Source organism: Helianthus annuus, chromosome 11 (assembly GCF_002127325.2).
Source record: "Helianthus annuus cultivar XRQ/B chromosome 11, HanXRQr2.0-SUNRISE, whole genome shotgun sequence".
Lineage (NCBI taxonomy): Eukaryota > Viridiplantae > Streptophyta > Magnoliopsida > Asterales > Asteraceae > Helianthus > Helianthus annuus.
This window is the reverse complement of record NC_035443.2, coordinates 61,456,844-61,528,932: the sequence shown is the minus strand read 5'-3', so window position 1 is coordinate 61,528,932 and position 72,089 is coordinate 61,456,844. Positions and strand designations below refer to the sequence as shown.

The 72,089-nt window shown below is 38.6% G+C and overlaps 5 protein-coding genes and 1 non-coding gene across 10 annotated transcripts in view; 3 read left to right on the top strand and 3 right to left on the bottom strand.

The window, feature by feature from the left end:
* LOC110889733 (non-lysosomal glucosylceramidase) overlaps positions 1–12,348 on the bottom strand; it is a 13,039-nt gene extending 691 nt beyond the window's left edge. The window contains exons 1-19 of one of the 2 annotated variants that reach the window (XM_022137304.2): positions 12,033–12,348; positions 9,185–9,244; positions 8,724–8,834; positions 8,548–8,610; positions 8,379–8,449; positions 8,195–8,294; positions 4,755–4,825; positions 4,240–4,340; positions 4,043–4,146; positions 3,901–3,954; positions 3,007–3,062; positions 2,824–2,862; positions 2,608–2,752; positions 2,358–2,536; positions 2,204–2,271; positions 2,040–2,112; positions 1,764–1,825; positions 766–1,693; positions 1–241 (exon numbers count right to left, since the gene is read on the bottom strand). The exon at positions 1–241 is cut by the window's left edge and continues 50 nt beyond it. In XM_022137304.2, the coding sequence (XP_021992996.1) occupies positions 1–241; positions 766–1,693; positions 1,764–1,825; positions 2,040–2,112; positions 2,204–2,271; positions 2,358–2,536; positions 2,608–2,752; positions 2,824–2,862; positions 3,007–3,062; positions 3,901–3,954; positions 4,043–4,146; positions 4,240–4,340; positions 4,755–4,825; positions 8,195–8,294; positions 8,379–8,449; positions 8,548–8,610; positions 8,724–8,834; positions 9,185–9,241 (2,523 nt within the window). In that variant the 5' untranslated portion in view covers positions 9,242–9,244; positions 12,033–12,348. Of the gene's footprint in view, positions 242–765; positions 1,694–1,763; positions 1,826–2,039; positions 2,113–2,203; positions 2,272–2,357; positions 2,537–2,607; positions 2,753–2,823; positions 2,863–3,006; positions 3,063–3,900; positions 3,955–4,042; positions 4,147–4,239; positions 4,341–4,754; positions 4,826–8,194; positions 8,295–8,378; positions 8,450–8,547; positions 8,612–8,723; positions 8,835–9,184; positions 9,245–12,032 lie in introns of those variants that run through there. The other variant, XM_035979322.1, reaches the window with a different exon arrangement.
* A 16,711-nt stretch (positions 12,349–29,059) lies between these two features.
* LOC110889734 (monosaccharide-sensing protein 1-like) lies at positions 29,060–31,602 on the bottom strand. Of its 4 annotated transcripts, none has more exons than XR_002563886.2 (4): positions 31,403–31,602; positions 31,159–31,217; positions 29,576–30,954; positions 29,060–29,390 (listed from the first exon to the last, which is right to left on the bottom strand). XR_002563886.2 is itself a non-coding variant. In XM_022137306.2 (4 exons), exons 2-3 carry the CDS (start codon positions 31,164–31,166, stop codon positions 30,321–30,323), a joined length of 642 nt encoding a protein of 213 aa, XP_021992998.1. In that variant the 5' UTR covers positions 31,167–31,217; positions 31,403–31,602; the 3' UTR covers positions 29,060–29,613; positions 30,289–30,320. The 4 variants fall into 4 exon arrangements, 2 of the variants coding, with proteins under 2 accessions (XP_021992998.1, XP_021992997.1); XR_002563887.2 differs by having other exon boundaries at positions 29,587–30,954; XM_022137306.2 differs by having other exon boundaries at positions 29,060–29,613; positions 30,289–30,954.
* A 1,009-nt stretch (positions 31,603–32,611) lies between these two features.
* On the top strand, positions 32,612–35,565 carry LOC110900686. Its single transcript, XM_022147558.1, has 2 exons — positions 32,612–34,577; positions 34,673–35,565. Exons 1-2 carry the CDS (start codon positions 32,612–32,614, stop codon positions 35,563–35,565), a joined length of 2,859 nt encoding a protein of 952 aa, XP_022003250.1.
* A 4,675-nt stretch (positions 35,566–40,240) lies between these two features.
* LOC110900687 lies at positions 40,241–46,280 on the top strand. Its single transcript, XM_022147559.2, has 14 exons — positions 40,241–40,510; positions 42,342–42,536; positions 42,631–42,879; positions 42,966–43,086; positions 43,159–43,289; positions 43,373–43,627; positions 43,711–43,872; positions 43,954–44,034; positions 44,160–44,650; positions 44,733–44,894; positions 44,972–45,122; positions 45,191–45,286; positions 45,372–45,494; positions 45,927–46,280. Exons 1-13 carry the CDS (start codon positions 40,241–40,243, stop codon positions 45,471–45,473), a joined length of 2,466 nt encoding a protein of 821 aa, XP_022003251.1. The 3' UTR covers positions 45,474–45,494; positions 45,927–46,280.
* A 16,544-nt stretch (positions 46,281–62,824) lies between these two features.
* Positions 62,825–64,913, top strand: LOC110900688. The gene is made up of 2 exons (XM_022147560.1): positions 62,825–64,669; positions 64,773–64,913. The coding sequence occupies exons 1-2, from the start codon at positions 62,825–62,827 to the stop codon at positions 64,911–64,913; spliced, it is 1,986 nt and encodes a 661-aa protein (XP_022003252.1).
* Positions 64,914–69,186: 4,273 nt separating this feature from the next.
* Positions 69,187–69,293, bottom strand: LOC118484551. Its single transcript, XR_004873660.1, has one exon. It is a non-coding gene; the product is annotated as a small nucleolar RNA R71 (small nucleolar RNA).
* Between the last annotated feature and the right edge of the window lie 2,796 nt (positions 69,294–72,089).

Below are 72,089 nucleotides of genomic sequence, written 5' to 3'. Positions count from 1 at the left end.
AAAAGCCATATCAATCATGTCTTCGTGAATCATACCCGCAGCAACACCATAAGTAACTCCGGTCCATATTTCTCTTGACTGCATACATGACATGTCAGCTTGTCCACTTGGCAGCATCCCATTAATTGCTCCTCGTTTCCCGTTTCCCACTTTCATTACATTGAATTTATAAACCTTTTCCAGTGCACTTCTCGCTTTCTCTTCATCAACAATCGGAAAAAGCCCGCACGCTCTTGCATACCTATAAAAAATCATTTTTATTTTCTTATTGTTTGATTACAGACTCTTGAAATAAATAAATGAGTAAAATGTCGTTTTTGTCCCTGAGGTTTGGCCACTTTCGTCCAAGGTTTGTTTTTTCACATCTGGATCCAAAAGGTTTGAAATCTTGCCATTTTCATCCAACTCGTTAACTCCGTCCATTTTTTAACGTTAAGTCAGGGGTATTTTCGTCTTTTTAGACATTTTTTTGTGATGATTAAAGGGTTTGGGTGGGGAGAAAGTCAACAGCGGTGGATCTTTATTTCGTGTAGTATTTTTAACTTTAATAAAAAGGGCCTAAAAAGACGGAAATACCCCTGACTTAACAGAGAAAATGGATGGAGTTAACGAGTTGGATGAAAATGGCAAGATTTCAAACCTCTTGGATCCAGATGCGGAAAAACAAACTTTTGGACGAAAGTCGCAAAACTAGCAAAACCTCAGGGACGAAAATCGCATTTTACTCTAAATAAATAAATAAAAATGTTTCAAATTTTAACAAACCATTGTCCAGCTAACTGATCTGCTTGAATGGACGAACTTGCTTTCCCGTTACTGTCATCATAGTTAAAATAAGAACCGTTCCATAGTTTATCATACACCGCCTTCGCTTTCTGAAACTTCACCCAAAAGTAATCCTCACAACCCTTGTCACCGACTTCCGCTGCCAGTGCAGAGGCGGCTTGCAATGCCGCCACCCACAATCCACCGGAATACGCACTGACACCCGTCACCGACCACGTATCATACGTTTGATCAGGGAACCCTTCATTTTCAATCATCCCATCACCATCTTTATCAAACTGTTCCATAAACGCCATTGCTATATAAACCGAAGGCCAAACAGCACGTGCGAAATTTTTGTCTTTCGTAACAACCACATCCCGGTAAACTTGGAGAACGAATTTCGGGTTCAGATCTTTCCACCGATCGGTATTAAAAATATTGTAGAAGTTAACATCAAACCATGGATCAATCATTCCAATATCATGCGGGACCGCACCAAGGGCCTTTCGTGGGGCTCGTGTTCCGTCATCCAAAAGATCCATTTCTCTTGGATCATGCATCAGTACTGCAGCTGCAAAGTCTCGTTGCAGGCTTAGTTCGAGTTTCGGAAATAGCATGATTAATGCGAATGATGCATAGAAATGGACATCATATGTGTTACACATGTGATATTCTATTCCTTCGTAATACAGAAATTGACAGATGTTTTCTTCTCCTTGTTGTAATAAATTGGTACCAAACGCTGAGGTTTTTGATGTGGGATTATGGATTTCTTCAAGTACTGAAGTCATTCTTTCAAGAACGTTAACAGCAGTGTCGTGTTGGTGAGATATATCACCGTTATTCTGAGAGTTTGTATTAGATCTATCGATTGAGAACTTTTTTCCTGTGATGCTTGATATGTTGTGTACAGGTGGCAGTCCATCTGCAAAAGGAGATGATGTTAAGTGAACCGGTTTTACTTGACAAAAAATTATGTAATAATATTAAGTTACCGGTCCAAATTGTCCCCCCTGAGTTGAGATAGTATAATTCATTGAAAAGGGTGATTGGGTACCTGCAGATAGCCAATAGAATTTCTGATTTCAGGATTAGACAGTATCGGGAGTAAAAAGTAGAGATAATGCACCAATGTGGATAAAATTTAGCCTGGCAAAACGGGTGGGTCAGCCTGTTCAATGTATACGAAAGAATTACCCATTTTGAACTCCCGACCGACCAACCCATCCATATTGCCCCCTCTAGTAAAAAGAAAGAAAATCAAAGTTTACCATTCAGGGAGCCTCTTGTCATCAAGGATAGGCTGCTGCCATGATTCGATCTGCGCCTCCCAGTTACCATGTTCTAAATTTCACAGAAGCATATTGGAAATTTTAACATATAGACAGCTTGTTAAACACCATTTTTTTTTTTTTGATAGATGAGAAAACAATACCTAGAAGAGCATCATGTGCAATTTTTTCAGCAGCATCCCCATGAGAACCATAAAACTTGGTGTAACGCCTATATACAAAACAACAACCCTTGTAAGAAGAATGTCAGATTGATTAAAACTAAAGTTCCACACAAAATAATTGTGTTGGACCCACCTATGATAAGTCCTGTTCCGAAACCGTACTTCAGGGCAGTCCCATGACAGTGCGAAAGTGATGGTACGCACTGCATCCGGGGGTACGGTGACAGAAGCTGCAATAGCTGCACCTATAGAGGATTTCGGTTTTGAACCCATTGGCAGTTGAGAGGAATCAAGGCGGTCAAAGGAGCCATTCTGAATCATAAAATTACAAAATAAATATCTGCGTAACGAACAAGTGATGTATGGAATAATGTTAAACAAACCTCTTTAACTTCGCGCCACATGTCGTTAGCTGTGAAGCCCTGGAAGTCTCCAGATGTTACAAAGGATGGGCACTCTGAAACATGAACATGATTTGTTTCTTGTGCTGCAATAGCAAACGTTACTGGGGTTTGACCATCCGCAGTCCTGTGTTGACTTAGAATGAGACGTATACCACCAATGGAATAAACAAATAATATCCAAGAAGAAAATATTACATGTGATGAAGGTTTACACCGTGAATTCCATCTTTCACCCTATTTAGAAATAATGTAACAGCACAGGTTAGAATATGAAATTACACAGTTTCCGAAAAAAGATATATAGGTAGGTGATCACTGATCAATGATCGGGAACACATACAGATGTACAATATGGGGTTGTAATATATAAATTCTTACTTCGTTTTTGTATTGTAATGATGACCAGATAATCCAGAGACTCCACCAACAGAATTCTGAAATAAGTAAGCAAGTTAACATTTATAAGAGATTAGGCCTGTAAACGAACCGAACGTTCATGAACTGTTCGACGGGAAGTTTGTTTATTTAAATAAACAAACAGACACGAACAAACTTTTTAGTTCATTTAATTAAATGAACGAACATGAACACACTTTTTGTTCATTCATTTATGTTCGTGAACGTCCGTTTATGTTTGTTTACATTTTTTCAAATACATAAGTAGTTATATTTATATAAAAATAAACACTAAACGTGATTTCTAACTGCAAATATAAAAACAACTAATTATTAATAGGGCTTTCTGCCTTTCTGGTAATAAAAATGGGCTTTCGAGTTGAACTCATCGTAATTAATCACTAATTTCATCATCATCATCATCATCATCATACTAAGTAAATCCCATCAATAGCAAAGCTAAGGTAAGGGTCTAAGAAGGGTAAGATGTAGACAGCCTTACCTCTACCCCTGAGGAGGGTAAGATGTATATAATCACTAATTTATATATATGAAAAAAAACTACTTTATGTTTAGTCAGTTATGTTCATTTGTGTTCGTTATGTGTAATATATTATGTTCTTATAAGTTTGTTTATTTACGTTCGTGAACTATTTTTATGTTTTAAAACGAAACTGACATGCTCTTTTTCTTAATAAACAAACATGAACACAAAAATGTGTTTGATTATAAGTTCGTGTTTGTGTTCGGTTAAAGTTAAATGAAGAAACAAGAACATGCCCACGTTTGTGTTTGTTCGGTTCGTTTACAGGCCTATAAGAGGATGAAGAAAATATTCAAATGAAATGATAGCAGTAAAAGTAAAAATTTGCTTACCTCCCATGTGAACAGTAAGGTAACATCAGCAGCAGTCTTTCCTTTGTTAGACAACTACAGAAGATCACAACGAATGATCGGTTAATGTTATCTCATCCAGGTCAGAACTAATAGTTAAAAAACTGTAAGAGATGTATCATACTGTGTAAGTAAACACTGCTACAGGAAAACTGCTTTCCTTGTAATTGTGGGGGATAATTGGCGAAATCTGACGGCAAACTATTTTTAGGTCCGGATCAGGTTCACCTGTATTGAAGAGACTAGAATGATGAGTGATGACGCAAAAAAGTCGAACTCATGGCAGCGGATCTTTTAATAAACAAAGAGGATGAGAATTACCATCATAAACTGTCCAAGCCCTTGGGTATAATGCATGGTATGTTGAATTATGTCCACTAAAATTCCAGTCCCAAGATCCAATCCCATTACCTGATTTATCTCTTATTTAAAAAAAAAAAAATCTATCTTCAGTTTAACTTTCATTCATACTTATCATGAGAACAATTTTTTTTTTATAAATCATTACTTTCTCTTGTAGTTGAAATTTAAATGGATATCAACATTGTTGTATTGCTAAAACTATCCCTTTGATTTGTTTTCCTCATTGATATTATGAAAGTTTTCTTTGTTGGTGATATTGCAGAAAAAAATATAGCAAGATTGGTATTTTATTATTGAATAGAATAAAAATGTCTTTCTTTAATCTTTGGGTCAATATATGTACATTTATGATATATAAAATTTAACTATGAATCCAGGATAAAATGGTTATTTTCCGCGATGAAAAGCCGAATTCTTGTGTAAGTACATAGCATATTTCAGAGAGTTTCAGGACAGAAGAAAATTTTGCATACTTTAGCACTTCTGGATTTGGTGGGCAGAGGACAGTCGAATATTTCTTTCCATCTGGTCGTGAGATAAACACCTGCATAAAGATATAACGTGGTCAACCTCGGCCATAATCGGATCTAGTTGGTCAACTCGGGTCAAGTTTGACTTAAAAAATAATAAAACATAATTCTTATGTCTATCATACTAAAAATGGATATCAATTTTTTGAAATGCTTTATTATTTGAACATGTATTTTTTTATTAATATTGATATTCAACAGTAATATAACTTTTTGTAACCTTTAATGCTATAAAGTGTTGGCAATGAAACTTGATCAATCTGATCATCATCCTTGTGATGATGCAGAGATTTGCTTACAGCGGAAACGTTAGGCATGATTGATCAATTAACAAGTTAATGAAAGGACAAACAATAACAGAAACGATTGAATGTCTTGGTACCGGTTAATGATGCCGGTCCTTTCTTATATATACTAGTAAGTTATGGCGGTTAATTGTGGCGGGAAAAACTGTCAAAGACAGTTTTCGAATTATACCCGCTGAAATCATAATCTCTTCACATCCTATAAGTATTAGGGTTTATTATGTAATTAGTTAATAGTTAGATAGATAGTTTAGATTTATTAGTAAGTGGCGGTTACAAAGTTGAAGGACCAAAGTTGACAAGATGGAAGTTTGAAACTTCCCTCAATAACCGAATGGGTGTGTCTCCTACACACACCATTTTCGAACCGGTATCAAGGCAACAAGGAAAGGACGCGACTGTTGATCATGCGGACGAGAATCAACACACCTTTTCAAGTTCCAATCACAACCACACATCTAAGAGACATGACCTTTCACGAAGAGACACGTCTATTCACTCGTACCCGTAGGAAACTATAAATAGAATAGATTGATTCATTTGTAACTAACACTCTCTTATTCATTCACTTGTACATACATTCAAAATTTGTATTTATTCAATCATTGTTATATTCATTGTTCGTTATCAAGATTCTGGGCAACAGTGGTATCAGAGCCTAGGGCTCAAATTCGTTTCGGGAAGATAATCATCAGGCGGGTGGTTGAATTCCCTGACAATTCTGATCACGCAGGAGGCGTTGATTGGGTTGTTCTTTGTTAAGTTTTAACATCAATCGCATCAAGCGGGTACGATTGTTGTTCGTTCGTTAATCGGTCATCAGGAGGGTGTTCGATTTTGATCCGATCATCACTGAGGGTGTTTGGATTCTGAGTTTTTTTTTGTTAATTCAAATCACGGCAAGAGGCTACGATTCGGGTTAAGAAGACGGAAGCAAATCTGAGAAGTTTGTATTCCGGTTTAAGGTTTGAAGAAGCAATCGCAAATCTGAGAAGTTTGGGTTGTTAAAGACACAAAATCTGAGAAGTTTTGTGATATCAAAGCATCAAGAGGGTGTTCGTTTGAGAAGTTTAGTCGCAAATCAAGCGGGTTTGGGGCTGATTTTTTGGTTCATATTTAGAGAGTCGCGAATCAAGAAGAAAGAAAAAAAACGCAGCCAAGAGGGTTGTTAAGAAAAGTCAGAAAACCGTGCGGTGAATTACGATAAGAGAAGTCGGTCGATTCGCAAATTCCAGGTTCTACGTTCTATTTTTCTGGAATTTATATAAGATTTAGAAATTGATTTGATTCCACGTTCGAAAGTTAGTGTGAATTTTTGGAATCATAGACTTCGGTTTTAGGAGAAAACCAAAGTTTAGAAAGTGAAAATTGTTGGAAAAGAAATTATGGCGGATTCAGGAGGAGCCTCTCCGTCAAACGCAGTAGTAATTAAAGATGGTAGTTCGTTCTCCCAGTTTCAGTGTCCTATTTTAAAGTCTACAAATTATACGGTATGGGCGATCCGTATAAAAACCATTTTGAGGGCAAACGGATTATGGGAAATGATAGAACCAAAAGAAAATACGCAAGCGGATGAAAAGAAGGATATGATGGCGACCGCTTATTTATTTCAAGCACTACCGGAAGATATGATAATACAAGTTGCAAGTTGCAAGAGTGCAAAAGAAATTTGGGATGCATTAAAGACTAGACACGTCGGTGCAGATCGAGTGCAAAAGGCACGTCTTCAAACGCTCAAAACAGAGTTTGAGATGTTAAAGATGAAGGAGGAAGACACTATCGATTCGTTCACTGCAAGACTAAATAGCATTGTCACGAGGGCAAGTGGTCTTGGATCAACTTTTGATCAACCAACTTTAGTACGGAAACTTCTGAGTTCTGTACCAAAAAGGTTCGTTCAAATTGTTGCAACCATTGAACAATTCGCTGATTTAGAAACAACGACGCTAGACGAGACAATTGGAAGGTTGAAAGCCTATGAAGAAAGGACCGGTTTGGTGGATGAAAACCCGGCATATAATCAAGAGAGACTTATGTATACACGACGCGACAAGAACTATGGTCGTGGAAGGCGTTTTGGGAAGAATGGACAAGGAAGGTTCAACTCATCGCAAGACAAATGGCGTGATGGAAAGTTCAAACAAGAAGATGATGATGAAGACTCATCACATGATGCTTACAAGAGTAGAAGCAACCAAAGGAAGTTTGGGAAGGATTTAAGCAAAATAAAATGCTACAATTGCCAAAAGTTTGGTCATTATGCCTCAGATTGTCCTGAATCAAATCAAAGAGAAGAAGAAACAAATCTGGTGCAGGAAGACGAGGAACCAACTCTCCTAATGGCAATCAAAGAAAACTGCAATGATCTACTTCAACAAGCGCATGATGGCAAGCAATACATGGAGAAAGATCAAGGTGCAACTTAAGGATGTTCGAGATTAGGGGGGTGAATGAAATCATAATCTCTTCACATCCTATAAGTATTAGGGTTTATTATGTAATTAGTTAATAGTTAGATAGATAGTTTAGATTTATTAGTAAGTGGCGGTTACAAAGTTGAAGGACCAAAGTTGACAAGATGGAAGTTTGAAACTTCCCTCAATAACCGAATGGGTGTGTCTCCTACACACACCATTTTCGAACCGGTATCAAGGCAACAAGGAAAGGACGCGACTGTTGATCATGCGGACGAGAATCAACACACCTTTTCAAGTTCCAATCACAACCACACATCCAAGAGACATGACCTTTCACGAAGAGACACGTCTATTCACTCGTACCCGTAGGAAACTATAAATAGAATAGATTGATTCATTTGTAACTAACACTCTCTTATTCATTCACTTGTACATACATTCAAAATTTGTATTTATTCAATCATTGTTATATTCATTGTTCGTTATCAAGATTCTGGGCAACACCCGCTTATAATACACACCACAACATATCATGATCCGTGTCCTAGATTATATACATATAAATACACATACATATCATAAACTATAATTAAGTTTAATTTGTTCCTTCTAATATAAAGAATGTGAAAGTAGTGATCATTTGATGCAAAGAAAAACTTACAGAAAACTGATTTGCTACTACTGGTTTGTCTTCACATATTTTAGGAAAGAGTTGCCAACGCAAAAATTCACCTTGAAATGTTCTGCCAATGCTACCTGCACTGGCAGATGTGTGTATATATATATATATATGAGGTGGTAAGTTTGTATATATAAAATATCCTTAAAAATAAGTAATGGCTTACCCAATACCGCCTAAAGGAACACCATTACATGAGGAATAATGGTGTTTCTTGAAAGGGTCCATAATAGTTCCCTGGGACAAGATAGTATAAATCACTCAGTTGGAATGAATCAATGATCAAAATATTCATCCGAAAATACTTAAATGAACAAATAAAGTTACATACTTACATTTCCATCTCCCTTCAAAGCATCTTCTCGATTCCAACGCCATAAGCGATACCCTATTGGAGCCTACACAAAGGAAGCACACAACTAATAGATGACCAGAATTTACAACATAACATGCAAACCTTTTCATATATCGAACGACTACATCGTGAAAGTAGGAGATATAGCATACATACCAAATGGATTACTTCTTTGATCTTTAAGCCAAACGATGAAAGAGGATTTTCCTCAGTGTTCAGTTTCCTCTTCCAAGTAAGAGATGCTGGTTTTGCTGCATCAACTTTACCCTACAGAGAGAGAGAGAGAATCACCAATTTGCATTTAAAAATTAATTTGAATATTAACAAAGATTATCTTGTTTAAGTTATAATGATTTCCGTTATTACGATATACCTACCACAACTTACGGATGCAAATCATGCAATGCAGGACAACCGTATGCAGACAAACTAACTAAACACTTAATAGTTATGACTAATGCCTTTGAAATATTTCTAGAGTTACAGTCACACACCTTTCTACAAATAATATTCAGGGAAAACTTCTTAAAGAGAAAAAAAAAATCACTACAGCTACAACAGACGATGAAAATAAACAAAACAACAGATAAAATCATTTTATCCCCAGTCTAGTCTACCTCGATGATAGTAGAATTAGAAGCTTCCCTATCAGCATCATGATCATTTATCGTCATTCCCTGAAAGAAATACACATAACCACAAACTACAGAGTTAATAAACAGGGTTTGACCAAATGTCGATTTCAATTCGCCTTAACATTGTCACACCACATTGCAGTCTGGATCTCAAAGTATTAAACCAAAAGTAAATATTTCCCATTACCATACTCAAATTTGTTGTCCACTGTCCTATTTGTATGTATTATTACTCCAAAACTTAAGAGTCCACCTTTTATTCAAAAATCAAACCTCTTACTTAATAATGGTTTCTAGTTATATTGTGTTTTTAGGGGTAGTGTATAGTCGTAGATATGTATCTATTTGTATAGGCTGTTTGTGCTGTTATATTTGTCTTGTTTACCATGCACTCTTTCACCACTCATGTTATATTGGTAGCTTCATACACACACACATACACCTCATGTTCTATTTTTTTCTTTTTGTCTTTTCTTTCTTTCCTGGGTGTTTTCGAGCCGAGGGTCTCACTGGAAGCAGCCTCTCTGTCTCTAGGGATAGGGGTAAGGTGTGCCTACATCCCACCCTCCCCAGACCCTACCAATAGCTCTGCTATTTGTGGGATTTTACTGGGTATGATTGATTGATAGTTATATTTGAATTCAAATAAAATCCTTGTTACTCATCAAAGTTAAAAGGAGTACCCAATTTCGGATGTAGAGAGTCTATTAGTCTCACAATCATAACCTGTTTAAATCAGAAACCATTGGCCCTAACAGTTAAACAAACACAATTCCTGCATAACTGCATTTTTTGACCAATTTCATAGTTTCTATCTTCGATCAGGTTCTCAAATTAAATTTCACCTAGTCGGACCCAAAACTGGTAACCGGTCAAAATTGGTAAAAGTCTGTAAAAAATCTGTCAAAATCTTTGAAGTATTTGAAAAATTATACTTGTTAGACCACACGGTGTGGGCATTCAAAAATGGCGTTGTTGCTTCTCAACGCCGTTCACACCGTCCCGTCCACGGCGTTATTGATTAGGCGGGGGAATCTCCACTGGTGCGGAAGAGTTTTTGGCGTCGACGTGGCACGTGGTTAATGGACGTGGATGTTACTAGCAATATTTTTATAAGTTTTACATTTTACATAATTTTAATTATAAAATGATACAAAAGGTATGTGACACGTGTCGGAAAACGCCACGTTACGCCCCGGGCCACACTATCCATTTTAACACCACGCCCCGTTCTGATGCGTGGTCCACGGGTCGCATAATTCCCCCATCTTCAAGCCCCCCCCCCCCACACCGTGTGGTCTTAATCCAATCTGATTAATAAGTTTGAAAAGCTATATATAAAATTCTAGAATATTTTATATATATATATATAGGATTAGGATCATGAGTGAACAACTTTTTGAGAGTGAACTAAGTGTACTAATCTTGACCCTTGATCATTTTTTAGATTAAAAGGGTAAGATTGACAATAACCAAGTACTTTTAATTAGAATCCCTTAATTTTCTCCTCTCTCTCAACTCTCTCTCTCTCATTATTAATTATTTCTTTATTATTTTAATTATTAATTATAAGAGATTGAATGGCTAATTTTTTTTATATAAATTGTTATGTTCCTTTTAAAATTAAATATTTAAACCTAATTAAAATGATTTTTAACATAGGTGTATACATGTCAGTATATACAAGACTTATACACTTGTGTATTATTACATCTTGTTTCCACGGATCGCTATAAACCAGATTTATACACTTGTGTATTATTCAAGTGCATATGCGTATACGGGTCGGTATATACCAGACGTATACACCTGTGTATTATTCAAGTACATAGTGTATACATGTCGAAATATTCCCTACTTATACACTTGTGTATTACTACATATTGTTTCCACTATACATCTTTTTATCAAACATTGATCTAATACATATATGTATAGAGAATGAAATTAAATATTTTTAATTGTGTTCTAGATGGAACAATATTTGATAATGTTTGTATTTTTTTAAAACTATGTAATATTAAGTTAGGTAATATGTTAGAGAAAAAAAATATAAAGAATGTAATTAAATATTCTTTTAATTGGAAAGAGAAATCAGGAGAGAGAAAAATTTAATTAATTAAATGAAGATAGAAATATACAAGTATACCCTTGTGTCTATTAAAATACATGTAAGTTACAAAATATAATTACAATCTTGCCACTAAAGAAAAAATCTAGATCTACAAAATCAATGGTCAGAATAATAAGTTCATTTTGTTCACAAATAAATCATTGTTCACTTATGAACCCTACCCTATATATATATATATATATATATATATATATATATATATATATAACTTTAAAAAGTGATATATAAAATTCCAATCCGATTAATCCTGATTAATCGCCAGTAACCGCTCAAATAGCACCTAGCGAATTTTACAACCATGTCTTCAATCATGCAGAAATAAACTTAAATTCAATGAAAAACCGTAACAAAAAGCTTGTGAATACCAGTACCAAACTTGAAATGAAAATCATAGATCATCACAATATTAAATTTGCTCCGAAAATATCGTCTGGTAAATAAAAAATAAATCGAAGTACAGCATCAAGAAACACATATTATACACTTTTACTAGCATTCAACAAACAGTCAAACATCATTACATATGGTGGCAGATCAATGGCATTAATTTAACAGAAAACTCAACTACGATCGCAGAAACAAAAACTAAACAGAATCCGTTGCGACACAGAACAATTTCAAGTTTTTTTGAAGGAGAAGTAATCAAGTAGGAACAACACATTCAACGTAACTGAAAGAATTGAGAAGAGATTATACCTGATTATGAACTGTGAAGATGAAGTAATTGAGAAGAGATTAGCGAAGAATTGGTAGCGTTATTGGTGGATAACTGCTCGTTTGTGAACAAACAATAGTCAATGATGAGTTAGGTGTGTAACTGCTCACTTTATTTCAAAACACAAATTGAAGTATCGTGATATATAATATTCACCAATAATGTTCAAATAAAATTTGAAACGAAATAAATGGTTCAATAATTGCGTAAATCACAAGTGAGTACGAAAAAATCACAAGTCTGTTAAAAATTTCCATATACATCATATTTGTTGTTTTATACGTGTTTGGGGAGAACAACTGAACAACCAGTCAGTTCACCTTTTATATCACACCACACACTATTTACAATTAGAACCCCAAAGAATGCTTCAAGTTGATCGCAGTCCCTAGATACTTTCACAATAGTCCCTGATCATATGTAAACTGTACATTCAAGACCAATAGAGTTAGTATAATAAATACCACATGATCAATATCAAAACGTACCTTTTAAATGCTCTTAGGACACAATGAATGATAATCACATTTAGTGATACTTTTTAACATCCCCTTTTATTCATTTGTCCTAAACATATCACTTTTAGTAAGTATATCAGCCAGTTGACTCTCATAGTCAACTATCTCTGTACTTACAAAACCAATTGATACCTTTTCTCTTAAAAAATATAAGTCTAATATTAGTAGTTTGACTTCATCGTTGGTTTTATTCTTTATAAGTACACGTGTGCTACACGGGTCAAAATGTCAAATACATAATTTATAAGACCACCCGTAACGGGTGTGTTTTTTTCAAAATTTAGCCCCAATCACGCCCGATTTCGCCCCTCGACCACCCCCTGGGCGTGTTTGCTCAAAAAAAAGTGTTTTGGCGTGTTTTGAATCACGTGGTTGGGGCGAGAGTTTGACCGATAACCTTCCATCTTCATATTGTTTATCCATTAATATTTTTTGATGGTTTTTTATTTTATTTAATTATATTACATCTCATTTAACATAATGCCCCACATCCCCACTACACCCATTTTGTAAAAACGCCCAATAATGCCCCATTGTTGACTAGGCTGCCACATGGCGCAAAACGCCCTAGGGTGGGGCATTATTCACCCCAACGACTACGCATGGTCTAAGTCTTAAATAGTATTTTGAAATAAAGAAATAGCAATAGGCTGAATACGGCTATAAACGAGCCGAGTCGAGCCAAGCTCGACCAAGCTCGAGCTCGGCTCGAACTCAATTCGAGCTGGCTCGGCTCGAGCTCGAATTTCAAATCGAGCTGAGGTTTGATGTCACACCCCAATCGATGGCGGAAACATCGGGGTGCGGCACTAAACGTTCAGATTGCTCATGAGATTCCATAACACTAGATATTTCAATAGATTTAGATTGATTCAAAATAGTCTAACAAAATCCACAATCATAAGTAAATATCAAGTACATCATCAAAATTGTTTCAAAGTTTCTAGATTTAACTAAGATGTGCTTCTAAGCAGCATCCTAGCAAGTTTCATGAGTCCTAGCATCCTGTTAGCCTGCAACACATATTAAAATAGAGTCAGTACAAAAATGTACCGGCGAGTATACAAGTTTGAGTATATAGCATAATAGATTCAAAAGACTCATATCCACAATGTAAATGATAACAAAATAGTTTCAGCCGTGCTAGTGTTCGCAGTCCAAGTGATAGCCCAAGTGTCCCGATGCTTTAGTGTTTTCCCAAGAATCAAGGAAAACTAGAATCCTCCTAACAATACCCCCGAGAATAATGGGGAGGTGCATCTCCTATAGCGCTACTATTGTTAACGCGGAACTACATACTCTGGATTAAACGTTCACGTAGCACAAAGAATCAAGAATCAAGAATCACAAGTTTCACATACACATAGGATAGAGTTTAGATTCAAAAGTATCAAGTTTCATAGTTTAATAGAATACATGTTGCATCCCAAAGTTTAAAACAAAAAGGGATCGAGTATACTCACAGTGATTGCTTAACAGATTAACTGTTATTGGATCAAAGGGAGCTCTTTAGGTTTAGCCTGATTTAGATTACAACAGATAAGCGTCGGATCAAATAACGAGATTGCACAAGTGTCGGATCAGTCACTGAATCGAATGGTTGTTCGATCGGACGGCAGTCCGATCGGATTGCCATTCGATCGAGGTGACTTTTGTGAGTGAGGGGGGATCGGATTGCCATCCGATCGGATGGTCATCCATACGGATGGCCATTCGATCGAATGGTCATTCGATCCAAATGTTGAGATTCCAAAAGTTTTTCCAAGTGTTCAGCTCAGGTTACCTTGATCGGATGGCCATCCGATCGGACGACAGTTCGATCGGATTGCCATTCGACGATGGTAGTTTTCCAAAGTTTCAAAGTGTTGAAAGGTTTCAAGGCACATGTCACTTTGATCGGATGGCAGTTCGATCGGACGGAAGTCCGATCGGATTGCCATTCAATCGTTGTGACCTTGTTCCTAAAGTTTCCAAAAGATTCCAAGTGTTTAAGGGTCAAGATACATATACCACCCCGATCGGATAGCCGTTCGATCGGATTGCCATTCGATTGGGAGGCCTTGTCCCATTCACACTCTTATAAAGTTTCTAAGTTTCTGGTTTAACGGTGACGACACGGTACGTCTTAAGACAACGCTAGACACATCAACGTTCAGCCGGTCTAATCGGATGGGAATCACCCAAGTCTGATCAGTCGTCTGTTCGTGACGGCGCTTATGTCGGAATCCGTACTCCGGTCATCTTCTCCGGCAACAATCCATTTCCAAGCTGACACAAGACTAATCATCAAGTCTTCAGTCCGTTCGGATCCGGATTCCACCGTTTTAAGTGAAAAATTAAGAAAAGATGAGAGAAAACATAAGTCTTAGCTGAAAAAGTCTAGATTTAGTTAAGATTCAGTGTAAAACGTATGAAATTCCTCAGATCCGAGCTGGATCTTGACTAGACACAGCAGTTTGGTACAAACCGCCATGATGACGTCACCCTCACGAGCTCAAATCTCAGAGATTTCACGGTAAAAAGTGTGATTTCAAAGGATAATCACGTAGGGAATAGTGTATAGATCAAAGATGTACAAGAATTTAATGTAAAACATACCGAAATCGTCGAGAAATGGAAGAAAAGGGGGAGTGCGTGCATCTGGTTCGAAGGAGGCTGTCACATCAGTGAGAAATGATGTGACAGGTCCTATTTATAGTGTGTGAGAGGAGTGAAGGCGGTGTGGCACGGATCAGATGGCACTTCGATCGAATGGATTGCCATTCGATCAATCCCATCCCTTCCGCATTCCCGTCATTGTTTTGTTTTGCGAGTTAGATTAAGCGTTGCATATTATTGGGTAATAGTATCATATAACTTAGATTACATCATTAACACAAAAGTTCCAAGTTTAATAGTTTCCGCCAGTGACAAGTCTCCAGTCTCTCATTCAACCAAGTCTTAAGTTTCATGAGTCTCAAGAGTCAAGCACCCAAGTATCAAGAGTCAAGAATCTAGATTCCAAGTATCAAGAATCATAGTTTCTAATTATCAAGTATCAAGAATCATAGTCCATAAGAATCAAGTATTAAGAATCAAGTCTCATAGTGTTAAACATCAAGAATCAAGTTTCAAGTATCAAGAATCTAGTATATTAAGAAGCAAGAATTTAGATTTAAGCATCACAAGTATCAAAAGTGTCAAGTATCACATAGCTTAGGGACTAAAATTTACAATAGCTAAAAGTCTAGGGACGCAGGTGTTACAGTCTCCCCTCCTTTAGGAGATTTCGTCCCTGAAATCTAGGAAGAAGACTGCTCGAAGAGCTACAGATACTTGGTCTTCATCTCACTTTTAAGTTCCCAAGTGAATTCGGCACCGCGCTTTCCTTCCCATCGAACCTTAACTATGGGAATTTTGTTGCGCCTCAATCGCTTGACACCTTGATCCATGATTTCGACCGGTTTCTCCACAAAGTGTACAGCTTCATTTATTTGCAAGTCTTTAAGGGGAACCTGCAGTTCCTCGTCGGCTAGGCATTTACGTAAGTTAGATACGTGGAACACTGGATGCACGTTGATTAGTTCTTGTGGCAGGTCGAGTCTGTACGCCACCTTGCCAATCCTTTCGAGTATCGCGAAAGGACCCACATAACGAGGAGCGAGCTTTCCCTTCTTAGCAAAACGAACCACCCCCTTCCAGGGAGATACCTTGAGAAGAACTCGGTCACCAACGTCAAATTCCAGAGGCTTGCGCCTTTTATCAGCATAGCTCTTTTGTCTGCTCCTAGCCTTGATCAAGCTATCATGGATTAGAAGAATCTTATCCGTTGTCTCTTGAATAATTTCAGGGCCAGTAAACTGCTTGTCACCAACCTCATGCCAGCTGAGAGGAGATCGGCACTTGCGGCCATACAAAGCTTCGAAAGGAGCCATCTGAATATTGGAATGATAGTTGTTGTTGTACGAGAACTCAATCAATGGTAAATGTACATCCAAGTTACCACCAAAGTCGATGACACAAGAACGGAGCATATCCTCTAGGGTTTGAATGGTTCGCTCGGTTTGTCCATCCGTTTGGGGATGAAAGGCCGTGCTAAGATTCAAATGAGAACCCATAGCGGATTGAAAGGTTTGCCAAAGACGTGAAGTAAAACGACCATCACGGTCCGAGATTATGTCAAGAGGTATGCCATGACGACATATAATCTCGTTGGTATAGTTCGAGCAAGCTTCTCCACTTTATAATCTTCATGAATAGGAAGAAAGTGGGCTGATTTGGTCAAACGATCAACGATCACCCAGATACTATCGTGACCAGCAGGTGTATGAGGTAGTTTAGTAATAAAGTCCATAGCGATGCTATCCCATTTCCAAGCAGGGATTTCGGGTTGCTCTAAGAGTCCAGAAGGACGTTGATGTTCAGCCTTAACCTTTGTACAAGTAAGGCATTTAGAAACATATGTAGCAATGTCCCTCTTCATACCGGGCCACCAATAAGTCATACGCAAGTCATGGTACATCTTATCGGCGCCTGGATGAATAGAGTATCGAGACTTGTGAGCCTCATTCATAATTAGTTCACGGAGGTTATCGCGGTCTGGTATCCAGATGCGATTGAGATAGTATTGAAGTCCATCAGACTTAATTTCGAGTTGATCCACAGAGGCACCACGAATTTCAACAAATAGATTCCCTTCATTAGCTGACGAATACTGAGCTTCATGAATACACGCTTGGAGATCACTAGATACACGAATAGCCTTGACATGAGTTTTACGACTAAGAGCGTCGGCCACTACATTCGCCTTGTCAGGATGATAGCGAATTTCGCAGTCGTAGTCGTTAAGCAATTCCACCCAACGTCTCTGTCGCATGTTTAGTTCCTTTTGGTCAAAGATATGTTGAAGGCTCTTATGGTCGGTGAAAACCACATACTTAGTATCATACAGGTAGTGTCGCCAGATCTTTAACGCAAACACAACTGCACCAAGCTCCAGATCGTGAGTAGTATAGTTTTTCTCATGTACCTTGAGTTGACGAGAGGCATATGCAATAACCTTGTCCCGCTGCATGAGCACACAGCCCAAGCCACGGTTCGAGGCATCACAGTATACCACGAAGTCGTCATTCCCATCGGGGAGAGTATGAACATGAGCGTTATACAAAAGGGTCTTAAGAGTCTGAAAAGATTCCTCTTGCTAGGGACCCCAAGAAAAAGGTCTCTCTTTTTGAGTCAACGAAGTGAGAGGAACGGCGATCTTAGAAAAGTCTGAGATGAATCGGCGATAATAACCTGCCAATCCTAGAAAAGAACGAATCTCAGATGCGGACTTAGGCATACTCCAATTCTTCACCGTTTCGATTTTAGATGGGTCAACATGAATACATGACCAAGAAATTGCACTTCATCGATCCAAAATTCACACTTAGAACATTTAGCATATAAGCGTTCACCACGTAAAAGTTCAAGCATCAAGCGTAAATGACGAGCATGATCAGCTTTAGATTTCGAGTATATGAGAATATCATCAATAAAGACTATCACAAAATGATCCAAATAAGGTTTACAAACACGATTCATAAGATCCATGAACACAGCGGTTGCGTTGGTCAATCCAAAAGGCATGACCACGAACTCGTAGTGTCCAAAACGAGTATGAAAAGCGGTTTTGGGTACATCATCTTCGAGAACGCGAAGCTGATGATAACCAAAACGAAGATCGATTTTTGAGAAACAGGACGCACCTTGTAGTTGGTCAAATAGGTCATCAATACGAGGGAGAGGATAACGGTTCTTAATGGTAAGCTTATTAAGTTCACGATAGTCGATACACATACGAAACGAACCATCTTTCTTCTTGACAAAAAGTACGGGAACACCCCCACGGAGAGGTAATTGGATGAATGAATCCTTTGTCGAGTAGTTCTTGAAGCTAACTAGATAGCTCTTGCATCTCAGAAGGTGCAAGTCGATAAGGAGCCTTGGCGACAGGAGTCGCACTAGGTATGAGATCAATACGAAAGTCAACGGATCTAGGAGGAGGAAGACCAGGAAGATCTTCAGGAAAGACATCAGGGTAATCACACACTACTGGAACATCACTTATGTTCTTCCCTTTGCCCTTTTGTTCCACCACGTGGGCCAAGAAGGCAAAGTTCTATTTACGTAAGTGTCTGTTCGCTTGAGTGCATGACATCAACTTCAGTCCTTTTGAAGGTCGGTCTCCATAGACATGCAAAATATCACCGGACGGCAGAGGTAGACGAACAAACTTCTCGTGACAGGCAATCTCGGCATGATTCTTACGCAACCAATCCATACCGATAATGACATCAAAACTACCCAATTGCATGGGTATTAGATCAATAGTAAACACATGGTCGTTAAGAGTCAAGAAACAACCACAGAGAATAGAATGAACTAGAATAGACTTCCCATCGACAATCTCTACTGAAAACGACTTAGGTAACATAGAGCGTGCACAGTTTAACAAAGATTCAAATTCTACGAACACAAAGCTTCTGTCGGCACCAGTATCAAATAGTATCGAAGCGTAAAGGTTATTCACAAGAAACATACCATTAACGACGTCATTGTCGTTACGAGCCTAATCAGTATTAAGATTGAAGGCTCGCCCACGAGCGGCTGGCTGTTGGTCCTTGTTCAGCTGAGGACACTGATTATGAAGATGAGTAGTATCTCCACACTTGTAGCATGCACGAACAACGTTGACTGGCCTAGGATTCTCTTGAGAAGCTGGAAGAGCTGGTAGGGCTGCCTGAGCTGGGGCTTGCTGAGCTGGCTGAGCAGGGTTAGCTTGACGACAATAGGGAGTCGTGTGACCATAGCGATTGCAATTGGTGCACAAGCGACATGCAGAGTTAGCAGGATGATGAAAGTTGCAAGTGGTACACTTGGGATGAGGCCTAGTGTATTGTCTCTTGACTTCAGGAGCAATAGGGTTCTGAACAGCAGCAGGAGTAGGTTTAGCGGCAGGGTTTGCAGTAGGAACAATAGCATTGCATCCTGAACCCTGAGACTTTCTCTTCTTGTTTTTGCTGCCACTTGACTGCTGAGTAACTTGATGAGCAGACTTAGAAGGGGCAGGGTTAGCAAACTGCTTATCACGAACACGGTTGTTGTTGAGACTAGCTGCAAGACGGTAGACTTCCTCAATAGTATCGAGCTGAGTTGCTTCAATAGAATCACGCATAACAGGAGGTAGACCATTGATATACTTGGTTATCATGCACTTAGGAGTAGAAACCAAGTGAGGAACGATCAAGCTGAGCTGCTTGAAACGAGTAGTATAAGCCAGATTATCATCACCAATCTGCTTCAAGTGCCAGAACTCTTCTTCAAGCTTTAACTGTTCATGGGGAGGGCATAACTCAAGCATCATCAGTTCACGCACCTCGGTCCATGGAAGAGCATAGGCTTCTTCATTCAAACGGATGTTTCTCTCATTAGACCACCACTCCAACGCTTTGCCTTAAAACATTCCCGTTGCACTCCTAGTCTTTAGATGATCTGGGCACTCGCTGTTAATGAAGGTAACCTCGATGCTGTCAAACCACTCGAGCATTGCAGTCACCCCATCACTGCCCGTGAAAGGCTTTAGGTTGCAAGAGATGAAATGTTTGTAGCTGAACTTGGTAGGCTTTGGCTTCTCGGCCTTCGAGTCCACAGAGGATGGAGGAGTGTTTGATCCTTGGATCTCAGAGACGATCTTTGGCACGACTCGAGCAATCTGGTCGGCCATGAAGGACATCATCTTTTTCTAAGACTTTTCCCTGGATCTCTTGCGAGTGTCGGATAACTTACAAGAAGAAATCTAAAGATCCAACAAGAGGATCGTATAAGTCTAGATTCACAAACTCTCACAGTATAGATTTACACATGATAGATTAAGACTCAAGATTCAACAAGATTCATATAGATTAAAGATTCAAGTTTCACATAGATTCCAATAGACTCAACACCGCAAACCCACGACCTTCGCATGGCACATTGTACGAAGTTTGGCAACATGTCAGAAACGCTTATATATAGGAAGTACCAGCGGCGTATCCACCACGCTTCGAGCACATCGCTTCCGCCTCGTACTCAGTGTCATGTTACGTGTCGCAATTGCCAAACATAATAACACACTCATCATCATCATACACGCGTAGATTAACCCGGTAGATTCACATAGATCAACCCAATTGTCACACCCCGGCCGCGTTAAAACAACAAACCGCGGCGGAAACGCCAGGGAGTGATGCGACAGAATTATTGTTTCAACAGCCATGGTAATTAAAGTTTTGTATTATTGATTAAAGAGTTTACATTGTCTTGGAATTCAAACTAAACATAACATAAATAATTGTCTTTTAAGTCACTAAGGCCCAAGTCCGCTTAAGTAAAGCACACTCAACATCATGCATTAGCTCCTGAAACACATGTAAAAATAGGTACGTCAGCATAAAAATGTCTGTGAGATACATAGGTTTTGTTTATGCAGGATTCATGACTCATAGTTAAAAGAAGTATTTAACAAAAATGTAGTCATAAACCTTGTAAAATGTTTTCCTTTATGAAATCATATGAAAATCGATATGAAAATCAAATGATAATGAAAGGACAATGCATGGTTAAACGAATAACCAAGTAAAAGTGAATTTATGTAAAATATGTAATTTGTAAAACAATGTCGTGTTCTTGTAAAAATGTTTCATGTCCTTGTCAAGTGGTTTAGATAACGCAACAATATATAATACAATAAAAGCACTTATATATAGGAAGTACCAGCGGCGTATCCACCATGCTTTTATCATATAACACATAGCCCCCTTACGTAAGTCACTTATCAATACCCAAACAAAATGTCTTGTTCAATGTCAAAATGTTCATGCGTAAACCATGTTCAATGTCATGTGTGAAATGTATCATGTATAACCATATGTAATGCATAGCAAGTAGAAAGTATCTACTCAAACTATGTGATAATGTCAATGTGATAACAAATGCCATGTATGGTGAATAACTAGTAATTACTCAACCCCATAGAAAAATGTACAAAACAAGGTTTTTGAATAAACCTAAGTTTAAATCAAATGTTATGTTTTGCAGAAAACAATGCCTTATGATTACAAACATTTATGCAGTAATGTTAATCGCATACATTCAAGCCTTGACTGTGGCGACAAACCCTTAAACAAATTAAAGGTTTATCTAAATCATGTATATCGGGTTCTGTCATTCCCAACTTCCAAACAAACCTAGGAAGTCAGAAACGGGATTTGTCAAGTCCTATGGTACCATTACATACTACAGTGCGGCGTGATCAATGTTAATGAATGTATTATTGTCCCGATTAAACATACCAAATGTCATAACCAATGTAGCATGTGAAAACCATGTACTAGGTATGCTAAGTAAACATGCCTAGTAGAAATGTTCATGTAAACAATGTGCTAGCATGCTCAGTAAACATACATAGCAGAAATGTCATGTAAAACAATGTGTCCATATGCTAAGTAAACATATGCAATAAATGTGTAATGAATCAATGTGCTAGCATGCTTAACATACATAGCAAAACATAATTGAAAGCATGTACTAGATATGTACTAGGTGAAACTAGCATGTTTATGTCATAAAAGCAATGAAAACACATAAGTAACAAGTATGTTCATGTGTATCACCCCAAATTATTTGAAAGCGGTAAAAGAGGGGAACTATATACTCACTTGGGATTTCTTATTAGTCTTGAGAATAAGACCAATTTAAGCTCCAAGGATCACGAATTCAAACGACACCTAATATAGGTTACTATGTTAATAATCGGATCCTAAATCGGGAGGTAGGATAGAATGATGTTCTATAAATCAAATGAGTATTTGAACACATGTGGTATGATTTAATAGAGCTAACATTCTGATTTGAAAGTCTACCCAAGTGCTTTTGACCCGTTTCGACCCATTATAGGTAGTATAAGCTACTATGATGCGTCGTTTGCGTAAAACTATGTTCGGATGGTTAACTATGTGCTATGTCAAGTCTTACATGCCCAATTATCCCTAAACATGTTACTAAATCAGATTATATGTCAAAAACATGTTCACATATGCAAAATACGGATTTATGCTTCAAAAGGGCATTTTGGTCATTTCCTATGGGCATACAAGCTACTTAACAAATAACTAACCAATCCTATGTGATCATAAGGTATAACCTCAGAGGTTATTCCCTATGCAACTATGATCACTAAACAAGCTTGGTCGGATCCTAATGATCAACCAAACGGGTCAGGTTTGAAAGTCTAAGCGGTTGTTTAGACCGCTTAACTTACGACCCTAAACAAGCACTAAACTAATAGTGACGAGTTAAACATGTCAAAACATGTTTAACTAACTTAGAAAATTGATTTGGTATCAAAACAAAGTGTTTTGATACCTAAAAGTAGTTCCGTTGCAAAATGCGTGCTAAAACGCATTTTGACCGAAACTTTGACTCGTCACTACAACTAGTTAACGTGGTAATCAGTAGGTATAATCGCTGAGGATTATAACCATCGTGATTACAATCACGTTGCAAAGTTCAAACGAACTTTGCGTTGACCATTGACTGGTCAAAGCTGAAAGTCAAACACTGTTTGACTTTCACGCTAGGAAAGCGATAAAAGAACGAAGGAAGCTTACAAAGGGTCCTTGCTAGGGAGAACGTGATCTTATAATTCTCAGGTATGAAGTATTTAACCTCAACTTAGAGAATTTAGATCAAGGGTGAGGAAAAATGAATGAGAGGCATGCTATTCCAGTAGATTTACATAGATTAGAGTTAACAATCCACAAAACAACGAATTCCCACGTGGCACGTGCTACGAAAGTTCGGCAACATGACAGAAGCAGTTATATATAGGAAGTACCAGCCGCGTATCCACCATGCTTCAATCATGCCACGTCCCTCTCGTCATCGGTGTCATGCTTCGTTAACCATAACATTAGATTCCATCACTTCTCGCAACATAGATTAGCCAAATAGATTCACAACATAGATTAACCAAGTAGATTCCATAACTTCACCCCAATCCTACAAAACTACGAACTTCACTTAGCGCGTTGTTAGTGCATATGTCTGTTGACTTCGTCTTGTATTGAGTCATGTAACTAGATAGATAGACCAAGACACGTTGTACGAAAGAAATGGGAAACGGGTCTGAACCAGCAGGTTCATGCGACCTGGCCAGTTCGTGCGACCTGGCCAGTTCGTGCGACCTGGCCAGTTCGTGCGACCTGGACCAGACTGGTTCGTGCGACCTGGCTTCTCCTATATACAGTGAGTCTTGGGTCTTCATTTGTAACATTCTGATTCCGGTAGCGAAGCTCTGCCGAAGTGTCGCCAGCTCATGTAACTGTGTCAAATCAATACAAACGACATTTAATCTACTTTTAAGCGTATATCAAGCTGCAATGAAGATCAAATCAATGAATTCCGCCTCTGATTCGGTCTAGAACTCTTCTGATCGACTCATTTGATCGAATCCCCGATCCTACAAGTGGTATCAGAGCTCAGGAGGAAGAGTTCTTACCATTTCAGCTTGTTTTCACGGATAAAAACTGATTTCTACTCATTTCTACTCATTTTCTACACTTTTTTTCAAAATTTCAATGAATTTACGGTCAAAATGATCTGATTTTGTGATATAACACGTAAAACTGTGTTTTAATCAATCCGTGAACAAATCAGAACCTAATTCAACCTAAAACTTGATAAAATTGACAAAATCGCGTGAAAACTGTCCAAATCGTTCGAAAAATTCTCCAGATCGTGTGAAATATTGTCAGGTCGCACGAGCTGAACAGTCCAGGTCGCACGGATTGTTCAGGTCGCTTGAAAAAGTAACTCAGTCCGCACGGTTTGGGCCAGATCACACGAAGTGTTCAGTTTGCTTAAAAGTTTACCAGCTCGCACGGTTTGATTTACTTAGCTCGCACGAAGTGTCTTCAGGTCGTACGGAGTGATCAGGCCGTTTGTAGTTATACCCAGCTCGCACGGGTTGATCTCCAGGTCGTTTGGATTGTTACTAGTTCGTTTAAAAAGTTTCCAGATCGTTTGAAAGTCTGTTTTTTTTTGTGAACTCTCTATACCGAAACATGGATTCTGAATTTTACAACGCATTTGCTACCCCGATCACTATGGCTCAGAACGTGAACTTAGAGAATGAAATGGGCACCATGCAAAAACCGCCTAAGCTCATGAATATCGAGGAGTATAGTGGATGGGTGGAACGTTTCGAAAATTGGGTTCAAGCGAATCACTTAGAAGCGTGGGAATGTGTTGAAGAACGATATGTTAGACCGATTGATGAATACGGAGAGATTGTTGCTATTAAAGATTTAGATGACCAAGAGAAAAAGAAATACAAAAGTGAAAGGATGATGATCAGTATACTGCAACAAGCCATAAAGGAAGACATCTTGATCTTATTGCAACATAACGGAAGTGCACACTCAATGTGGAAAGCACTAAAAACGAAGTTTGTTGGAAGTTTATACATGATCAAGAACAAAAAATCACTTTTGAAGAAAGAATTTGATCTATTTCATGGATTAAAAACTGAAAACACCAAATTGATTATAGAAAGATATTGCAATTTGGTGGTTAACATGAAGCGTTTGGATATCAAGAAAGATAGAGAAGAATGGGTTGAAAAATTGGCTGATGCGTTACCACAAGATGTTTGGGGCACGTATCTTATGATTTTGAAGAATAATGGTGAAAAACTCGAAGTTCAAGAGATGGAACAACGGAAGATGGAGAAAATGAAGAATTCAAATGGTGAGCAGGACGTTGGTCTATACTACAAAGGAAGTACGATTGATAAGACTAACATTGCACCAAAGATCGAAACTGCATTTAACGCAAACATTTCTTCTGGAGGGTCATCACAAGGTTCAAACAACAAAAATGGATTCTCGTGATATCCATCATTTGATTCAAATTTTTCAGCAACCAATAATGGCCAAGTACTAAAATGCAACATTGCATTACATCTTCAGAATGGTCAGAATTTCTCGGAAGAGGTTGCCAAAGGTCATATGTCTTTATTGGTGACCGTATTAGAGTCTTATGAAAGTTTGGTAGCCGGAAGGATTGGTAATCCAATGTTGACCAAAGAGGATTATCATCGGATTGATGCTGAAGAGATGGAACTAATGGATATAAAGTGGTGTATGGCTAGTGTGTTGAGAAGCGCTGAGAAGTTTAAACAGATCACTGGAAGAGATGATTTCCGTGATGCTGGAACTTCACCTTTAGGCTTTGATAATGTGACAACCCTCACTAAACCAGGTATCCGTACGGTTTAATTAATAATTAATTGCTGCTTAATTACTGTGCTTACTTGAAATTACTGATGAACTGCTACTTGATTTCTGACACTTGTATATTCCTGCATCATACTTTACATACCGTCACTACATTATTTACTTACTGAACTCTAGTGACAAACATGATGCACAAAAGCACAGTAGCACTATGAACGGATAACCTATTGAGCATGCTGATAAAGCCAGCATCAGGCAGACATTGCCTCTAAGGCCTGTATGAGCCAGAAATATTTTACTACACCCATAGTGAGTGTAGGGATACAAGGGTTGTAGAACTGCGTCTCTAGGGATAAGTTACAATGACTGGATGTGCCTAGGACATACACTAAGCACAAAACTCAGCACTTTAATTAACAATTCAGCTTTTAGCTAACTAATAAAGTGCCAAAACATGAGAAAAACATTACTAGACACTTTCCAAAGTGTCGGGAATAAGTTGTGTCACTAAAAAGGGCATTAACGACCCTCCAAAGCTTTGTTAAGCACTTTAACGGATTACTATCCAACCGAACAACCGGACTATACCCGGAACATGAAAATATTGCCATTAACATTATTGGTCTTTTTCTGAGCCAGTTAGGGTCCCTGAATACCCTAACACCCGCCATAAAGCACATCACATAACTAACCGGGTTAAGTACCTAACTAACTTACTTAACCTAACTCTAAGCTAACTAATACTTGGAAATGGACTTATTTTAATCCAAGATGTTTAGTATCTATATGACATGAGAACCCTTGGACATTAGCCTAAGCATTGTCTATAAGTAACATCTCTTGCACACTTGACATTCACATTTCATAACACCAAACACACTCTCCTCTCTTGCTCTCTACAAGCTTCGACCGAACCCCCTAACCATCCATCATCATTTTTCGAGTTTGATCATCACATTCCAAGATCATTCTAGCATCAAGGGTCACATATAAGGAGGTTTGGTGCAAACGAAAGGCGAAGGACCTCGTTCTCTTGCTTTTATCCACCCTATTTGCGCTTAGATTCTTCCCTAGCCTCGAGCTAGTGGTATATTACTTAAATCACTTACTTGAACTATTTTGAAGTGGTTAATATGTTGAGTAACGATTAAAACTCGAAATCTTACAAGATGATGATTTAAAGTCTACTAAAAACACAAATAAAGATGGTTAAAAGCTCATATGGTGTGTAAATGTTGTAGTAGCTCGGATCATCATTTAACCCGGGTTGGTCATGATCATGGATCATGACATAAGGTTGTCTTGAATGAAACAAGGGTTAAAAGATGAAACTCTACCACACACGAATCATGAACTTGTGTAAAAGCGTTTTTACTTGTAAAATAGTGTTTAAAACTAGCGGATCTACGCATCTACAAATGGTATTTTCAAAGGACCGAGTGTTAAGAAAATCATGTTTTTCTAAAAACGGATCTTACACTAATAAGTATGATTTTTATAAACCACAAGTGTGTAAACACTCGTGTAACGCAAAGTTTCGACAAAATAACATTTTTTGTAAAAGATGACAAGAAGATGTAAAGACGGACTTTCTGTAGAAACGGGGTTTTTATGAAATCGGTATGACTTATATAAAGATCCGCTAAAAGTAATGAGATTTACTTCGTATTTTTAAGTAAATCACAAGTTCATGAAATTTATGCGAATTACATATTTGTTAACTAGTTTGTTGACATATTGAATATTGTGTGGATTTAAAAAGAAAATTGTTGGATTGATTTGTAAAAGATAATGATACGCTTGAAAGCGTGGCCACCTCCAGTTACAGAGGAAACTCTGGCAAAATTTTTCCAAAAACCTAACACTTAGAATTATTTTCACCATAAGTGTTAGAAATACTTTTTGACATGTTTTCAAAATATATAAATTTTGCCACGACTTTATTTACAAAATATCGGAGGTGGGATTTTCACAAAATTAAACGTGATAAATATATATTTAGTAAATATATTTTCACAACATTATTTGTGATTATTTTGTGAAGTATATAATATTATTTTTAGGGTAAAAATAATATTATCGAACGTTAACGAATCCAAAATAATACGAACGCTTTCACGATAAATATATAAGTTACACCCACTAGTACAAAAATGAACAAAGGATGCTATGGGTGTTTTCAAAAGATGCGGTTGGTAGGTTGCAACCGCATCTTTTGATTCATCTAACAAAGTCATGTATTCATTTAAAAAAAACATCGCCCAAAAGATGCGGTTCTAATGTAACCGCATCTTTTGCATCTTTCAATTTCGCAAAAAATGCGGTTCTAATGTAATCGCATTTTTAGCATCATTCAATTTCGCCCATAAGATGCGGTTCTAATATAACCGCATTTTTTACATTCTAGTGAATGAATGTACTTGACCCATTCAATAATTAATTAATTCAATCCATAAAGTCTGACAACTTGACTTTTATATACATAAATTCGAACCATTTTAACCTTAATATAAATAAACTATTGATAATATATACAAATCAACTCACATATATCTTAAATATTTATTTTTAAAAAATAAGATATTGATAATATTTTGACTACACACGTAGTCAAAGGAAGGAGAAAGAATTCAAAAGTTTGAAAATCATCATCTTCTTCCATCATCTTCTTTCCTTTAATATCTCAAACAAACATTTCATATTTTTCATATCTTTTTCCTTTGATACTTGAAGAAACGAAGGCTCGTCAAATTTGTATCATCTTCTTCGTTTTATCTTATGTATACATTAAACTAAAGGTATTATTTCATTTATTGAAATTTTATTTTAGTTTTATTGAATATTATTGAATATATTTTGTTATATTTAGGTGAAGGTCGAATTTTACAAGTTTTTTTAGACATCTCATTCAATCATCAAGCAAAGGTATGAAATTTTAACTTTATGTGGTTATTTGTTATGTGTATGTATATTTGTGTGAATACCTTCGGTGGGTCGTAAGTCGTGTTGCACGTTAGGTCAAACGACTCGTCTATAGAGCAACAGGAGCCTACACCGATACCAAATAATGTTGCCATGAAACCAAACACTAGAGCTACATGTGAAATAAAAGGAAAAATCATCTCATCACATGCAGTTATCTTAAAATAGAATGCAAAATAATCAGGTTTGGGAAAGATAAACAAAGGCAAGACATGAAAAACTAAAAATCTTTCCATTTAGATACTGCTAGGCGTAAGTCACGTCACACACACATACATATATAGGCACAACACTAACTATATTGGACCATTTACTAAGTAATTAAGTTTTAACATGGCCGATGGCCGATGTTGTTAATAAAGAACCACGCAGCTAATGTGAATACCATGACTAGAAATTTTGAACCATTAGAGATTGGTCGACAAGCATCTGGTGTTTTTGCATCACCGATGTATCCTGGCCAACATGTACAGTTGTAGCTCCCTGTTGTATTAATGCAACGCCCAAAACAAAGGAGGTTGCTTTTATCGTCACTCTTTGACGTCTAGGAAAGAAAAATGTTCAAAAATTAAAACAAACTTTTTTACAAGTCAACTAAATAGAATAATGCATGTGTGCATTATATATATAGCAAACGAATATACAATGCTTGTTGTAGGTAGACTAGCTAATATATCTCATAACAATCAAACTATAAAAAAAGAACTTTAAGCAATTCAAGTATTCAACCTGCTTCATACCAGCATCGCGTTACTCGTATAGGTGAACTGCAATGAAAGAAACTGGCCAAACTAAGCCATAGCTAGAATAGTAGAAGCCCAAATTCTAACAGCGAAAAAATGAACCAATAAACCCTAAAACATAAGGAAATTAAGATTATACGGAAAGGCAACCAAGTAGACATCAATCAAGTAACAACATATCAAAATGTAGCTGCAAAAAATCCATTGAACATTAAAAAGATCCATAATATAAGAATAGAAAGCAAAAAAAAAAAAAAAAAAAAAAGACACACCTTCGCAGCGACGCCAAGTTCATACATAAACACAAATCGAATAACGCATAGCCAAAATTAGACCTGGCAAACGGGTTGGGTCGGGTCGGGTCGGGTCATGGGTCAAAACGGGTTCGGGTCAAAACGGGTTAATTAAAAAACGTGTTGTTTTGGTTCGGGCGTTCGGGTCAAAACGGGTTCGGGTCGGAACGGGTTTGGGTTAGAACGGGTTTCGGGTCGGGTCGGGATGGTTAAAATAATGTTTTTTTTAAGCGACTATCCATGTTTAAAGGTATTTCTCCTGAGAGCTTGTTATTATGCATATTTAATGACTCTAAAGAAGATAAATTTGCCAAAGACGTTGGAAATTCACCAGTGAGATTATTGTTCTGTAAGTTCAAAATATTTTTCACCCTGATTACCATACACCTGAAACATAACGATTCACCTGTTGTAGTATTTGAATCCCAACACCAACAATCAATGCTTGTTTAATACCAGCTTGGAAAGATCAGCCCAACTCCTCACATCTTTAGTAGACGGTTGCGGCTTGATCAGACCCGACTGAATCGGGTTCTGACCCATCGTATTATCTAAACAAAGAACTGATCTACTAACAAGAGCCGAGGCCCGAACCCCGTCACCGTCGTCTGCAACCGGGAGTGAAGCAATGGACCCGCGTCTGGATTCTGCACCACCCTCCTGGTGCAAGTAAATCCGCTGCAACCCGCCCGCTTTCTTCCCGTCTTCGGTCTTCGTATACGCCAACTGCCACCCACCACCAATCCCTATCACACTGTTCGACTCGCTAGGCTGAACTGTGTTTAACATACTCCTAGAAACCGGAGCAATCATGTCTTTATCTACACTAGTTGAATTAAGCGATAGCAACGGGGTTTTTACATTATCATTAGTTTCGTCCACGGATAAGTTCCCATTTTCGTGATTACTCTCTACATCCCAGTTATCGGGTTTATGCTGATCGCCATGAAACATGCTTCCGAAATTTGGGAAGATCATGCTTCCGGTTTCGTTCTGTTTCTCGTGAACACTTCCGAATAGAGTCACTATTGGATCCATCATTTGTGCATAGATGGAACATACTGAAGTGAATCTACAAAACAAGGGTTTACAAAGTTTTTGGTGATATACCAAAGAGTAACTAGCTACAGATATACCAAACAGACACCACAGAACAAAACAGAGGTTTTCAGGTTTCAAAATACAATGTCAGTGTAACAAAGTTTTTGTTTCTTGACAGTAATTGTTGACAAGAAGTACTCACAAGTGACAAGGGATATATAAGACGGAAAATCACCTGGTCATACCAATTAATACTTCATCTTTTCATCTCTTCTGGCATATAAAAAAACAGTTCTGAAATAGAAAACTAATCAGATCAACTAAATCCAAAACATTCACATATATTATGATACTTATGATACACATATTAATACTTCATCCCTTCTGGCATATAAAAAAAACAGTTCTGAAATCTATGAACCTAAGAATAACAATTTGGCAACTTGTTATCGAACTAGAGTTTGAACTTTATAAGTTACCTCAAAAGAGAAAGTGCATATTTCCTCCGATGGTGGCTGATAAATAACTATGTGTGTGATTCAATTAGGGTTAGGGGAGGTGTTGATGATAATTTTTGAAAACCGAATTGAAGAACGAGGGAAACTTAGTTAATATCGGAGGGAAAGTGAAAATTTTAGGAAAATTATTGGAGGTAAGACCATGGGTATGGAGGGGCGGGGGTTTGCGGCATGGGTTGACACGTGGAGTTCGAGCCCCCTTGCTGGTGAGTGACGTGTCCGTAGGGTATGGCGAGGCGGGGCGTGGCTAGCCCGGTGTGGCTTGGTCAGTTGTATTAAAATAAGAAAAATATAAAATTAAAACATGGCCCGCTATGCCCTAGCCAACAAGCAAATAAGAGTCGGTCACATAGGATCGCTAGCATGCCCCACGCCCGGCCTTAAAATCCCGCCCAAGGGGCCACGCCCAAACCCAAGCCCACCCGGGGTGGTGACTTGGGCGTTTCTCTCCAACTCACGTGCCAACCCACGCCCCATACCCCATAGTCTAAATATGGTTAGGATCCCCTTCTTACATACACACTTATTTTTTTTTAAACTAGTAGGAAACCCACCGTGCGAGAAGTAAATAATGTTCAAAAAATGGAAAGGCGACAAAACTTACATAACAAAAAACATGTAATAAAAAATAAAACATAGCATAGTAATTTCATAATAGAATGTATGATACACGAAAGTGCATTCCTTAGTCGAACTCTCGCTCCCTTGTTTTAGCGTTGTAAATTCTTGTTAGAACTTTGGTGGTAGAACTTCTTTAACTAAGGGTATCAAAAAGTTCTTCTTTAATATATTATATATTTTCAGATGGATCGTGATTATTGGATGTATAAAATTTCGCGTGTATCCGAAATTTATACAGTGGGTGTTCGAAGTTTTATTAAGGCTGCCGAAGCAAATCGCGTAAAGAGAGGAAGCCGTTCGATTTGTTGTCCTTGTGCCAAATGTGAGAACCTTAGATATTATAACTGCAATGAAATAGAGTTCCATTTGTTCGAATATGGTTTTATGCCTCAATACCATTGTTGGTCAAGGCATGGAGAGTCACTAGTTGATTTTAGCATCTCCTCGACCACTTTAGACATTAATGATAGTACATACAACAACGACTCATTATACGTTGATGACCATTCAAATGACCCTAGTGACAATTTAAATGATATGTTAAATGACATGGAGACTAATATGGGTGATGCCGAAAAAGAAAATCTACAACAACTATTTGAAGATGAAGAAAAAACATTATATACCGGTTCTAAATTTACGAAACTTGATGCTGTGTTGAAGTTGTTGAACTTGAAGTCGAAAAACGGATGGAGCGATAAAAGTTTCACAAATTTATTAGTGCTTTTGCATGACATGCTTCCGGAAGACAATGAATTACCAGTTTCGACATACCAAGCAAAAAAGTTGACATGTCCGATGGGATTGGAAGTTGAAAGAATACATGCATGTCCAAATAATTGTATATTGTATAGAAAGCAGTATGCAAATGAACATAAATGTGTTAAGTGTGGTGCATCCAGGTATAAACGACTAAAAGATTCGGACGACGCTGATGATGATGTGAAAAAAAATGGACCACCAGCTAAAATGTTGTGGTATCTCCCCATTATACCGAGGTTGAAAAGGTTATTTTCAAACGAAAAAGAAGCAAAATTATTACGTTGGCATTCAGATGAACGTGTAATTGACCAAAAACTAAGACATGTGGCGGATTCACCTCAGTGGAGAACCATTGATAACAAGTATCCTGAATTCGGGAAGGAGACGAGAAACATACGGTTTGGGCTTAGTTCAGACGGGATGAATCCTTTCGGGAACATGAGCAGTCGTCGTAGTACGTGGCCGGTTCTTTTATGCATCTACAATCTTCCACCGTGGTTATGCATGAAACGGAAATACATTATGATGTCGTTGTTGATTCAAGGTCCTAGACAGCCAGGTAATGATATTGATGTGTATTTGTCTCCTTTAATTGATGACTTAAAAACTCTTTGGGATTCGGGTGTAGAAGTATATGATGCCTATAAGAAAGAACACTTTCAATTGCATGCCATGATTTTCTGTACAATAAATGATTTTCCAGCATACGGAAACTTGTCAGGATATAGTACCAAGGGTAAGAAAGCTTGTCCTGTTTGTGAAGATGAAACAAGCTCAACATGGTTAAAAAATTGCAATAAAACTGTATACATGGGGCATCGAAGATTCCTTCCGAAGGGTCATAGTTTTAGGAAGAAAAGAGAGGAGTTTAACGGAGAGATCGAGACCGGAACGATGAGAACACGGTTCGATGCATTTTCACGAGTTGAAAATCTAAATACTGTGTTGGGAAAAAGATCTCGTGATAAGAGTGGAATCAACTGGAAAAGAAAATCAATCTTTTGGGATTTACCTTATTGGAGAGATTTAAATGTTAGGCATTGTCTAGATGTTATGCACATAGAAAAAAATGTATGTGATAGCTTGATAGGCTTATTATTAAATATTCCGGGTAAAACTAAAGACGGGATTAATGTCCGAAAAGACATGGTACTTTTGAATATACGTAAAGATCTTGCCCCAGAACAAAGGGGCGACCGTATTTATCTGCCACCTGCTTGTTATAACACAACAAAAGAAGAAAAAAGGCAGTTCTGTCAATGTTTGCATGATATTAAGGTTCCATCAACTTATTCTTCAAACATTAAAAGATTGGTGTCGATGAAAGATTGTAAATTGCTTGGAATGAAGTCTCATGATTGCCATGTTTTGATGACACATATGATTCCTATCGCGATTCGTGGATTGTTACCGGATAACGTCCGACATACGATCACAAAACTTTGTTTGTTTTTTAACAACATTCACTCAAAGGTTATTGACAAAGAAGACTTGGATAAATGGCAAAAAGATATTTATGTTACCCTTTGTGAACTAGAGATGTACTTCCCACCATCATTTTTTGATGTAATGGTTCACCTGATATCTAATATCGTACAAGAGATTAAAGCTTGTGGTCCGGTATTCCTACGGTACATGTACCCTTTTGAAAGATACATGGGTTACCTAAAAGGTTTTGTAAAAAACCGTAATCGACCAGAGGGCAGTATTATTGAAGGGTATACTTCTGAAGAGGCGGTTGAGTTCTGTCAAGGTAATGTTATCAATAATATATTACAATAAATAATATTATATATATATATATATATTAGTGTTAATTTACAATATAATAATTTGTTTTTTTCATAGGCTATATGGAGGGTGTCGACAGTGTTGGTGTTCCAGTAACTCGTCATTCGGGCCGGCTTCTGGGTCAGGCAGTAATTGGTATCAAAACAACCATGCCACAACGAAAAGACGTGCAAGATGCACATTTAGTGGTCCTAAAACACATGACATGCCTTGCTCCATATGTTAATGAACACATGGAGATGTTACGGTTGACACACCCGGGCAAGGATGATTTATGGTACATAAACACTCAAAACAAAGAGTTATCGAAGTGGATGGAAATGAAGGTAACCAAAACAGATGTTGATGATACTGTGAAAAGGCTTGGGCAGGGTCCAGACTGTAGAGTTATAACTTCCCAGGGGTACGACATTAACGGTTATACTTTTTACACCAGTGATCAAGATAAAAAAAGTGTTGTGCAAAACAGTGGAGTTACTATAACAGCATCAACGACCGAGTTCAGCAGAGGGCGCCACGATACAATGATGAATATCGCCAAAAATTCTTATTATGGTGTTATACAGGAAATTTGGGAATTGGACTATCATGATTTCACTATTCCTTTGTTCAAATGTAAGTGGGTGAACAACAGTACAGGTGTTCAAGTTGACAAATATGGTTTTACACTTGTCGACCTTACCACTGATGGCTATAAATCTGAGCCATTTGTTTTGGCAAAGCATGTCACACAAGTTTTCTTTGTCAATGACCCAAGCAAACCAAGATACCACATTGTCTTGCAAGGTAAACGCCGTATTCTTGGTATTGATAATGTCATTAACGAGGATGAATATGACCACTTTGATGATCTACCACCATTTTCGGTCGGTATTGAACCAAGTAATTACGACAACATTAAGCACACCAAATACCTACGTGATGACACCGATGGGATTTACGTTGATTAAGGTATGATATACTTAATACATCAATACACCTTATTCTTGTTTTTTAATATAATAATAATCATCTATATACATATAATAAAGTAAACCATACAGGGGACACATGACGCTTTATGAGGTGATCTTAATAGTTTTTTCCCGCCTAAATAAATAGATATAGATAATATTTCGTAATAAGATTTAAATAAAAAATATATTATTTTAATCCATAAGTTTTATCTTTTTATCTTTTACCCTAAACAAATTGAAATAAATAATATTTGTTAATAAAATTCAAAGAAAGAATATATCCTAAACAAATAGATATAGATAATATATGTTAATAAGATTCAAATAAAAATATATTATTTTAATATATGAATTTTATATTTTACTATTTTTGTTCAATTTATATTTATCCTGCCTTTACTTAATAATAGGGATTAATAAAATTGAATTATAATAAAATAAGCATAGGTAACTCATGGCTTCTACTAATGATTTAGATTTCTAATGTAACATGTACAATACACGGGGGATTTTTTTTATTATTTAATATATAAAATTACATTTATTGAACCTGTATAATACATAGGGTTTTTAAAGATATAACTTTTTTATTATTGGGTATATAAAATTACATTTATTCAACTTGTACAATACACGAGGTTATATAATAAAAGAAATAAAATGGGAACATTTTCAATTGGGTTGAGATGCATGTATTGATACCAAGACTTTTCTTTTCAATAAGTAACACACACAAAGCATTAAAGCTGAGTAAAAATAGATTCGAAGTAGTTGCATGTTTCTTTAGAGAATATTGGATTTCAATAATAACACATTCGTCATTGGCCGCCAACAGTCCAACTTAAAAATAACCACTCGCTGTCCCAACTATTAACATATTGGCCTCCAATGAACCCTTACGAACAGAAACCTAACGTCGTTAGTCTCCGGTCACCAGAAAAGCGTTTTTGACCGAATAACTCAATTTTTTTGTCCTAAACCTGTTTGTAACCTTATTACTTATTTTAGGAACCTTTTTTCTTCTAAAAGCCCCAATTATTGAGGTCGCCGTAAATTCTTTCATCGCCGAAAAACTCCTTTTTGTCTGGAAAACTCAACATTTTCGTCCAAAACCTTTTTGTAACCTTAGATCGGACCTTTAGGAACCTTTTTCCGGCTAAAAACGTTTTTCCGACGATCGGAGACTAACAACATTAGGGTTCTGTTAGTCAGAGTCCATTGGAAGCCAATATGTTAATAGCTGAGACAACCGGTAGTTATTTTTGAAATTGAAACTGTTAGTGGCCAATGGCGAATAGTTGAGATTATTAAAATTCAATATTCCTTTCTTTAATTCAACTTTTCCCAAGTTTTGTTGGTGTGAATCTAGATGACTTTGTTTTTTATTTTATAATTTTAGGAGGTTTATCCCATGAAATCAATGTTATTAGATGTTTGTCCCATGAAATTCAACGTTATTAATGGTAACTGATGAATTTATTATGTATGTTCAATCAAAACTATCAAGAGTAGATTAAAATTAATAAGTATTTACAAATAATAAATTATATCGTTTTTATTAATCAACCCGTGTAACACACGGGACCATAACCTAGTTTTATTAATATATCTTATTCTTATTTTATGCAGGATAAACGGAAATGATGAAGTAAAAAGACGTGTTTGATTATTTGTGCTAACTAAGGAGACATTTTCGATTGTTTGTGTTATTTCATTTAAAACTTTTACATTGGATAGGCCAATGTTTAACTTATTGATACACTTTTTCACTTTATTTTTTTAATCGTACATTTTCAAAATTTTGTGTAACAGGGAGGTGATTTATACACCACTAAATATGATTGTACATGTTTAGTGATGAAAATATAATATTACCTGAAGTTAGTTTTAAAAGACCTTTTGTTTGTTTTGTGTAATACTTGGTGTAAATAAATGAATCATGTAGTATTAGTTATAAATGTTATTTGAAAAACAAATTTAACCTTTCAAGTCGATGAGAGAAAAAACTTTCAGCAAAGAGAAGTCTTCCCTCCTTTCCACCAAGGATAATTATATTTTTTTAAAACCGTAAGCCTAAACCTCCTTCCCCAAAATTCTCCCCCCAAAACTCAAACCCCTACAATCTAACCCCACGTTCCACCACTTCCCACATTCAATCTTTCAATTTGCCATTTGCCACACTCCATTGCAGCCCTAATTCTCCAAAAAATTCACCCCTAAAACGCCCCTCTCCAGCCAACTGTTCTGGCGCCCCCCAAACCCCACAGCGCCATCTCTCCAGCCAACTGCTCCGACGCCTCAATCCCTCAGACGCCGGCCTTCGTCACCCCTCAAACGACATCTCCAGTTCCGAAACCACATCTAAGAGGTGATGAAAACCCTTAACCTTCTGTTTTATAAATTTCATTATTTATATGTTTGGGTCTTACATTTGATGACTTGATGTGGTTGAGGGTATAAACATAAATATATAGTTTGTGGTCCAGATTCTTGTTTGTATTGCACGTGTAGTTTATTCGAAATATGATTGTTAGTGTATTACACGTGTAGTTTATTCGAAATATATATATATATATATATATATATATATTCGAGCAAAAAGTACTTCAGATGAAAACAATTACTTCAGAACCTAGATGAAAACAATTACTTCAGAACCTGGACCCATGGAGCACTTTGTTCCTCTTCTTGGAACGCTATAATGTTTTGTTTTCGAGCCGAGCCAGCTCGTTTTTTAATCAAGCTGAGCTCGACTCGACGACTCGACCATAGAATATTTTTCAAGTAAAGTCAAGGTAGCAAGACAACACATCGAGTAGGTTGGGTAACAAAAACTTATTGGTATGGGCCGCAAACACCTTTTTGTCGATTTTTGAAGCTCTTTATTTGCAATGTATTGACTGTAGGGGTGCAAACGAGCCGAGCCGAGCCCGAGCTCGACCAGGCTTGAGCTCGAGCTCGTTTAACATATGAAAGCTCGAGCTCGAGCTCGGCTCGAATATAATTTTTCAAGCTCGAGCTCGGCTCGGGCTCGACTCGTTTAGTATTTATCAATTAATTTATATTTACTTCAGAACCTAGATGAAAACAATTACTTCAGAACCTGGACCCATGGAGCACTTTGTTCCTCTTCTTGGAACGCTATAATGTTTTGTTTTCGAGCCGAGCCAGCTCGTTTTTTAATCGAGCTGAGCTCGACTCGTGGCTCAGCTCAACGGCTCGACTCGTGGCTTGGCTTGACGGCTCGAATCGTGGCTCGGCTCGACGACTCGACCATAGAATATTTTTCAAGTAAAGTCAAGGTAGCAAGACAACACATCGAGTAGGTTGGGTAACAAAAACTTATTGGCATGGGCCGCAAACACCTTTTTGTCGATTTTTGAAGCTCTTTTTTTGCAATGTATTGACTGTAGGGGTGCAAACGAGCCGAGCCGAGCCCGAGCTCGACCAGGCTTGAGCTCGAGCTCGTTTAACATATGAAAGCTCGAGCTCGAGCTCGGCTCGATTCGAGCGTTATTTCTAAAGCTCGAGCTCGGCTCGAATATAATTTTTCAAGCTCGAGCTCGGCTTGGGCTCGACTCGTTTAGTATTTATCAATTAATTTATATTTACTTCAGAACCTAGATGAAAACAATTACTTCAGAACCTGGACCCATGGACCACTTTGTTCCTCTTCTTGGAACCAAGGTTTAAAAAAACGGAAACGAGTTTCGAGGCGTTTTCACTTCGCCTCACGAGGCGTAAGCCTCGAGGCGAACCGAGGCGTAAGCCCGAGGCGGAATTAAAAAATAAATATAAATATTATAAATCTTATAAAAATAGTAATACTAACTAAATGCATCATCAAATTCATCAAAATAATAAAAAACACACATAAAACAGACCGAAATTGCTTGAAATTGACACAAAAACACAAAAACATCAAAAACAGATATCTAAAACCCCTGAGGCGCAACCTTTTTAGCGCCTCAGCCCTTCTGAGGCGCACAAACAGTAGAAACCCCCTGAGGCGCGCCTCAGAATCGTTTTTTGGCCGTTTCGCCTTGAGGCGCACGCCTCAGCCGTTTTTTAAAACCATGCTTGGAACGCTATAATGTTTTGTTTTCGAGCCGAGCCAGCTCGTTTTTTAATCGAGCTGAGCTCGACTCGTGGCTCAGCTCAACGGCTCGACTCGTGGCTTGGCTTGACGGCTCGAATCGTGGCTCGGCTCGACGACTCGACCATAGAATATTTTTCAAGTAAAGTCAAGGTAGCAAGACTAGGTTGGGTAACAAAAACTTATTGGTATGGGCCGCAAACATCTTTTTGTCGATTTTTGAAGCTCTTTATTTGCAATGTATATTGAGCATGACTACAAAACCCAATAATAGCTATATCAATTTAAATAAAGTAACTCTTTCAACAACTTTAAACCTGTTTGGCTTATTCCTTTTTTAGCTGAATTCTTTCTATTCGACTCATTCTAGATATCTAATCGTCCAATTTTAAGTGAATTAAAAACACAAACCTTATGATTCGTTAGATTTCTGATGCCGGCCCCCAATACCGCCATGCTTCTGAAATGAAAAAAACGAAAAGTTAATGTAGTATATGTATATATGTATTTGATCTTTTTTGTCGAAAAGCTCTAATAAAGTCAACTTTTTTCTTATGTATGTGAACTTTAGGTATGGCAAGAAAACAATCTCAAGAAGATACCCGAGAACTAGGAAAAGATACAAAGAAAGCAAAACGCGGACGTGGGATTGCTTGTTTCTCAAAGAAGATACCCGAGCACAGGAGGCATATATATTTTGATAGAAATAACAAACCATATGGTGACCTGCTTTCAAGAGTGAGGTCATGGTATGGGATGATGGTTCAACATATCTTCCCAGTTCATATTCAGATGGAAGACCAGGAGGACGAATACTTTGATCGTCTATGGTTGGAGACTAAGGTACGTATTATACTTTAACATGTTAGAAATCTAAAATAGCTATAAATTAAATTTTTTTGCCCAACCCAGAGAATTGAACTTTATTCACAAACAAACACACAACACAGACCCTTAGCAAGCTGCTAAGGGACACAGAACAGAATTGTTCCAATTAGATAGCAAATACACCCAAACAGACACTTATGTCCACACTCTCCCGGTTTTCCAGGTCCAACCCATAGTTGTCAAAAGCGCAAAAGGCGCGCGCCTAGGCACTCGGGCTCAGCGAGGCGCGCCTATAGCGCCTGGTGGTAGCTTAGGCGCAAAAATGGATTTTTTTTTTGTAAAAACTGTGCTCAGGCGCAAAAGGCGCGCGCCTAGGCGCAAAAGGCGCGCGCCTAGGCGCTCGGGCGCAACGAGGCGAGCCGAAGCTGAATATCCAATTGATGTTGATGGAAGTTTTGATGACTTTGATGATGCTCTTGATGATTGATGATGAACTATAAATTTAAATGTTTTAGTAACCGCAAACGTTTGTATAATTCCTAGTAACTTTTGGTATCACTACGTGTGTATAAGTCCTATACTTGTGCTACTAACTATTAGCTACATGATCTTAAATGACATATATAATAGTTTTTTTTTTTTTTATATCTGAAATCTTATTTATTTTCCAAGCTTAACATATTTTTTATATTTTATTTCTCTATATGCGCTTTTCTTAAAAAAGCCCACGCTTTTTTGCGCCTTGCGCCTAGGCTCCGGGCGAGGCCGATGCGCCTGGCCTGCGCCTTGCGTCTTTGACAACATATGCACTTGACAGTAACCTGAAGCATACATAATATTTGTGTATGTATGCAACTGACAGAAACCTGATGTATATGTAACATGTGCATAAGTTTATTTAACAAATAAGTTGAAAAACAGTTGGCAAGTGACAAAGTTATCAAACTTCCTGGTTGCCGTGTTCAAAACATGCCTACATTGCTTTTATAATTAGTCTGTGTCTCACTGCGGATTGATTCAACGCTGCGTGTTGCTTTAAATGAATAAGGGTCATCCATCTGTAAGCTCATTTGTCTAAATGAGAACCCATCTCTCATCGCTGGTTGCTTTCATTTCTTTGGGTTCTTCCAGCTTTAAAAACATTAATTAAAAGGAGAACGGGGTCAACTTAGTCAAATGGATATTTTCTATTATCTGCACTGGTCAGTTGAGTCAAATGGGACACTTTGTACCTATGTTGTCAAAAGCTCGTAAGGCGCGCGCCTAGGCGACCGGGGCCAGTGAGGCGCGGCTATAGCGCTTGGTGGCTCAGGCGAGAATATGGGTTTTTTTTGTAAAAACGCTGCTCAGGCGAGCGCTCAGAGCCAGGCGCAGGTGAGAAAAGGCGCGGGCTTCAAACATGTGAGGCGCAATGAAGAAGAAAAAGGAGTGACAAACTGATTTAAGTGCAGCAATTACTTTCTGTGTCTTCGTTCTTCTCACGTTCCTTCTTTTTTTTTTTTCTATTTTGCAAGAGCGGTAGTCTTTTTTTTACATAGGGTTTTAATGTTTGCGTATTTAAAAAATATTGGGCTTTCCTTTTCTAGTTTTGTTATATTTGAGCTTTCTTTTTTATTTGCTACTTTCTGTGTCGGCGTTCGTTTTGCCAATCCCATTCCATATGCCATTGAGAGTCTTTCTACCGGGGATAATATTCCCACTTCTGCGCCCGCTGTGAATCGAAGCAACAACCTTAGCCCACAAATCATTGCCACAGTTCTTATATCTCCACCACCACTTAGCGATAAGACCTAAGTTTAAATCTCTGATGCTTATTATGTTTTACACCGTGTTTTCTAAATTTTAGAAATATTGGAAGATTACTACCGATGAACCTAGAGAGTATATGAGGAGTTGGGCTATAAGACTTGGCACCAACTTTAGATCTCGACTTGTTAGAGATTATGTAAAGGAAGGACTAAATGCTTGTGACACATATCCATTTATTAATGGTGATCATTGGGATGAATTTGTTGAAATAAAGACTAGCAAGAAATTTCTGGTATGTTTATTATTATTATTTTTTTTTTGTTATAAATATTATTATGTGTATCCACTTGCAAGTAATGAATAACATTTTGTTTATTTGTGTGAAGGAACGAAGCAAGAAAGCAAAAGCTAGTGCTGCCATGAACAAACACGTGCCCCATACGGGACGAGGCGGGTGGGATCTTATTGAAAAAAAGAAACATATTATATTGCCTCAACTGGAATCAGTATACAAAGAAATTAGAAGTATTCAAAACTCACGTTCAAAGTTGTATTTAGCCGGTAGAGCCAAATATAACATAGAAACCCAGTTGTATGAACTTGAAGATGATGCATATTTGGAGGCTCGTAATTTGGTAAATGATTGTGTTATATAATTATATAAAATCGATTTTGCTTGATTTGTTAATATTATATTAGATTGTTTTAACAAATTTTATAGCTTGAAAAGGAACAAGAGATGATGGCAGATGGAAGTTATTATAAAAATAAATCAGACCCGCTAGTTCAAGTTCTTGGACCTGAGCACCCCGGACGAGCACGAACAGTATCCGGGTTTATAGGTAATGACTATGTCTGTGTATATATATGTTGAATATATTTATAGAAATTGATGCTTTTGTATTGAGTTGTAGGTCATACTAGGGTTCATGGAGGTCTATATAAAAATGTGAGCCAAGACTCGATACCACTAGTAGACACGAGGCCAACCTTTTGTGGCTCTAGCTATGGGTCTAATGGACGAGTCCACTATCCACCAATCATGGTAATACATTTTTTTGCTAAATTTAAATGTTATATATATATATATATATATATATATACTAAAAGCGTTGAATGATTTTGCAGAGTCACACCGAATGTGAGTTGTTAATGAATATGGCTGATAGGTTAGAGACGGTGGCTTATGGTATGGCATGGCCTAGCATGTCAACGATGATAGATTCTAGCCCAATATCCGAGGGTTGTGTCAAGGTGGAAGTGGATGATATTGTTGATAAACATAAGAAGTCGGAAGTTTATTCAGTCACCAAAACAAGTGAAATTAAATTGGTTGAAGATTTGGTTCTTCGATATGTTCAATGGCCAAGATATGCAATAAAGGTATATATTTTTGTGTATGTATTATAATATAAATATATTTTAGTATATCAATAGTTACTATATATATTTTTTATAAATTGTAGCTTAAGAATGAAGGAAGACAAAGCATGTCACCTAACGCCCCCATTGTGAACTCGAGGCGTGGGTCACAGAGTCATAGAGGCGCCTCACCATTGGTAGCCGACTCAATAATACATGATGATGACACCAGAATGACTCCAGCTTATCATCCATGCTTACAAATGGTAGCTAACCCATTTATTCTTATATCTTTGGTTAATTTAGTTATATTTGTTAGTGTCCTAAAACTTTGTTTGTTATTTTAGATTGGCGAAGACGATCACCAACTTCCAAGTCAACTTCAAATCGAAGATCAAGATCTTTTTAAAGATGGTTTTGTAAATATGGTAAGTTTTCAGAAACTTGTTTATATAACAACTTGTATATATAGATGTATATTTTCTATATACATATATACGTGTATGTGTGTATACATATATTTACCTACTAATGTTTTTATAATGATTTTTAGTTGCAGCAACAAACTGTTACAAATGCTCCCATACAGGTATCCGAACCTGTAAGGGTACCCGAACCTGTACCCGAAACTGTACCCGAACCTGTACCAGCACCCAAACCTGTATCCGTACCCAAACCCAAAAAAGTACGCAAATCCAAACTTGTACCCAAACCCGTATCGGTACCCGTACCTAAACCCGTACTCGCAACTGTACCCAAACCCAAACTCGAACCACATATAAAACTCATAACCGGTTCTCAAGGCGAAACATGGGAGGATCCTAAGTTGAATTCGATCAAGCAGAATTTACGAAACAAAACCGGTCTCATTCGAGACGTAGTTGATAAATTAGACAAACTCGTTAAGCACCGCACTCACATTCGTACTTCTTCACCGCAAGGGATGTATCCCATATCGGTTCAATATCTAATCCCATATTCGGAATTGTTAAACTTATTTCTAAGGCGGTGGCTTGATATTAGCGTAATACATTCGTTTTCCATGTAAGTTGTTTTAATATTGTACAATAACTTTTTAGATATAATTTAATTTACTAACTTTATCATTTATATATATGTATATTAGGTATTTTTTTCTGTCTCCCAATTCCCGGTGTGCATTTTTTGATCCGTACAAAATTTGTGGTGCAAAATGCGAAAGTGATCCGGATGATGTGATAAAACACATCAAAGAGGTATACGAGCATCATGAAGACAAAAGATATTTTCTTGCACCTTATCATGACAAGTAATATACAATTTTCCTCAATACATACACATACACATACACATATATTAAATTGTTCTATATATTTTATTTTTTAGCGATCACTGGAAGCTTTTAATATTTGAACCAACCACTTCAAGCGCATTCATTGTTGATTCAATAAAAAAGGGAAAGTCGGAGGAAAGTTACCTCATTTCAAAGCTAATTCCCAGTGGTTTCGAGAGAACTTTTACATGGACAGTTATCAATGTAAGTTTTCTTTTTTTTTCATGTTTTTTTTCTGGTGTTTAAAATAATTAATTGTGGATTAACTGTAGTGCTACCAACAACCGGGCTCATGGGAATGCGGTTATATGTTGATAAAACACATGTGGGAGTTTGTTGAGACAATTCAACATGACTTTATTAATCGTGTAAGTGTATTTCATATATTTAAGATATATCAGCCTTTTAATTTATTTGTATACATTTAGATATTGTGTTTTATTTGTTTTTCAGAAATGGAATACACAAGAGAAGACTTCGGGTGAGGAAATTGAATCTATGGTCGTAGACTTGATGGAGCGTTGGATTAAGGAGGTGTTTGGGATTCGGACATGAACTCCGTAAAGGTGTCTCAAGGTTAGCTCAAATTCCCCCATTTAATGTTCATTTAGTATAAAAATATGTATTAATACACAATGATCTTTACAGTTTTTGTATCCATTTAAGTGAAATTTTAAATCTCTCTTGAGAAATTTGCTATGTTAATATTTTCACCCTGAATATCAATGCATGGGAATTCATGATCAGCCTCAGGTTCTTAGGTGCTGCATGGTAAATGGATATAATAAATTCTTTGTATAAATTCATACTTTTTCATCAACATTACAGGTGCTTTTAATTAACTTTGTTGGATGTAGCAAATTCGACCAGTTTTCTTGAAAATTGAAATGGGGTCAAATCCTATATAATGTGTTGTGTATTTGTAAAGTTTAAAGAAAAATTAATGTAAAGTGTTTTGTGCGTTGGTCTAAGCCGATTCGACACCCTAAAGTATATTGTATTGTGCAGTGTTCAGGTTGCAAATGAATTAGGGAGAGGAAATGCCAAAGCAGCCAAATTCTCAATTAAAGTCTTCTTGGGGACTCTTATTGCAGTTGGATTGTTTTTCTTTGTTCTCTGGTTGGTTTGATTTTTGGAAGAAAACTTGCCTACGCGTTCACCACTGATGAAAGAGTTGCAGATACAGTATCAGACCTTTCTTTGCTCCTTTCTTTTTTGGTCGGTTCAGGAAGTTATTGTATGTCAATTTCATCTTTAGAGTTATTTGTATTGTTGAAGTTCTGGAAAACTTTTGCAATATTGTGTTACTTTGAAATCTTAGTATTTTATGTTCTTGGGTTGTATTACATTTGTTCTAATTAATTTTGTTTTTTTTTTATTTTTAGACAATTTGTTAATCATTGGAATTTATTGGAAATTTTTAATAAAATTTCCTGAAAATTATATATATATATATATATATATATATATATAACGCCAACAGATGCGGTTCTAGAACCCCATCATTTGAGTATATTAGGAATAGCTTTTTTGTTAATATATCAAAAGATGCGGTTCTAGAACCGCATCTCTAAAGCATGTTATGGAAAAGTAGTTTTTTTGTTAATATACCAAAAGATGCGGTTCTATAAAAAAATGCGGTTCTAGAACCGCATCTTTTGGAACCGCATCTCTTGGCATATAGCCAAAAGATGCCTTGCCATAAGATGCGGGTCTAAAACCGCATCTCATAGCCAATTTAACCGCATCTTTTGATCAAATCTGTACTAGTGACCGGTAATTACTATTACCACTCGATCGTTAAAACGTAACTTACGCAATTTACGGAAATAATTATGAACGCGCATATTTGACAAAGTATTATTTTGGGAGTATTTTGTGAAGTAAAATATAATATTTTTGAGAAAAATATTTATATTTTGGAGTTAGAAATAAATATATATTAAGTGAGACTTAATAATATATTTTCAAGATATACGAACGGACATGTATTAAATCCCCCATCCTTGGGAAGGAAAATAATTACCAAGTATATACGGAATGTAAACACGAAATAGTTGTCTAACTATTTCCCAAAAACCTAAACCATAAAGCTAAGGCACGACCGTCCGTCTAATAGAGTTAGTACATGTAGGTCGTTGCACAGCTGCTTGACTTGGAGTATACTTGGTAGAGACGCACCGACAGTGAGTTCATGTCCCCCTTTTCTCTTAACTGTTTTCAGTTTTTTTTTTTAAAACTGCGGGGGTGAAATACATGTTACTATGATTTCGAATATTTCTTATATGGTATGGTTAGCGTAAGGAGGGTTATTACTTAGATCATGTGAATGGGTAGGCGGAAACTTGAGGTCATTAATCCTCAGGGTAGGACCGAGGGGCAGGAGCGGTAGATCTATTTGGGTGTAGCGAGCCCAGTCCCAGGCCCAGCATAATGGACCTCGGGATGACTTTGTACCCGACGCATAAATCTGCTAGGTTTGAGCCTTCCTACTTGCATTTCACACATATCAATGGCCTTGCAAACCATTGGTGATCTCTTTTTCCTTATTTGCTACATACCAGGATTTTGATAAATACAAAGGTTTATTTACTCACTTACACATGAACTCGCTCAACATTATTGTTGATTTTTCAACTTACATGTATTTCAGGGAATTAAAGGATCTGGCACGGTATGGCACGTTTTCCCGCTGCACTAGTACGAGGTCATCCGGGTTTAGGGAATGTGACTCTTTCCTGGACAAGTCACAGTCCTTAAACCATGTTTATGTTATGTTTAAGTTTGTAATGTTTGTTGAACAAGGTTATGGTTGTTAGGGTGTGTTCCCGTTAAAACAATGTTGTTGATTTTGGATTTTAAAACTAAATTAAATGGATGATCTTGCATGGTTTTTATTCATATAGCTTTGTTATGGTTAAGCTATGGTATTAAGAAGTCACACCAAATTAACCACGCTTCCGCAAAGCCAGGGTGTGACAGCTTGGTATCAGAGCTCTGATCATAGCGAACTAGGATTCCTTCTCGAGTGTAGACTATGATCACTAGGGCTCTCACGAAAACATTTTTACTGCATACCACTTAAGTCCAGATCCAAAACGTTTTTATAAACAAATGTTGAGCACATTTTATTTATTTATTTTTAGGCTCAGTCTTGGAGGCTGAGGCTCGGTCTTGGAGGCCGAGGCTCGATCTAAGAGATCAAGGTAGATGGCTAGTGAGACTAGGGAGAGTAGGCTCAGTCTTGAAGGCTGAGGCTCGGTCTTGGAGGCCGAGGCTCGATCTAAGAGGTCGAGGTGGATGATAGAGCAGTCTTAGAGACTGGGAGGAATTTGGCTAGTGGGACTAGGAGTGTCAGTCTAGGAGACTGGGAGGCTAGTGGGACTAGGAAAATTATGTGATGTTTTACTTGGTGACTAATGTGTTTACCTGATTGTATGACTGATTATTTGTGCATATTTGTGTTTATGTTACAGACTCATGGACTCGCCCGGTACAGGCGACTGAGACACCACCGGACCTAGAACTGTAGTATCTGATGACCTAGCATCTTCAGAGCACGAGGTGCACACGTCGGACGTTTCTAGCACTGATGAAGACGACTTCCAGCCCTTCGCACTACCTGACGGGGCTGATGAGCTCGCCGATGGCCCTCTTGTGGAGTACCTACCGTTAGTGGAGATTCCTGCTCCCATACCCTTAGCTGTTTACCCTGCCTACGATTTACTTCTTGACGCCGAGGCTGACGACGATATTGATCTGTTTGACACTGATCTCCTGGAGGATGATGAGGAGGGCGAGGCCCTCATAGCCGACGGAGGACCTTTACTGCTTGCAGATGCTCCAGCTGCGGAGTCACCTGCGCACTCACCTGCTCCAGACTCCTTCGAGTCTGTGGCCTCCGCACCTTCCCACACTCTGAGCGCACAGCATTTTTCACATGGTTCAGATCCTGACCAGGCATCCTCTGTTGCCCCTATACCTAGCTTTGCTTTTGACCATGATGATGTGGAGGATTCCGATCCTATCTTTCCCCCGGGGTTCGACCCGGATCAGGATATAGAGTTTATACCAATGGATCAGCCTATGGAGGATCCAGTCGACCCAGCTGACCCAGTGGATCCCATCGACCCCGAGTTTGACTTTGAGATGGCTTTTGATGATCCCGAGCCTGCCATGGCCCCTGAGCAGGCAGCCGCTCTAGACCCTGTGCTCGAGCATGACCCCGTTCATGTTGGCATGCCTATTGAGCCTGTGTTTGCTGACCCACCTGTAGATGATCACCCTGTGGATGCTCCATTGTTGGAGGGCGATCATGTCATTGCTGCTGATCATGTTGATCACCCACTTATTGCTGATGCACCCGTTCACCCTCTTGTTGCTCCCCCACCTGATCCCGTTCCATTAGAGCCCGAGCATGCACTGTTCGCGACACACATGGATCCACCAGATGAGCACGCACAGCACGGGTGGATTCCTGCTGATGATGATGTTCCACCTATCCCCCCCTCACATCACTGATGCACGACACGTTGATTTCTCTTTTCCATTTCCTCAGTTTACACCTCCAGCGCGACCTGGAAAGGGATCTTCGGCCCATCCCTTTGGGCATGTGCCGACGTCTGTTCCCTTCATGCCACAGTTTCCACCTGTTTTACCCCCTGTTTCTCCATTTCGTGTGGCTCCTTTTGATCCCACCAGTGAGCCGTTCCTTTGGTCATCACCGCCTGTTATGCCACCGACTGACCCCTACCATCCCTTCCATGTGGGGCACACTATTGAGGACGTTTTGATGTCTTTTGTTTTTCAGCACGAGGCACACGCACAACGCATTCAGGAGCTGGAGAGAGCTCAGCCGCCGCCGTGTCAGTGCCAGGGTCAGACCCACTCTCCTTTGCAGCCTTCTCGACCTGTACCTCCAGATTATGCTGCACGCCTCTTTGCCCTAGAGCAGCAGGTTGCTTCTTTTATTCGTACTCAGAGAGCCATGGAGGAGGACTGGCTCCAGTTGTGTCGTTTGTTTTACACTCACTTTCCCCCTCCTCCACCGCCATCCGTATAGAGCTCATCAGTACCGTTTGGGTAGACGTTGGTGAGAAGACCGCGATTGCTTTTGACTGCACAACATTTTTGGAGACTACTTTCTGATTATGACTTTTGTTGATTTTGTACATGGGATGTAGTGACACTGATTTGATATAGTTTTTGGACAGGGGTGATGTAGCCCCTAGTTGATTGATGTTGTATGACACTGTGATGTACTGATGCACTTACTATGTGGTCTTGATATATGGCAATCGCAGTATTCTCATCATATTTGATGCTTGATTGATTATTTATGTTTTGATGACATGTGATGTTGTGTGAATGATATTTGTGATAAGAGATGATATGTGAATGATATACTGATAACATGAGATGTTATGTACTATTACTATTATTATATACGCGCGTTTTATTATGGTCTGACCGACGTAAACACATCTTTAGAAGATGCCGCAGAGACGTCAAGAACCGCAAATACCTACCAATCAGGCAGAACTACAGCAGATCATTGCTGCTGCCATTGCACAATACGCCGCCTCTCAAGGAGGGATTAGTGGAAGCAACTCTGGCAACACTGGCAACAACAACAACCCACCTCATGGTAACACTAAGTCATTTAGACATACCATGACCTAATTGGATATCTATAGCAAAGGTGCTAATGCCGATCACATGTTATACTGTACGTGCAGGGTGCACCTACAAACAGTTTCTGGACTGCAAGCCAGTCAACTTTGATGGCACAGGAGGTGCTGTCGCCTTTATTCGTTGGACTGAGAAAACTGAATCTGTTCTTCGCATGAGCAAATGCGCACTAGATCAGCAAGTCACCTATATCTCTAGGCTATTCTTGGATGGAGCCCTATCCTGGTGGAATTTGCAAGTACAGACACTTGGTGGAGCTGCTGCCTACGCGTTAACCTGGACCGAACTGAAGGAACTTATGCGCAAAAAGTACTGTTCCCGCGCTGAAATCCAAAGATTGGAAACAGAATTCTGGCATTTAAAGATGGAAGGTCCAAAGATCGCAGAATACGTTCAGAGGTTTCATGACTTATCGCATGTGGTACCCTACATGGTCACTCCGGAGTTCAAAAGGATTGAACGTTTTATTTGGGGATTAGCTCCTCAAATCTTAAGCATGGTGACCTCCTCCAAGCCTGCGACTATTACTGAGGCAATTGATTTGAGCGTGGCTCTCACCGAGGAAGCTATTCACCTGAACAAATTTGATGAAGCTGAGCCAAAGAAGAAAGAGACTCATGTGGAGTCATCAGGAGGTAACAAGCGGAAGTTTTCGAACTTCAAGCAAGGCACTTGCAGTGTGGTTAAGAAAGGGGAACCAAGCACGCCAGCTCAGGTTACAGCTGGTAGTGGGAAGAAAGGAAAAGGATACATGGGCGCCCAGCCCAAGTGTAATACCTGCCAGCGCCACCATTCTGGCCGTTGTGGTTTGAAAGTTTGTGAAGCTTGTGGAAAGACTGGCCACTTGAAGGATTCTTGTTGGGCCACTGTTGGCCAGAAAGGCCAGGGAGGTTTTGGAAACAGAAACACCAACCGGGGCGGAAATGGAAATCGCCCACAAGGGAACAATGGAAGTGATGGAAATAGAGTCAATAATGCTAATCAAGCGGGCGCTGTGAATCGTAACCAGAGGAACAATCAAGCGGGAAATGCTGGTGGAAATGGGCAAAGATCCGGATGCTTCAACTGTGGTGATCTTGGGCATTACAAGAGGAACTGCCCGGAGTTAAATCAAGCTCGTGGTAGAGTATTTAACCTTGAAGCAAGGGAAGCGCGCCAGGATCCCAATGTTGTCACTGGTACGTTCCCTGTAAACCAACGCTATGCATCCGTTTTATTTGATACTGGCGCCGATTATAGCTTCGTGTCGTTAGAGTTTAAGAATATGCTTGGTTTAGCCGCTAGTAAATTAGATGTTCCGTACTCGATCGAATTGGCTAATGGAAAATTGGTAGAAGCCAATGAAGTTATCAGATGTTGTGTGATCGAATTGGGAGAGCGTGAGTTTGCTCTGGATCTACTACCAGTCCAGTTGGGAAGCTTCGACGTGGTGGTAGGAATGGATTGGTTATCAGGCAACAAGGCAGAGATAGTTTGTCACAAAAAGGTAGTTCGTATCCCAACCGAAGATGGTGAAATAATTGTGGTTCACGGAGAGAAGCGTGATACGCCGTTAAGAATTATCAGCTGCTTGAAAGCGCGGAAATGTTTACAGAAGGGATGTGCTGCCTTTCTGGCACACATTGTAGATAAGAAAGCTGAAGAACCGAAGATCGAAGACATCCCTGTCGTGAGGGAATATCCAGAAGTCTTCCCAGAGGACTTGCCTGGATTGCCGCTTCAGAGGCAAGTAGAGTTTCGCATCGATTTAGTTCCAGGCGCCGTGCCTGTGGCTAAGGCACCCTATTGACTTGCTCCGTCTGAGATGCAGGAACTGTCGACACAACATCAAGAGTTGCTAGAAAAGGGATTTATCCGACCAAGCTTCTCGCCTTGGGGAGCTTCAGTTTTGTTTGTCAAGAAAAAGGACGGTAGTTTTCGTATGTGCATTGACTACTGGGAGTTGAACAAGCTGACGATCAAGAATAGATACCCTCTGCCAAGGATTGATGATCTGTTTGACCAACTGCAAGGTTCAAGCTTTTACTCTAAGATCGATCTTCGATCTGGATACCATCAGTTAAGGATACAAGAGGAGAGTATCCCGAAGACAGCCTTCCGAACTCGTTATGGACACTACGAGTTCCTAGTCATGCCGTTTGGGTTGACAAACGCAACGGCAGTATTCATGGATTTGATGAATCGAGTTTGCAAGCCGTATTTGGATAAGTTCGTGATTGTGTTCATTGATGATATCTTGATTTATTCAAAGACAAAGGCCGAGCACGAACAGCATTTAAGAGCCATTTTGGAATTGCTGAAGAAGGAACAACTGTATGCCAAGTTCTCTAAGTGCGAGTTTTGGCTACGAGAAGTACAATTCCTTGGGCACGTGGTAAATGGAGATGGAATCCACGTGGATCCCACCAAGATCGAAGCGATCAAGAATTGGGAAATGCCAAAGACGCCAACCGAGATTCGGCAATTCTTGGGTTTGGCTGGCTATTATCGAAGGTTCATTGAGAACTTTTCAAAAATCGCTCAACCTTTGACGCTCCTCACGTAGAAAGAAAAGAAGTTTGATTGGGGAATCAAACAGGAAGAAGCATTCCAGATATTGAAAGATAAGCTCTGCAACGCACCAATCTTAGCACTACCGGAAGGTACAGATGATTTTGTGGTATACTGTGACGCCTCACGTCAAGGATTGGGTTGCGTGTTGATGCAACGCCAAAAGGTTATTGCTTACGCGTACACGCCAGCTTAAGTATCATCCGGGGAAGGCGAATGTGGTCGCCGATGCCCTAAGTTGAAAGGAGAGGATCAAGCCCATAAGGGTTAGGGCTTTGGAAATGATTATTCAGACCGATCTTTCTTTGCGCATTCGTGCCGCGCAGAAAGAAGCTCTCAAGGAAAGAAACCTTGAAGAAGAATATCTCCGTGGGATGGAGAAGCTATTGGTACCAAACAGGGAAGGAATGTTATGTTTTGAGAAAAGGATTTGGGTTCCTTTGTTTGGAGGATTAAGGAAGGTTATTTTCGATGAAGCTCACAAGTCGCGGTACTCTATCCACCCTGGAGTGGATAAGATGTACCAAGATCTTAAGGATTATTATTGGTGGCCTAGGATGAAAGGCGATGTGGCTGTTTATGTGAGCAAATGTTTAACTTGCGCTAAGGTTAAAGCGGAATACCAGAAGCTTTCAGGACTTCTGCAACAACCGGAAATTCCCAAGTGGAAGTGGGAACAAATCTCCATGGATTTTGTTACGAAGTTGCCAAGAACGCCAAAAGGCCATGACACTATTTGGGTAATAGTGGATCGATTAACGAAGTCAGCACACTTCTTACCTATCAGAGAGAAGGATAATACGAGCAAGTTGGCCGAAATTTACATGAGAGAAATTGTTACACGCCATGGAGTACCTCTCTCAATCATCTCTGATAGAGACGGAAGGTTCGTCTCAAGGATTTGGCAATCCTTCCAAGAAGCTTTTGGCTTGCAATTGAATATGAGCACCGCGTTTCACCCGCAGACCAACGGGCAAAGCGAACGGACGATACAGACTTTGGAAGACATGCTGAGAGCGTGTGTTATGGATTTGGGCGGTAGCTGGGATAAGCATTTGCCTTTGGTTGAATTTTCATACAACAACAGCTATCACGCCAGTATTGATGCTGCGCCATTCGAAGCTCTCTATGGCCACAAGTGCAGATCACCGCTTTGTTGGTCTGACGCAGGTGATAGACAGTTGGTTGGTCCTGATGTGGTCCAGGAAACCACAGACAAGATTGCACAGATCCGAGATCGCATCAGTGCGGCTCGTGACCGTCAGAAAGCCTACGCGGATCGAAAAAGGAAGCCTCTGGAGTTTGAGGTAGGAGATATGGTTTTGTTGAAGGTATCACCCTGGAAGGGTGTGGCACGCTTCGGGAAGCGTGGGAAGTTGAATCCGCGGTATATGGGCCCGTTCAGAATTCTGGAAAGAATTGGGTCCGTAGCATACAAGTTGGATCTACCTGCCGAACTTAATGGTGTTCACGATACGTTCCACGTATCAAATTTGAGAAAGAGTCCAACGCAAGATACCGTTGTCATTCCTACCGACGAAATTCATGTTGACGACACGCTCCACTTCGTTGAAGAACCCGTTGAGGTTACGGATTGGAAAGTGAACAAGACCCACCGGAGCAGTGTCAAGCTCGTCAAGGTTCGTTGGAATGCCAGGCATGGTCCTGAATACACCTGGGAACGTGAGGACCGGATGAAAGAGAAATACCCCCACCTATTTCCTAAGAACCCTGCGACTAGAAGCAGAACTTAAAATTTCGGGACAAAATTTTTCTAACGGGGGGAGAATGTGACAACCCTCACTAAACCAGGTATCCGTACGGTTTAATTAATAATTAATTGCTGCTTAATTACTGTGCTTACTTGAAATTACTGATGAACTGCTACTTGATTTCTGATACTTGTATATTCCTGCATCATACTTTACATACCGTCACTACATTATTTACTTACTGAACTCTAGTGACAAACATGATGCACAAAAGCACAGTAGCACTATGAACGGATAACCTATTGAGCATGCTGATAAAGCCAGCATCAGGCAGACATTGCCTCTAAGGCCTGTATGAGCCAGAAATATTTTACTACACCCATAGTGAGTGTAGGGATACAAGGGTTGTAGAACTGCGTCTCTAGGGATAAGTTACAATGACTGGATGTGCCTAGGACATACACTAAGCACAAAACTCAGCACTTTAATTAACAATTCAGCTTTTAGCTAACTAATAAAGTGCCAAAACATGAGAAAAACATTACTAGACACTTTCCAAAGTGTCGGGAATAAGTTGTGTCACTAAAAAGGGTATTAACGACACTCCAAAGCTTTGTTAAGCACTTTAACGGATTACTATCCAACCGAACAACCGGACTATACCCGGAACATGAAAATATTGCCATTAACATTATTGGTCTTTTTCTGAGCCAGTTAGGGTCCCTGAATACCCTAACACCCGCCATAAAGCACATCACATAACTAACCGGGTTAAGTACCTAACTAACTTACTTAACCTAACTCTAAGCTAACTAATACTTGGAAATGGACTAGAACCCCCCCCCCCCCCACTAACCGGCCCCAAACTAGAGGGGACACACTTAGGTTTCTTTTTATTATTTTAATCCAAGATGTTTAGTATCTATATGACATGAGAACCCTTGGACATTAGCCTAAGCATTGTCTATAAGTAACATCTCTTGCACACTTGACATTCACATTTCATAACACCAAACACACTCTCCTCTCTTGCTCTCTACAAGCTTCGGCCGAACCCCCTAACCATCCATCATCATTTTTCGAGTTTGAACATCACATTCCAAGATCATTCTAGCATCAAGGGTCACATATAAGGAGGTTTGGTGCAAACGGAAGGCGAAGGACCTCGTTCTCTTGCTTTTATCCACCCTATTTGCGCTTAGATTCTTCCCTAGCCTCGAGCTAGTGGTATGTTACTTAAATCACTTACTTGAACTATTTTGAAGTGGTTAATATGTTGAGTAACGATTAAAACTCGAAATCTTACAAGATGATGATTTAAAGTCTACTAAAAACACAAATAAAGATGGTTAAAAGCTCATATGGTGTGTAAATGTTGTAGTATTTATTTTGTGTGGATATTTGGACCCGATCTATGTTGTGGTAGCTCGGATCATCATTTAACCCGGGTTGGTCATGATCATGGATCATGACATAAGGTTGTCTTGAATGAAACAAGGGTTAAAAGATGAAACTCTACCACACACGAATCATGAACTTGTGTAAAAGCGTTTTTACTTGTAAAATAGTGTTTAAAACTAGCGGATCTACGCATCTACAAATGGTATTTTCAAAGGACCGAGTGTCAAGAAAATCATGTTTTTCTAAAAACGGATCTTACACTAACAAGTATGATTTTTATAAACCACAAGTGTGTAAACACTCGTGTAACGCAAAGTTTCGACAAAATAACAATTTTTGTAAAAGATGACAAGAAGATGTAAAGACGGACTTTCTGTAGAAACGGGGTTTTTATGAAATCGGTTTGACTTATATAAAGATCCGCTAAAAGTAATGAGATTTACTTCGTATTTTTAAGTAAATCAGAAGTTCATGAAATTTATGCGAATTACATATTTGTTAACTAGTTTGTTGACATATTGAATATTGTGTGGATTTAAAAAGAAAATTGTTGGATTGATTTGTAAAAGAAAATGATACGCTTGAAAGCGTGGCCACCTCCAGTTACAGAGGAAACTCTGGCGAAATTTTTCCAAAAACCTAACACTTAGAATTATTTTCACCATAAGTGTTAGAAATACTTTTTGACATGTTTTCAAAATATATAAATTTCGCCACGACTTTATTTACAAAATATCGGAGGTGGGATTTTCACAAAATTAAACGTGATAAATATATATTTAGTAAATATATTTTCACAACATTATTTGTGATTATTTTGTGAAGTATATAATATTATTTTTAGGGTAAAAATAATATTATCGAACGTTAACGAATCCAAAATAATACGAACGCTTTCACGATAAATATATAAGTTACACCGGTAATTACTATTACCACTCGATCGTTAAAACGTAACTTACGCAATTTACGGAAATAATTATGAACGCGTATATTTGACAAAGTATTATTTTGGGAGTATTTTGTGAAGTAAAATATAATATTTTTGAGAAAAATATTTATATTTTGGAGTTAGAAATAAATATATATTAAGTGAGACTTAATAATATATTTTCAAGATATACGAACACACATGTATTAAATCCCCCATCCTTGGGAAGGAAAATAATTACCAAGTATATACGGAATGTAAACACGAAATAGTTGTCTAACTATTTCCCAAAAACCTAAACCATAAAGCTAAGGCACGGCCGTCCTTCTGATAGAGTTAGTACATGTAGGTCGTTGCACAGCTGCTTGACTTGGAGTATACTTGGTAGAGACGCACCGACAGTGAGTTCATGTCCCCCTTTTCTCTTAACTGTTTTCAGTTTTTTTTTTTAAAACTGCGGGGGTGAAATACATGTTACTATGATATCGAATATTTCTTATATGGTATGGTTAGCGTAAGGAGGGTTATTACTTAGATCATGTGAATGGTAAGGCGGAAACATGAGGTCATTAATCCTCAGGGTAGGACAGAGGGGCAGGAGCGATAGATCTATTTGGGTGTAGCGAGCCCAGTCCCAGGCCCAACATAACGGACCTCGGGATGACTTTGTACCCGACGCATAAATCTGCTAGGTTTGAGCCTTCGTGCTTGCATTTCACACATATCAATGGCCTTGCAAACCATTGGTGATCTCTTTTTCCTTATTTGCTACATACCAGGATTTTGATAAATACAAAGGTTTATTTACTCACTTACACATGAACTCGCTCAACATTATTGTTGATTTTTCAACTTACATGTATTTCAGGGAATTAAAGGATCTGGCACGGTATGGCACGTTTTCCCGCTGCACTAGTACGAGGTCATCCGGGTTTAGGGAATGTGACTCTTTCCTGGACAAGTCACAGTCCTTAAACCATGTTTATGTTATGTTTAAGTTTGTAATGTTTGTTGAACAAGGTTATGGTTGTTAGGGTGTGTTCCCGTTAAAACAATGTTGTTGATTTTGGATTTTAAAACTAAATTAAATGGATGATCTTGCATGGTTTTTATTCATATAGCTTTGTTATGGTTAAGCTATGGTATTAAGAAGTCACACCAAATTAACCACGCTTCCGCAAAGCCAGTAATTGTAATTGCGAATTACAATTAATGAAGAGAGATAGTGTCAGACAGGCACGGGGCCGTGCCCAGCGGACACGGGGCCGTGCCCAGGCCTCTGTTCAGCCTATAAATAGGAGTGCTTGGATTCATTGCAACTCATCCCTTGGCACACCACCTCTCTCACACTTCATCCACCACCCACCACCATCACAACACCATCATCCACCACCATCATCCATTGTCCATCATAGAGTGTGTGAGTCGTCTCGGGATCCAAGATTGATCGTAAGAGTTCTTGACAATCAAGGCCATGTTTGCCTAAGTCTCTTACATCACTTGGTGAAGACAAGTGTTTAGTATAATACTTTTTATTTTTAATCTTTTGCACTTCTTAATTGGTTTTGTATTAATGACTTTAATAACTAGTTGCTTATGTTGAAGGTGATTCTTCCTTATCGTTTGTCCGTGGTGTCTTGGCATTATTTTACTGTCTATATAAAATAAAAGATTTTCACCATTCATATCTCCACGGTCTATATGGAGGTATGTTGGCTACCTGGTCGGGGGTTAAGGGAACGGTTTGGTAAGAGTGTTGCCCTTGTTCAGCGTTTAGAGGTCCTGCAAGGGACCTGGGTCAAATTTAGTAGGACCTCCTTCAATACCCAAAGGTGTTGGATTGCGGGGGTCCAAACTCTTTGATCCCCTCATAAGTTAACTACTATTAATACTATAACCCGGCTATTTAGAACTGTATACCTGCTGACTCAGACCACTTAGTCGAGGGTAACGTCACCTCCAAAAGAGGGGCCTACCATAATTTGCATTAATAACTTAATTAATTATCTTTCAATAATCCAACCCTTTAGGATTGTATCCTTGCTGACTCAAACTACTGGGTTGAGGGTAACGTCGCCTTCAAAAGAGGGGCCTACTACAATAACTAAGATAATCTCTTAAACAAGTGAAAAAGTGAGAAAATAATCAAAGGTTATACTAACACACGAGTCGGATCCAAGTGATTCATCTTGTCTATCTGTTTTTATTTTTATTTTATTTTTCAGCATTTAGTTAGTTTTATTTTCTTAGTTTAAAAAATCTTTTTCTAACATTTTGATTTGATTAGACGTTGAGGATAAACCGGTACTAAAAGCTCTTGTGTCGTTGGACGACCTCGGTATCTTACGAACACTATACTACGTCCACGATGGGTGCACTTGCCCATATGTGTGTTTAGTGTTAGTAAATATCGTGTTTTATAAATTTAAAACTTGGCTAAAAAGTGTAAAAAGGGTTTAAAATATATATCTAAAATATATTACACTACACACGTATCAAGTTTTTTGGCGCCGTTGCCGGGGACACAAGGATTTTAAGAAAGTTAGGAATCAACGGCCTAATCATTTTTTTTATTTTCTTTTAATTTTTTAGGATTTTCTTAGTTTTTCAGCTTCTGCAGAGCTCAGCACGGGCCGTGCCTGGTCGGACACGGGCCGTGCCCAGCATTGTTACTGACAGTTTTTAGTTTTCCAAGTTACAGAAGGCTGACCACGGGGCCGTGTCGGTGCAACACGGGGCCGTGTCCAAACTCTCCAGTAACTGGGATCTGGAAAACAATCACTGTAACTCCAACCACGGGCCGTGTTCACTGAGCACGGTGCCGTGGTGAACCTTCTGACCAACAGTCTTTTTTGTTTTTGTTGCAGGACTTGGAACCAGACGCCACCTCTACGTAGTGTATGAGCTCCAGTTCTAATAAAGACATAAAAGAACCTCTAGAAGAACCCGAACGCTTTCTCAGAAAAAGACTAAAAGCTAAAAGCCAAGAGAAGGTTTCGGGGAACCCACCTCCAATGGCGGACCAACGTACCCTCACGGATTATCTACGACCCACCGTAGGTAATCTCGGCGCCACTATCATTGCACCGAATGTTGAAGCCAATAACTTCGAACTTCGGCCGCATTTGATACAGATGCTTCAAAACTCTGCAACCTTCCATGGGCTTGCGGACGAGGATCCCCATCTACATATTACTAATGTAACATCCCATAATTTATAAGGTTAGATACTTTAATATTTAAAAGTTTATGATTAGTTATGATTATTTTGTAAATAACTTAAAGGAAGTTTACTAAAATGTAGAGGGGTATTAATGAAACAATAAACCAACATGGAGGGTTAAGAATGTAAAATTTTATATTAAATCATTTAGTAAAATTAAAATCCTAGAATGTTCTGGGGGTGTTGGTCGCGACCAGAGAAGGGAAAAAGGGGGAAACCCTAATTGCATGATTCAACCTCAAAATTCAGCAAGATTGTGAAGGATTAGAGTCATAAATCGCATGCTAGTGTCTAAATACTCTCTAATCCAAGTGATTTGAACATAAGGTAAGATAAAATCTCACAATTTGATGTTTGTTGATGAACTAGGGTTTATACCAATTCGTGAATTAGTATGGAATTAGATTGTATGTGAGTTAGAATCATCATGTAGAAGGTATATTGTGCATGAATTCGATTTACTAAAGAGTTTGGGGGAAAAACCCACTTGTTCTAGCATGATAGTGAATAGATTGTTGATTAGTTGAGTAAATCTTCAAATAAAATTGTATGAATGATAGAGTATTGGTAGATTATATTGTGTAGAATGAATATTTGAACATGAGTGATTGATTATGTGAAAGGTGATGTATTCTAGTGAATTTATGCATAAGATACATGTACATAAGGCTTGATAAGTAGTACGCATGTTAGGTGTTTGATGAAATGCCTCAATGATAATCTAAGTAGTCTAAATAAATCATTGTGAATGGATTTGTATGATGAAATTAAAGTATTGTCAATTGTTATATGAGTAGCATTGATACTTGAAAGTGTGATTAAGAATGTAAGGGCTATGATCTAAATAAGAACGAATTCATGTAGGATCGAAAGAAGAAGGAGCTAGTTCCGGATCACAAGCAAAGGCACAAGATCGAGGTAAGTTCGTTACTTACATTTTAGTTATGAGATTAATCAATCGCCTCCTTTGATGATTTGATATACAATTTAATGTGTTCGTTTCAAACAAGAATGTGAAAGTGAGAATCCGTAGCGAACCATAGTGATGGGCTCGGTTCGGGTTCGAATGGAAGGGAATTAAATGGAAGTTTTCTCCTTAATCCGTACTAAACGGGTTATTGGGGACATATGAGAGATAGTATGCATATTCAACTAGAATGATTTGAAATATAATAAGAATGATTGGTAAGATATCTTGTAAACCCGTGAACATGTATTATAAGCGAATGAAAATGTTAAGTGCACTATGCTAATGTATATGTTTTATTGAATGGTTGTAGGTAAAGCACAAGTTTAATCGTCGTTGCGTCACTCGGATATGAACACACCTTGATCACCCGTGATACGCTTCCGCCTCTTTTGTAGTAATTTCAAATGTTAATAGTTTTGTAATGTCTAGTTGTGTTGAAGTCTTTAATCTTTAACTAGTTGTTTGCAAGTATTTAGTACTTAGAACTCAATGTTTGAAATGGTGGTTGAAAATGTTATGTTCTTTTGGCGTTTTATGGAAAGTGTCGTAGTTCGAGTATTTTGATAAAGTATAAACAGGGAATTTGTCCAAGTTACGAATGGGTCATGCCCAAATTTTAAATTTTTGGGTGATTTAAATATGTGTCGTTTTTGTAACTTGCAAGTACCAAATTAGGGGGTGTTTCAAGTTGGTATCAGAGCCTAGGTTTGAGGGATTCGAACACAATGTAGTGCCCGAACTCAAACCGAAAGCTCAAAAGAATGGGTGTGTTCGCTCCGAGACGCAAATAGAGGTAAGAACTTTTAAGAAAGTTTTATAGTAATTAATGTTATAAGTTATAAGTGTTAGAATGAGTTTTGAATATAGCAATAGTAGTAAATGGTGCATTGGAATATTTAGGGGTTAGTAGAATTGAAACCGTGTGCGAAAACGATTCGGAATGGTCAAAAATATGAAGTTTGGGATGAATTTCGCTGGGCACCACCGTAGCTTACGATGGCCACCGTAAGCTACGGTAGGTACTGGGCAAAAAATAATGCTGTCGTAAGACAGGAGTGAAGCACCGTAAAGCATAATTCAGCACCGTAAGCTACGGTGCTCACCGTAGCTTACGGTGACTATCAAAGTTGCTGAATTTTTTTTATGTTGTTTGTTTGAGCACGGGGTTTGTTTTAATTAGTTCCTAAGGCCCCGTAATCCTTTAATAAGATCATTATGCATCAAGAAGGTTGAAAGAAAATGTCTAATAAGAAAGAAGGTATGATTTAGGATGAAATGGTCTAGCAATACAACATTCTCATCAAGAATGACAACGTGTAAAGTATGAATAGTAAATAGAATGAAATATGTGATAGAATGAATATGTATGAGCCAAGAGGGATGCATAAAAAGAGAATTTTTAATATATAGAATGAATGTTTTATGTAGATGACGGACACAAGTAATGTAGATGATGCTGAAATAGCCCGTCAAGAGGCATTCAATAATAAGATGATAGAAGCGGCAGAAAAAGTGATGAATGCCAACCTTCCCAAGTTAGCTCAAGAAGTTGAGAGCCGAGTTTTGGGGGTTGTTAATGAGATGATGACTAGCAAGATTGAGGAGTTAAAAGAAATGCTTGAAGGGTCCAGGGCTAAAAGCAAGGAACGAAGGTGTACATATAAGGATTTTATGGCATGTAATCCCTTTTCATACAATGGGGAGGTGGATCCGGTGAAGTGTCAAAGATGGATAGCAAACATTGAAGCCGTATTTGTACGTAGTCGATGTGAGAAAGAAGATCAAGTAATGTTTGCTACGGGTCAACTTCAGCAACAGGCCAAAGATTGGTGGGATACCCAAAGTAAGGAGATAGGGGAAGTGAGACTCCAAACTTTAACATGGCAGGAATTCAAAGAGTTGTTCCTAAAATATCATTGCCCGCAATCGGCAATTGATAGAATACAAGATGAGTTCTTGCATCTTCGTCAACAGAATGAGTCCATTGATGAAATTACCAACATATTCTTCGATAAGTTAAAGTTCTGTGATGATTTCGTCAAGTCAGAAAGGATGAAGATAAACCGGTATTATGGAATGTTGAAGGCCGAATATAGGGAGTTCATTACCCCTTCGAAGTGTGAAACTCTAAGTGAACTTATCAATTTAGCCCGGGATAGGGAGATAGAACTGAAGCGACAAGTGGAAAGAGGTGAGAAAAGAGTTGCTGAAAAGCCGTCAACTACGAACCCATCTAAGAAGCCTAAGCAGCATGACACAAGAACTAAAGGAGGGTCTAAGGGTAGTATTCCCCCATGCAAAACTTGTGGAAAGCTTCACACTGGAGAATGTCTAATGGGAAAGAAGGGGTGTTACAACTGTGGTCAGGAGGGACATCCTTACTTTAAGTGCCCTAGTCCCGTGAGGACGTGTTTCAATTGTTTCACTCCCGGTCATGTAAAAGCTGATTGTCCAAAGCTTAAACAACAAGGGCAGAAGGATGAAAAGAAGAATGAAAATCAGAAGGCTCGGGGAAGAATGTTTCAGATTACCACTGAGGAAGCCAAGGCCTCACCGAATGTCGTGTCAGGTATTTTCTTAATCAACCAAATACCCGTGAATGTGTTATTCGATTCTGGTGCTAGCAAATCTTTCGTGTCAGACGAACTTATGTGTTACCCCTCTTTTAGAAAGGAACGAATGTCTGTACCCTTAGAAGTAGAAGTAGCGGATAGTAAAAGTTATTTGTTATGTGAAATTTGTAAGAATTGTAAGATAACCATAGAAAACGAAGAATTTGAAATAGATCTCATTCCTATGACTTTGGGGGAATTCAAGGTGGTAGTAGGGATGGATTGGTTATCCCGCTATCACGCGGAAATTCGATGCGAGGCAAAAGTTATTCATGTATTCTCACCTAGTGGGGCTCGAATAAGCATTTGTGGGGAAAGAAAGTTAGAGACAAAACTGTGCACGATTGTCGAGGCGGTGAAGCACGCAAGGAATGAGGGTAAGGTTTACTTGGTTTATGTAGTGGATACAAGACAGAAGGTGCCTGAAATTGGAGAAGTAGAAGTGGTGAATGAATATGCGGATGTGTTTCCGGATGAATTACCGGGATTGCCACCTGAGCGAGAGGTGGAATTCCGAATCGAATTAAACCCGGGTGCCAAGCCAGTGGCTAAAGCTCCTTATAGATTAGCTCCCACTGAGATGCGAGAGCTAATGACACAGATACAGGAATTACTCGATAAGGGTTTCGTACGCCCGAGTGTGTCGCCTTGGGGAGCCCCGGTACTTTTTGTGAAAAAGAAAGACGGCACGATGCGCATGTGTATAGATTATCGAGATTTGAACAAGTTGACTGTGAAGAATAAATACCCTTTACCTCGAATAGATGATCTTTTTGACCAACTGCAAGGAGCAAGTTGGTTTTCAAAAATCGATTTGCGTTCGAGGTATCACTAACTTCGGGTACGGGAAGAAGATGTTGCAAAAACTGCGTTCAGGACCCGATATGGGCATTACGAGTTTTTAGTAATGCCATTCGGACTGACTAACGCCCCGGCCGCTTTCATGGATTTGATGAATAGAGTATGTCGGCCCATGCTGGATAAGTCTGTTATAGTATTTATAGATGATATCCTTGTGTACTCTCGCAGTAGAGCCGAACATGCAAATCATTTGCGTGAAGTGTTAGAGATTCTTCGGAAAGAGAAGTTATATGCTAAGTTTTCCAAATGTGCCTTCTGGCTTAGAGTGGTGCAATTTCTTGGCCACGTCATTAATAAAGATGGTGTCTTGGTAGACCCAACTAAAGTAGAGGCTGTTGTAAACTGGGTTCCTCCTAAGAACCCGAGTGAAGTGAGAAGTTTTCTGGGATTGGCTGGGTATTACCGAAGGTTTATACAGGATTTTTCCAAAATAGCGTTACCTTTAACCAGACTAACCAAGAAGAATGAGAAGTTTGTGTGGGGAGTTGAGCAAGAGAAGGCATTCCAAACTTTGAAGAGTAAGCTGTCTGACACCCCAATTTTAACCTTACCCGAAGGTTCAGAAGACTTGGTAGTATACACGGATGCTTCACATCAGGGCTTGGGGGCTGTTCTAATGCAACGGGGTAAAGTGATAGCATATGCTTCAAGGCAGCTTAAACCACATGAAAGTAACTACCCAACACATGATTTAGAATTGGCTGCAGTAGTATTCGCGTTGAAACTGTGGCGACATTATTTGTACGGAATTAAATGTACCATATATTCGGATCACAAAAGTCTCAAGTATTTCTTCGAGCAAAAAGACTTGAATATGAGACAAAGAAGGTGGTTAGAATTAATTAAAGATTATGATTGTGAAATCCTTTATCATCCGGGGAAGGCCAATGTCGTAGCAGATGCGTTAAGCCGGAAAGAATACCCATCACCCATACAAATTAAATCAATGAAACTGACTGTCACCCCTAAACTTTTGGAGTTGATCAAGGAAGCCCAAATAAAATCCTTGAATGGTGATCCAAAGAAGGAAATAATGAAAGGCCTAATTGGAGAATTAAAGATGAATGCCGATGGCGTCATGACCAGGTATGACCGAATCTGGGTACCATGGTTATCCGAGGTGAAATCATTATTGCTAGAGGAGGCTCACAAATCCCGTTATAAGGTACACCCTGGGGCTACAAAAATGTATCAAGATTTGAAGAAAGGGTATTGGTGGCCTGGAATGAAACGTGACATTGTTAAGTACGTGGCTAAGTGCTTGACATGTTCCCAAGTGAAGGCGGAGCACCAAAAACCGTATGGTAAATTACAGTCATTAGAAATACCAGTTTGGAAGTGGGAAGACATAACCATGGATCTTATTACAAAGCTACCCAGAACGAAACGAGGTCACGATGCTATTTGGGTTATCGTCGACCGACTTACAAAGAGTGCTCACTTTTTACCCATACGAGAATCTATTTCATCCGAAAAATTGGCAGAAATTTATATGAATGAGATAATTGCTCGTCACGGAGTACCCGTGTCTATTGTGTCGGATCGTGACACAAGATTCACGTCTCGTTTTTGGCGAAAATTTCATGAAGATGTGGGTACAAACTTGCGACTAAGTACCGCATACCATCCGCAGACGGATGGACAGTCGGAAAGAACTATACAAACGTTGCTTGATATGTTGAGGGCTTGTGTCATAGACCTTGGGGGTAATTGGGATAACCATTTACCGTTGGTGGAGTTCGCGTACAACAACAGTTATCAGAGTAGTATCAAAATGGCGCCATATGAATTGTTGTATGGTAGAAAGTGTAGAACACCTATATGTTGGGGAGAAATCGGGCAACGGGAACTTGCGCCTAAAGATGTTGTGGCAATAACGAATGAAAAGATTGATCAAGTCCGGGCTCGTTTGAAGGCGGCGCAAGACAGGCAAAAATCTTATGCAGATAAAAGAAGGCGCCCTATTGAATTTCAAGAAGGTGATCGTGTGTTTTTAAAAGTCTCGCCATGGAAGGGTATAATATGGTTCCGCAAACGGGGAAAGTTAAGTCCTCGGTACATCGGACCGTTCAGAATAGTGGCCCGTATTGGTAAAGTGGCATATCGGCTAGAATTACCTCCAGCTCTGGATGGAATCCATAACACGTTTCACGTGTCTCAACTAAGAAGGTGCCTCACGGATGATACAGCGCATGTGTCACTTGATGACATTGAATTGGATGATAAAATGAATTATATTGAAAAGCCAGTAGCTATCAAAGATTCCAAAATAAAGCATTTACGAAACAAGGCCATTCGACAAGTTTTAGTGCAATGGCAGCATCGGAAGGGATCGGATCTAACCTGGGAATCTGAAGATGAAATGCGAAAGCACTACCCGTCTCTTTTTGGTACGTATTAAGGTTTCGGGGACGAAACCTCTTTTAAGGGGGGTAGATTTGTAACATCCCATAATTTATAAGGTTAGATACTTTAATATTTAAAAGTTTATGATTAGTTATGATTATTTTGTAAATAACTTAAAGGAAGTTTACTAAAATGTAGAGGGGTATTAATGAAACAATAAACCAACATGGAGGGTTAAGAATGTAAAATTTTATATTAAATCATTTAGTAAAATTAAAATCCCAGAATGTTCTGGGGGTGTTGGTCGCGACCAGAGAAGGGAAAAAGGGGGAAACCCTAATTGCATGATTCAACCTCAAAATTCAGCAAGATTGTGAAGGATTAGAGTCATAAATCGCATGCTAGTGTCTAAATACTCTCTAATCCAAGTGATTTGAACATAAGGTAAGATAAAATCTCACAATTTGATGTTTGTTGATGAACTAGGGTTTATACCAATTCGTGAATTAGTATGGAATTAGATTGTATGTGAGTTAGAATCATCATGTAGAAGGTATATTGTGCATGAATTCGATTTACTAAAGAGTTTGGGGGAAAAACCCACTTGTTCTAGCATGATAGTGAATAGATTGTTGATTAGTTGAGTAAATCTTCAAATAAAATTGTATGAATGATAGAGTATTGGTAGATTATATTGTGTAGAATGAATATTTGAACATGAGTGATTGATTATGTGAAAGGTGATGTATTCTAGTGAATTTATGCATAAGATACATGTACATAAGGCTTGATAAGTAGTACGCATGTTAGGTGTTTGATGAAATGCCTCAATGATAATCTAAGTAGTCTAAATAAATCATTGTGAATGGATTTGTATGATGAAATTAAAGTATTGTCAATTGTTATATGAGTAGCATTGATACTTGAAAGTGTGATTAAGAATGTAAGGGCTATGATCTAAATAAGAACGAATTCATGTAGGATCGAAAGAAGAAGGAGCTAGTTCCGGATCACAAGCAAAGGCACAAGATCGAGGTAAGTTCGTTACTTACATTTTAGTTATGAGATTAATCAATCGCCTCCTTTGATGATTTGATATACAATTTAATGTGTTCGTTTCAAACAAGAATGTGAAAGTGAGAATCCGTAGCGAACCATAGTGATGGGCTCGGTTCGGGTTCGAATGGAAGGGAATTAAATGGAAGTTTTCTCCTTAATCCGTACTAAACGGGTTATTGGGGACATATGAGAGATAGTATGCTTATTCAACTAGAATGATTTGAAATATAATAAGAATGATTGGTAAGATATCTTGTAAACCCGTGAACATGTATTATAAGCGAATGAAAATGTTAAGTGCACTATGCTAATGTATATGTTTTATTGAATGGTTGTAGGTAAAACACAAGTTTAATCGTCGTTGCGTCACTCGGATATGAACACACCTTGATCACCCGTGATACGCTTCCGCCTCTTTTGTAGTAATTTCAAATGTTAATAGTTTTGTAATGTCTAGTTGTGTTGAAGTCTTTAATCTTTAACTAGTTGTTTGCAAGTATTTAGTACTTAGAACTCAATGTTTGAAATGGTGGTTGAAAATGTTATGTTCTTTTGGCGTTTTATGGAAAGTGTCGTAGTTCGAGTATTTTGATAAAGTATAAACAGGGAATTTGTCCAAGTTACGAATGGGTCATGCCCAAATTTTAAATTTTTGGGTGATTTAAATATGTGTCGTTTTTGTAACTTGCAAGTACCAAATTAGGGGGTGTTTCAACTAATTTCTTAGAAATATGTGATACCTTTCGGATCAGTGGAGCATCAAATGACGCCATCCGCCTCCAAATGTTTCCTTTTTCACTAAAAGACCGAGCAAAAGCTTGGCTTAACGCCCTCCCAGCTGGATCGGTAAACACCTGGGATGAACTAGCCCAAAAATTTCTATATAAGTATTTCCCTCCCGCTAAAACGGCTAAATTAATGACTGAAATTAATACATATTCACAAGAGGACGGGGAATCCTTATATGAAACTTGGGAAAGGTTGAAGGAGCTATTGCGAAAGTGTCCACATCACGGCCTTGCGATATGGCAACAAGTATCCACTTTCTATAATGGGCTGTTGCCACACACAAGGCAAACACTTGACTCTAGCTCCGGGGGACTTTTAGGTAATCGCCGCCCGCATGAAATATATAATCAAATTGAGGAAATTGCTCAAACCAATTTTCAGTGGCACACTCCCCGAGGCAATAAATCCATTGCCCCGGGCGCCCATAAGGTTGATGAAAGCACTTCTTTACAAGCCCAAATCGAGGCCCTTTCTTCAAAAATAAAAAAGTTGGAAATGACAAAAACGGCCTCGGTTATGGCTTGTGAAGGGTGTGGTGGGCCACATGAAAATTGGAGTTGTATGAAAGAAACAGACGATCAACAAGAATCGGTAAACTACATTGATAATAGACCTAGGCCGTCGAGTCCTCCAACGGGCACCTACAACCAAGGATGGCGAAATCACCCTAACCTTGGTTGGAGAGAACCCGACAATGGTAGTAACCAACAAAGCGTAAACCAACGAACAAACTTTCAACAACCAAGAAATGAGTCACAAAATTTCCCTCAACAACAAGGTGGACGAGAAAGGCTTGAAGATACTATCTCTCGCCTCATCTCCGACACTGAAAAGAAAAACTCGGATAGGTTTCTACAATTAGAATCAAATTTTAGAAATCAACAAGCTAGTATTCAAAACATCGAAAAACAAATAAGTCAACTAGCACAAAATTTCTCCGAGAGACCACAAGGCGCGTTACCAAGCAATACCGAAACAAACCCAAAGGCGCAAGTTCATCTCATAACACTACGGAACCGCACCGTGGGTCCTACGGAAGGCCCGCCGCCTACCGAGGAGACCGTAACACCGCCCTTACAAGAGAAGGGTTCCCCTCCCTCATCAGAGCCTACCAAGGCTCCTCGAGTTCCGTACCCCGGTAGGTTAATCCGTCAAAAGACCAATGAGCAATTCGCAAACTCGAAAGTCTACTAAAACAATTGCATGTCAACATTCCTTTCATTGACGTCCTAACCCAAATGCCTGAATACTCTAAGTTCATGAGGGACTTCCTCACTCATAAAAGGAAAATTGAAACATTGCAATTAGTTAACTTATGCGAAGAATGCTCTGCCCTCGTACTCAACAAACTCCCCCAAAAGAAAATCGATCCCGGAAGCTTCACAATTCCTTGCTCGATCGGGGACTCCCCCGTTCGTAATGCACTAGCCGACCTTGGGGCTAGCATTAACCTCATGCCCTCATCAATGTTCAAAAGACTCGGCCTAGGAAAAATGAGTCCTACAAAAATGAGCATACAACTTGTTGATCGATCCGTCAAATTCCCGCAAGGTGTCATTGAAAATCTCCTAGTCAAGGTCGACAATTTCGTCTACCCGGCAGACTTTGTCATACTTGATATGGAAGAAGACACCGAAGTCCCCCTCATACCCTAGGGAGACCATTTCTCGCCACCGCACAAGCAGTGGTAGACATGAATGACGGAATACTCACTTTGAAATATGGGGATGATGAAGTAAAGTTCGGGGTTGGGAAGAGAATAGAGGACGACGACCCGGTCAATTACATGAAGGTTATTGATTCGAGTTTGGATGATGCTCTCCGACGGTGCAACATGGGATGCAAAACATCCCGCTCAGAAAACATATAACCTTGCCTTGGGTCTAGCCAAGGACCCTTATAAACGTGGCGCACCACGGAGGCAATCCGCGGAACTATCCTTAGTTTAAGTTTAATCTTTTAGTTTTAATTTGCAGGAATAAAACACACTCATGGTGGTCAGGGATGACAAGGGAAACGAGAAACATAACGCCATGCACGAAAACAGGGCATCCGACAACAATTTCTCCATAACACTAAGTTCAGCACGGGCCGTGCCCAGCCAACACGACCCCTGTTGAACATCCTGCAGACAAATGCCCAGTTCAGGTAACTGGACACGGGTCGTGTTCACCGAACACGCCCCCGTGTCCAGGCTTCTGTTTCTTTTCTTTAATTATTATTACTGGCACCTGAACACGGGGCCGTGCCCGGTGACCACGGGGCCGTGTCCAGACTGCCAGTAACGTAAAAATTTTTCTTTTAACACCATTTTGCACATTCAATCAACCTAAAAATTTATTTTTGGGACACATTGAGGACAATGTGTAATTTAAGTGTGGGGGGATGCTAAAACCTTGAATTTTGCAAGTTCTATTAACAAGCCTTACACAAAACTCTATTGGAACCGCTAATCACCCCAAAAATTTTCAAAAAAAATTTTCATTTTTTTTTACTTGTCTAAGTTTAAGTTGGGAATTCTAAGACTAACAAGGTTATATTTTTATAAGTTTACAACCGATAGCGTCGTGATAAAAAGAACCAACATAAGAAAATTGTGAAACGGCATGACAAGCTTAGTTAAAATTCGATTATATATACTTGATCACATAAAAACCCATTCCCACAAAAGTGAGTTTTGAGCCTTTATTGAGCATACAAATATACATCTTTACGCTAAATGCTCATTTTTCGTTTCTTGTGTGAATAGCCGCTTGGTTCTTACGACTCTAGAACTTGCCACGACAATTCATTCCCGGTCCTTACCAACTTAAACCCAAGTAAGTAAATGATGGAGGCATTAGGACTAACCCTTTTTCTTTCAACACCATTATTTTTGTTTTTCTTTTCACCTACCCAAAACAAAAAAAAAAAAAAAAATTCCCACTAGTTAGCCACTTTGAGCCTAAACCTTTTCATTTCTTAACCCAAAACCCTTTTTACCCACCAGAAACCCTTTTTATTTTTACCTTTTATTTTAGTAACAA

What these genes read in the sequence shown, in the direction of transcription:
- LOC110900686 (XM_022147558.1), top strand. Translation starts at nt 32,612, where the DNA reads ATGGAGACTAATATGGGTGATGCCGAAAAAGAAAATCTACAACAACTA. An exon ending in GGCGGTTGAGTTCTGTCAAG is followed by an intron (nt 34,578 to 34,672) that starts GTAATGTTATCA and finishes TTTTTTTCATAG; the next exon opens with GCTATATGGAGGGTGTCGAC.
- LOC110900687 (XM_022147559.2), top strand. Translation starts at nt 40,241, where the DNA reads ATGGCAAGAAAACAATCTCAAGAAGATACCCGAGAACTAGGAAAAGAT. An exon ending in AGACTAGCAAGAAATTTCTG is followed by an intron (nt 42,537 to 42,630) that starts GTATGTTTATTA and finishes ATTTGTGTGAAG; the next exon opens with GAACGAAGCAAGAAAGCAAA. An exon ending in ATCATCCATGCTTACAAATG is followed by an intron (nt 43,873 to 43,953) that starts GTAGCTAACCCA and finishes TTGTTATTTTAG; the next exon opens with ATTGGCGAAGACGATCACCA.
- LOC110900688 (XM_022147560.1), top strand. Translation starts at nt 62,825, where the DNA reads ATGACGGACACAAGTAATGTAGATGATGCTGAAATAGCCCGTCAAGAG. An exon ending in TGTCGCCTTGGGGAGCCCCG is followed by an intron (nt 64,670 to 64,772) that starts GTACTTTTTGTG and finishes TACCTCGAATAG; the next exon opens with ATGATCTTTTTGACCAACTG.